The following is a 72089-nucleotide window of genomic DNA, read 5'->3' as shown; positions in this document are numbered from 1 at the left end:
GTTTCTCCCCGTGTTTCTCCCCGCGTTTCTCCCCGTGTTTCTCCCCGTGTTTCTCCCCGTGTTTCTCCCCGCCTTTCTCCCCGTGTTTCTCCCCGTGTTTCTCCCGGTGTTTCTCCCCGTGTTTCTCCCCGTGTTTCTCCCGGTGTTTCTCCCCGTGTTTCTCCCCGTGTTTCTCCCCGCCTTTCTCCCCGTGTTTCTCCCCGCCTTTCTCCCGGTGTTTCTCCCCGTGTTTCTCCCCGCGTTTCTCCCCGCCTTTCTCCCGGTGTTTCTCCCCGTGTTTCTCCCCGCGTTTCTCCCCGCGTTTCTCCCCGTGTTTCTCCCCGTGTTTCTCCCCGTGTTTCTCCCCGCCTTTCTCCCCGTGTTTCTCCCCGTGTTTCTCCCGGTGTTTCTCCCCGTGTTTCTCCCCGCCTTTCTCCCGGTGTTTCTCCCCGTGTTTCTCCCCGCGTTTCTCCCCGCGTTTCTCCCCGTGTTTCTCCCCGTGTTTCTCCCCGTGTTTTTCCCCGCCTTTCTCCCCGTGTTTCTCCCCGCCTTTCTCCCCGTGTTTCTCCCCGTGTTTCTCCCCGCCTTTCTCCCCGTGTTTCTCCCCGTGTTTCTCCCCGCGTTTTTCCCCGCCTTTCTCCCCGCATTTCTCCCCGTGTTTCTCTCTGCCTAAGTTGCCACCGGTAGCGGGACGGATGCCTCTGGAACGGGGCGCAGCGCTACACACTAGGCTGCGTAGCGTTGCCGCGTAGGAGTGGCTCCTTGCTGAATTAAAGGGAGGAGCTAAAGCTGAATAATCTGCAGCAAAAAAGGGTACTACCTGGACCACCAGGGAGCTGGAGTGCCAAACAGAGAGCCGGCTGACCGATTGCGGCACGGACCCTGCGTTCAAAGCACCAATGTGCAATCGGCAATTTTTTTTTCAACAGCAGCACACCTCCCCTTTAACTTTCACCCCACGAGCGACTGGCCGCCCAATACGCATCCCCTGAAACTGTCGCTGTCAAGGAGCGATACCCAATTTAGGGTCCGGTGCTAACGGGCGCTACAGACGGTGATGACGTCAGCATCGCAGGAGCAGCGGGGCGCTATGGGTCATCGCCACCGCTAAATTTCCGCCGAATTTAGCGGGAGTTGTTAGCGGTGCCCTGCCTGGTCACAAAGTCATTTACGGGAGTCGCAAATGGCCCGAATTTCTCAGCCTAAGAATATCCAGAAGAACAAGATAGTAAATTACAAAAGGTGAAAGCAAAATGGATAGCCATGTTCTGATGAAGATCATAAGAGTTCTGTCACAGTTACTGTAATCAAGTTTTTTTCTACACTATACCATTGTATTATCAATGGTTTATTTTGAGACCAAAGCCTAGAAATGACTTCTAATGATACCAACAGCTGACCAGTTAGCAGGGTAAATTTTCAACTTACCGCCTAGGTTTAAAATTAGCATGGATTGGCCCCTGACATAGAAACTGTCATGTAGCTCACATTACTGTACATAACTGTATCTTACCATGCTATACATGACTGTAACTAATTATGACCTGTAACCTCAAGCATACCTTACCACCAGGGGTGCACTTGCAGGAGACAATGCATACCTGTTCCACACAGGTATATAAAGGCAGGTCTCAGGCAAGTGTGGCATTCCAGAGCTGTGAAATAAAGGTGCAGGTCCTGAGTGACCTTGACTTCAAGATGTGCCTCGTGTAAATCTGTACTGCAGGGTCAGGACTTTACAGAAACCGTGCAATTTTCATTGCATTCAATGGAAAGGAAAATTGGGTAGTTTCTATAATGGGCAGTACGATTCCCAACCCTCCCAGATTGTCCTGGAGTCTCCAGAAATGCAGGATTAATCTCCCAGCACTGCTGCGAGCCACCCAAGAGACAATAGATATTGCAGTTCGTAGTTCACATGTTGCACCTGTGGAGCCTCTAGTTGTTGCCATAGTGATAATTGAATCTCTGGGCATTCTCCCAGAAACCCCCACCCATCCTGTTCCCCGGACATGGCGGCTCAAGAAGTTAAAGGGTGAAAGTGAGGGTCTGTGGAGCGCTGCTCAGGGACCTGCATCACCTGATGGTGTCCTTACACAACATGGAGGTGGAACACAGCAAATCAAATCTTTCCCGCTGGCAGAGGTTTCCTAAGAACAAAAATTATCCCCAAGGTAGTTTAGCAGAACTGTTTTAGAAATACACTGCGAATTATAATAACTTTTGAAATAATTTGAACATTGTTATAATAGAATTTCTCCTCAAATTCCTCAGCCTAGCTTTCTTTCCCCAGCTTCAAAGCCTTTCTCTTCAACCATGCCTGGGGTCTTCCTTCCAAACTCTGCGCTGGCTGATTTGTTTTATTATTAATGCAGCGTGTAAACATCCTATGGGCCTATTTTACTACGCGTTTGTGGTAATGGATTGGAGAGGATGTGGAGGAGCCCTGAATGTTCTTGGTGTTTATGGCCCCAGGAATTCTTAGTCTGCCTCAGACTCTGCTGAGGAACATGGATTGTGGTTGTGGTGATCCCGAAAGTTGCTGAACACAAAAATAAGCCTCATTAAGTCCAGGTTTAAGAAAGAAACCACTAACAAAGATACTCAACTACAGGGCAATTGAAAATCCATACCAATGTGTTTGCATGATATACCCTTGTCCACCATTCAAATGCCATCATGACACTTTGAGAATTTTAATTAAAGCCAATGTTTTAAAGTGTAGTCACTGTTCTAATGTAGGAAACTGGGCAACCAGCGTTCATTGCAGGATTCATACCATAAGTTCTCTTCTATTCAGGTTTCACTAACCCTTCAAAAAATAGCTGCATACATTTTGCTTAGTCTTTCTAACTACTGAAATTAATTTTTCCTTCAGACTTTCTTTCCTATCAACTAGCAGACCGTGAGTGCCATCTGCTGGTAAAGAACAGATTAGCGACACCTTCACCTTTACTGCCATGATGTTCTTTCCAAACTTTTGCATTCTCCAGAATTAATACTGAGCACAAAATTCACAAAATATTTTAACAACACAGCCTCGAAGGACTTAATCTACTGCACTGTCAAAGTTCTCAAGCATCAGCTTCTCTGTTTGCTTAAAAGAGCAAACACATCAGGATCTGAATAATAATTCAGATTTTTCCAAGTAAGCAACATTTTTCCACTTGCAATGCAATTCCCGTGCATCACTGCAGTGTTATTCCAAACATAATTATTTTGTTATATTGAAGGGGGCTAGGAATATTACTGCAATAGCATGGATGGAGCGTTGGGTATATCATTATTTATAGGAATCATGCGGGCAGGGGATGAGCTGGACAGCAAACCATCGGCTCCCCACAGCGTGAAGCAGCTGGTGGCTGGATGGGGGCAGGAATTCTGGAGGCAGGATGACACTGCCGGGGCCTCAGAACTCAGGTAACTGGTTGGTGGAGGGGAATTGGGAGGGCATCATTGTCGGGGAGGGGCAAAGGAAGCCTGGGACAGGAGAGGCCCACGGTTGCCTTGTTGGGCTCGGAGGAGCAACCTTTCTGGGCCTCTCTGGCCCAGCTCCTGTTTATCGCTAGGCTGGCCTTGAGTTAAAATTTCAGTTGGGCCCCAATAACATCATAACAGCCTGATCTGCATATTTAAAGAAGGACCCAACTGCCTTCAAAAGAACAGTTAAAATTATAAGCTTTGGGAAGGCAGCGTAAGAACGGATAAGTCACTAAGGCCAATTTAACTGACCGCCCATCCAGTTTCCACTGGGCAAGATGAAAATTGACTGTTAGACTTGGATTCTCTGGGTTCATTCTTAATCAAGTCAGGATGTTAAACCACAGTTCTCTGTTTATGCTACAGATATATCACAGCAACATCTGCGAGGAGTGTCAATTTCAGAAAGAAACCTGACATCCCAAAATTAAATCCCTACATTTCACTTAAGTCTAATCACATAGAACACGATTAGGAGCATAAATCTTCTTGGAATCATCAAATGATACAGCACAGAAGGAGGCCATTCAGCACATCCTGCCTGTGCCGGCTCTTTGGTAGAGTTATTCAATGAATCCCAGTCCCCTGCTCTTTCCCGTCGCCCTGTCATTTTTTTTCCATTCAAGTATTTATCGAATTCTCTTTTAAATGTTACTATTGAATCTGCATCTACCAGCCTTTAGGGCAGTGAATTGCAAATCACAACAATTCACTGTGTAAAAAAATATTTCCTCATGTTGCCTCTAGTTCTTTTGCCTGGTTTCAGACTCTTCTGCCACTGGAAACAGTTTCTCCTTGCTTACTCTATCAACATTTCAAGATTTGGAACACCTCCATCAAATTTCCTCTTAACCTTTTCTGTTCTAAGGAGAACAACTCCAGCTTTTCCAGTCTCTCCGCTTAACTGAAGTCCCTCATCGCTGGTACCATTCTAGTAATTATCTTATGCCCCTTCTTCAAGGCCTTGACATCCTTCTTAAAGTGTGGTGCCCAGAATTGAACACAGTGCTCCAGCTGATGCCTAACCAGTGTTAGAATCATAGAAATCTACCACACAGCAGGAGGCCATTTGGCCCATTGTGTCTGTGCCGGCTGAATGACCTATCCAGTCTAATCCCACTTTCCAGATCTTGGTACGGAGCCTTGTAGATTACGACACTTCAAGTGCACATCAAAGTACTTTTTAAATGCGTTGAGGGTTTCTGCCTCTACCACCCTTTCAGGCTGTGAGTTCCAGATCCCCATTACCTCTGGGTGAAAAAAGTTCTCCTCAACTCCCCTCTAATCCTTTTACCAATTACTTTAATCTATGTCGCCCTGGATATTGACCTCTCTGCTAAGGGAAATAGGTCCTTCTTATCCACTCTGTCTAGGCCGCTCATAATTTTATAAAGGTTTAGTATAACTTCCTTGCTTTGTACTCTATTAACAAGAACATAAGAAATAGGAGCAGGAGTAGGCCATGTGGCCCCTCAAGCCTGCTCCGCCATTCAATAAGATCATGGCTGATCTGATCATGGACTCAGCTCCACTTCCCTGCCCGCTCCCCATAACCCATTACTCCCTTATCGCTCAAAAATCTGTCTATCTCCGCCTTAAATATATTCAATGACCCCAATCTCCACAGCTCACTGGAGCAGAGAATTCCATAGATTTGAGAGAAGAAATTTCTGCTCATCCCAGTTTTAAATGGCCCCTTATTCTAAAGACAACGGGCTAGATTTTACACTTTTGTGCTTATTGCCCAAAAATGGGCGTTATTTCCGGCATGGGCGATAAAAATGGGTTTTCAGATTGTCGCCTACTCGCCCATTCTCAAAGCATCTAGTCTCCATTTTTGAAATTGGGCGTTACCGCGAGCGATATGAAATGGTCAGTAGCGTTAAATCTCGCTGACCTTCTGCTGTAAAGTGTCGCCGTCCTTAGCAACGGCATGGCAGCGCTCGATTCCCATGATTCAGGAAATCAGGGGTCATCATGACATGCGCAGAAGAGGAGACAGAGAGAGTCGGAGCTGAGAGGAACTGAAGGTGTGTGTGGGTGTGGTGTGGCTGCTTTGGGAGGAAGAAGGGAGAGTTTAGAGCTTTAGAGCAAATAGGGAAACAAAAATTAACTATTACCAGCCACATATTTGCCCGAATTTGGCCTATAATGGAGGGAGAGGAGGAGGCATCACAGCACGCTGTGGAAACTGATGCTGGAGAGAGCAGTGAGGTGGGAGAGGAGCATATTGGACGGCTCAAAAGAACAAGGAGGTTCTCGGATGAGGCAGGAGGTCGAGTCACGCTGGGGTGATTTGACACAGGGAGGGCATGGGAAGCCTACCTCAAAGGCCTACCAGAGGATATGGACCAAGATAGCAGAGGTGGTCTCATCGGTGACCAACGAGGTGCGTGAGGGCAACCAGTGCTGCAAACGATGGAACGATCTTGTGGGATCTGCAAGAGTATTACATTTATTTACATGTACTTATGTATTTATATAATTTGATTTGTAACAGTCATGAGTAACTATCAGCAAATGTGAGGTCTTTCACTTTTACCGGGAATGTTCAGTTAATTCAGAGACCATGGTCCAGAACTTAAAGAAGGGTAACTTTGAAGGTATGAGGCGTGAATTGGCTAGGATAGATTGGCGAATGATACTGAAGGGATTGACTGTGGATGGGCAATGGCAGACATTTAGAGACCGCATGGATGAACTACAACAATTGTACATTCCTGTCTGTCGTAAAAATAAAAAAGGGAAGGTGGCTCAACCGTGGCTATCAAGGGAAATCAGGGATAGCATTAAAGCCAAGGAAGTGGCATACAAATTGGCCAGAAATAGCAGAGAACCCGTGGACTGGGAGAAATTTAGAACTCAGCAGAAGAGGACAAAGGGTTTGATTAGGGTAGGGAAAATGGAGTACGAGAAGAAGCTTGCAGGGAACATTAAGACGGATTGCAAAAGTTTCTATAGATATGTAAAGAGAAAAAGGTTAGTAAAGACAAACGTAGGTCCCCTGCAGTCAGAATCAGGGGAAGTCATAACGGGGAACAAAGAAATGGCGGACCAATTGAACAAGTACTTTGGTTCGGTATTCACTGAGGAGGACACAAACAACCTTCCGGATATAAAAGGGGTCGGAGGGTCTAGTAAGGAGGAGGAACTGAGGGAAATCCTTATTAGTCGGGAAATTGTGTTGGGGAAATTGATGGGATTGAAGGCCGATAAATCCCCAGGGCCTGATGGACTGCATCCCAGAGTACTTAAGGAGGTGGCCTTGGAAATAGTGGATGCATTGACAGTCATTTTCCAACATTCCATTGACTCTGGATCAGTTCCTATGGAGTGGAGGGTAGCCAATGTTACCCCAATTTTTAAAAAAGGAGGGAGAGAGAAAACAGGGAATTACAGACCGGTCAGCCTGACATCGGTAGTGGGTAAAATGATGGAATCAATTATTAAGGATGTCATCGCAGTGCATTTGGAAAGAGGTAATATGATAGGTCCAAGTCAGCATGGATTTGTGAAAGGGAAATCATGCTTGACAAATCTTCTGGAATTTTTTGAGGATGTTTCCAGTAGAGTGGACAAGGGAGAACCAGTTGATGTGGTATATTTGGACTTTCAGAAGGCTTTCGACAAGGTCCCACACAAGAGATTAATGTGCAAAGTTAAAGCACATGGGATTGGGGGTAGTGTGCTGACATGGATTGAGAACTGGTTGTCAGACAGGAAGCAAAGAGTAGGAGTAAATGGGGACTTTTCAGAATGGCAGGCAGTGACTAGTGGGGTACCGCAAGGTTCTGTGCTGGGGCCCCAGCTGTTTACACTGTACATTAATCATTTAGACGAGGGGATTAAATGTAGTATCTCCAAATTTGCGGATGACACTAAGTTGGGTGGCAGTGTGAGCTGCGAGGAGGATGCTATGAGGCTGCAGAGCTACTTGGATAGGTTAGGTGAGTGGGCAAATGCATGGCAGATGAAGTATAATGTGGATAAATGTGAGGTTATCCACTTTGGTGGTAAAAACAGAGAGACAGACTATTATCTGAATGGTGACAGATTAGGAAAAGGGCAGGTGCAAAGAGACCTGGGTGTCATGGTACATCAGTCATTGAAGGTTGGCATGCAGGTACAGCAGGCGGTTAAGAAAGCAAATGGCATGTTGGCCTTCATAGCGAGGGGATTTGAGTACAAGGGCAGGGAGGTGTTGCTACAATTGTACAGGGCCTTGGTGAGGCCACACCTGGAGTATTGTGTACAGTTTTGGTCTCCTAACCTGAGGAAGGACATTCTTGCTATTGAGGGAGTGCAGCGAAGGTTCACCAGACTGATTCCCGGGATGGTGGGACTGACCTATCAAGAAAGACTGGATCAACTGGGCTTGTATTCACTGGAGTTCAGAAGAATGAGAGGGGACCTCATAGAAACGTTTAAAATTCTGACGGGGTTAGACAGGTTAGATGCAGGAAGAATGTTCCCAATGTTGGGGAAGTCCAGAACCAGGGGACACAGTCTAAGGATAAGGGGGAAGCCATTTAGGACCGAGATGAGGAGGAATTTCTTCACCCAGAGAGTGGTGAACCTGTGGAATTCTCTACCACAGAAAGTTGTTGAGGCCAATTCACTAAATATATTCAAAAAGGAGTTAGATGAAGTCCTTACTACTAGGGGAATCAAGGGGTATGGTGAGAAAGCAGGAATGGGTTACTGAAGTTGCATGTTCAGCCATGAACTCATTGAATGGCGGTGCAGGCTAGAAGGGCTGAATGGCCTACTCCTGCACCTATTTTCTATGTTTCTATGTTTCTATGTTTTACTCAAAGCCTGCGGTCATGGTGTACGTCTTTAGGTAAAGAATGATAATTATCATAATAATCTGTCGGTTATGTGTTGTATCAGTCTCTGTGCAACGGCCACCCCACGTTAAAAGAATTCACGCAGAGGCATCTTCAATTCCGTTATCATGAAGTTCGGGACTTGGAACGTCAGGACCCTCATGGACAACTCCAATAGCGACAGGCCGGAACGCCGCACCGCTATAGTTGCCCGGTAACTTAGGCGCTTTACCATCGACATCGCCGCTCTAAGTGAGACCCGGTGGGCAGGAAAAGTCTAACTCAAGGAACAAGGTGGAGGTTACATCTTTTTCTGGAAAGGAAAACCAGAGGAAGAACGCCACCTCCACGGAGTCGGCTTCACCATCAAAAATTAGCTGGTCGACCGCCTCAAAGACACCCCCTGCGTGGTTAACAAACGCCTCATGACTCTTCAACTCACCCTATCCCGGAACCAATGCGGCAAAGTTATCAGTGCGTACACCCCAACACTCGATGCAACGGATGAGACCAAAGAGGGTTTTTATTCCAACCTCGAAACATCCCTGTCCCGCGTCCCCACGGGTGACAAACTGATCCTCCTAGGTGACTTCAATGCCAGGGTCGGCAAAGACACAGCCCTGTGGGGAGGCATGATTGACAAAGCCAACTCCAGCAATATCCTACTCCTGACAAAATGTCTAGAACATGAACTTCTCATCACCAACACCTTGTTCCGCCAGAGGGACAAATACAAGACATCGTGGCAACACCCTCATTCCAAACACTGGCACCTGCTCGACTATGTCATCGTCTGAGCCAGGGATCACAAGGATTTGCGCATCACCTGTGCCATGACAGGAGCTGATGATTGCTGGATGGACCACCGCCTAATCCGATCCATCATCGATATTAGCATTGCCCCAAAGCAGAGGGGACAGCAGAAGCAGTTCCGCAAAAAAGTCAATGCCGGGGCACTTAAAGACCCAGCTAAGAGAGCCCTATACAGCCAGCACCTCACAGCTAACCTGGCGTGCCTTGATGACCCTGAGACGTTGAATGCCCACAGTGCTTGATCTGCCCTCCAGGCCTCCATAACCAGTGCTTACAAAGAGACGCTCGGTCACTCAACCAGAAAACACCAGGACTGGTTTGATGAGAATGATCAGGAGATCCAAGAACTAATAGGTCGCAAGTGCAGAGCATTTCTGAGTCTCAAGCAACAACCCAACTCTGGAGCAGCAATGCAACATTACAGGCGGCTCAAGTCTGAGGTCCAACAAAAGACCTGGGACCTGGAGAAAGCACAGGAGATACAACAACTGTCCGACAGCCATGATGTGTGAGGATTCTTCATCGCAGTCAAGGCCACCTACGGTCCAAACTTCCAAGACCCCACCCCACTACTGGCCAAGAACGGGGAAACATTCATCAAGAACACTGAGGCAGTCAGGGCCCGATGGAAGGAGCACTTTGAAGATCTCCTCAACCAAGACTCTGCCTTTGACTCGAGTGTCCATCCCGCAGCATGCGACCCTCCACCACCTCAGTGAAACCCAATGTTGCACGAGGTAGGAAAAGTCATAAGACAGCTCAAGAACAACAAGACTACGGGAGCGGATGAAATCCCTGCTGAGGCGCTAAAGTATGGCGGAGAGGCGCTGTTGCAGCAAATACATGACCTCATCTCTCTCATCTGGAGCGAGGAGAGCATGCCAGGAGATCTTAGAGATGCAGTGATCGTGACCATCTTTTAAAAAGGGGATAAATCCGACTGTGACAACTACAGGGGAATCTCACTGCTATCAGCCACTGGGAAAGTTGTCGCAAGAATCCTCCTTACCGTCTTCTCCCTGTAACCGAGGAGTGGATTTCATCCCCTACGGGGCACAATGGACATGATCTTTGCAGCACGACAGCTGCAGGAAAAATGCAGGGAGCAGTGGCCTTTTTCGACCTTACAAAGGCCTTTGACACTGTCAACCGTGAGGGTCTATGGAGCGTCTTCCTCCGTTTCGGATGCCCCCAAAAGTTTGTCAACATCCTTCGCCTGCTCCACAATGGCATGCAGGCCGTGATCCTTAACAACGAATCCATTACAGACCCAATTCATGTCCGGGCCGGGGTCAAACAGGGCTGCGTCATCGCTCCAACCCTCTTCTCAATCTTCCTCGCTGCCATGCTCCACCTCACCATCAACAAGCTCCCCGCTGGAGTGGAACTAAACTACAAAACCAGTGGGAAGCTGTTTAACCTACGCCGCCTCCAGGCCAGGTCCAAGATCACCCCAACCTCCGTCGTTCAGCTACAGTACGCAGACGACACCTGCGTCTGCACACATACTGAGGCTTAACTCCAGGATATAGTTGACATATTTAATGATGCATATGAAAGCATGGGCCTTATGCTAAATATCCGTAAGACAAAGGTCCTCCACCAGCCTGTCCTCGCCGCACAGCACTGCCCCCCAGTCATCAAGATCCACAGCACGGGCCTCGACAATGTGGACCATTTCGGGAGCCTCTTATCAACAAAAGCAGACATTGATGAGTAGATTCAACATCGCATCCAGTGCGCCAGTGCAGCCTTCGGCCGCCTCAGGAAAAGAGTGTTCGAAGACCAGGCCCTCAAATCTACCACCAAGCTCATGGTCTACAGGGCTGTAGTAATACCCATCCTCCTGTATGGCTCAGAGGCGTGGACCATGTACAGTAGATACCTCAGGTCGCTTGAGATATATCACCAATGATGTCTCCGCAAGATCCTACAAATCCCCTGGGAGGACAGGCGCGCCAACATCAGTGTCCTCGCCCAGGCTAACATCCCCAGCATTGAAGCACTGACCACACTCGATCAGCTCCGCTGGGCAGACCACATAGTTCGCATGCCAGACACGGGACTTCCAAAGCAAGTGCTTTATGCGGAGCTCCTTCACAGCAAACGGGCCAAAGGTGGGCAGCGGAAGCGTTACAAGAATACGCTCAAAACCTCCCTGATAAAGTGTGACATCCCCACTGACAACCGGGAGTTCCTGAACATAACCTTGTTGCGCATTGTCTCAGATAGCTGGACCGCTACACACTGTGATTCCTTAACATGAAAGGGTTAAATAAAACTTAACTTCAGTCAATGTAAACTTTAACTGGCACCAAGATGATGGGCACCATTGATGTCTGAGCTGCACATACACAGCAGTGTGTCAGCGTTGTCACTCACAGCACCGTTCTTTCAGATATCAGCTCCTCATGTAAGAGTCTTGAAGCCAAGTAGCCACCACGGGCCCTTTCCTGCGGCCTGCGGGGGGGGGGGGGTCGTGGGCATGGTTGCATAACCAGCCTGATTGTCTGGCCCTAGGTCAGCATCTAGCCCCTCGGCGTCCTCTTCCTCTTTCTCCTGAGTTGGACCATCAGACCCTTCTGGCAATTTTGGCCCCTCCTGATAGCCAGGTTGTGCAGCATAGAGCACACGACCACAAATATACCTACTTGCTCAGGGTTGTATTTAGAGCTCCCCTCATGAGGGGTCCAGACATCTGAAGCGCTGCTTAACCACAGTTATTGTTTTGTGGACCACATTACGTGTGTCTCTGTGGCTCTGGTTGTATCGCTTCTCGGCCTCGGTGTGGCCATATCGGTTATCACCAAGCATCCAACATTATCCTTGTGGCTGATTCCTAAAGATGCCAGAGACAGCGCTCTCACACACGATGTGAGCCTCATCGAAGCTGCCTGGACATTTGGCATTCACTGCCATGATGATCTGGTTGTGGTCGACAACTAGTTGGACCTTCAGAGAGTGAAATCCTTTTCTGTTACGAAAACGCTCTGGACCCTGAGAAGGTCGCACGGCGATGTGAGTGCACTGTATAGCTCCCTGCACCTTGGGGAACTTAGTAATGCGGTAGAATGCTCCAGCCCTGTCAGTCTGAGCTTCTGTGGTCATGGGGAAGCTGATAAAGTCCATCCTTCTCGTGTACAGGGCTTCCGTGACCTGTCTAATGCAGCAATGGTTGGCATGGTGAGACAGAAGGCAAATCTCGACTGCGCAGGCCCGAAAGGAACCGGACGCGTAGAAAGACAGTGCTGCAGGTGACCTTGACCTCGACTGACACTGATGTCCTGATGGCAGGCTGCATATGTGGCCTGATGAGCTCATATATTTCATTGATCACCACCTTGTGGAAGCGCAGTCTCCGAAGGCATGTATGGTCGGACACGTCGAGGTTAGACCTCTTTTCTCTGTACGTGCGATATGTATATGGTCTGGCCCTCCTCCTCATTCTTGCACATCTTAAATTGGGGACATAATGACGTGCATCACACATTGAGCCATCTGCACTCTGCAGCATCTGCATATTAATCCATGCAGACTGAGAAATGGCTGGCCTCATTGCAATGAAAGTATAATAGCGATTGATCAGCAGCAATAATTTCCTCACTAAAATACACCTAGAGTAAACCCCTAATCGTCCAGAGTCAGAAAATATGTTTTTTTCCGGGCGGTTTTTTGGGCGAGCGATATTATGGTCAATATGTGTGCGAGGTAGTGAAAGTAACACTGGGTGATCTCCTGGGCGTTAGTTTCACCAAATGTGCTCTTTACAACAAAAAAAATGGGCGGGCGGTATTTTTGAATTTCGCCGTTAATTCCGTGCGGAAAGTAACGCTGGGCGATATTATGGGTGTTGATTTCGCCCATTCTGATGTTCCGCCCCAAAAAAGTGGGTGGGCGGTATTATATTTTCCTGACGTTACTCACATGGGGAAAGTAACGCTCGGCGATAAGTTTCTGAAAAATGCCCGTCAGTTTCCATTTTGTGGCTAAATGGGCGGTATATGGACATTATACGTAATTTCAGCAGTAAAACGGACGTTAAATGGGCGTTAAGCATGTCAAAAATGAGGAAACTCTAGCCCCAGGTCCCTTAGTTTTAGTTTCCCCTATGAGTGGAAATATCCTCTCTGCATCCACCTTGTCAAGCCCCCTCATTATCTTATATGTTTCAATGAGATTGCCTCTCACTCTTCTGAACTCCAATATGTATAGGCTCAACCTACTCAACCTAGCCTCAGAAGTCAACCACCTGATCTCCGGAATCAACCCAGTGAACCTTCTCTGAACAGCCCCCACTGCAAGTATATCCTTCCTTAAATACGGAGACCAAAACAGTACACAGTACTCTAGGTGTGGCCTCACCAATACCCTGTACAGTTGTAGCAGGACTGCTCTGCGTTTATACTCTGTCCCCCTTTCAATAAACGCCAACATTCCATTTGCCTTCCTGATTACTTGCTGTACTAACTTTTTGTATTTCATGCACAAGAACCTCCAGGTCTCTCTGTACTGCAGCACTTTGCAATTTTTATCCATTTAAATTATAATTTGCTTTTCTATTATTTCTGCCAAAGTGGATAACGTCACATTTTCCCACATTATACTCCATCTGCCAAATTTTTGCCCACTCACTTAGCCTGGAGTGAACTAAACTGCAGAACCAGTGATAACCTGTTCAACCTGCGCCATCTCCAGGCCAGATCCAAGACTACCCCAACCTCTGATGTCGAGCTACAGTACGCGGATGACGCCTACGTCTGTGCACATACAGAGGCTACACTCCAGGATATAGTTGACATATTTACTGAGGCGTATGAAAGCATGGGCCTTACGCTAAACATCCGTAAGACAAAGGTCCTCCACCAGCCTGTCCTCACCACACAGCACTGCCCCACAGTCATCAAGATCCACGGCGCAGCCCTGGACACGGTGAACCACTTCCCATATCTCGGGAGCCTCCTATGAACAAGAGCAGGCATCGATGACGAGATCCAACACCATCTCCAGTGCGCCAATGCAGTTCGGCCACCTGAGGAAAAGAGTGTTTGAAGTCCAGGCCCTCAAAACTGCCACCAAGCTCATGATCTACAGAGCTGTAGTAATACCTGCCCTCCTGTATGGCACAGAGAGATGGACCATGTACAGTAGGTACCTCAAGTTGCTGGAGAAATATCACCAACGATATCTCCGCAAGATCTTACAAATCCTCTGGGAGGACAGGCGCACCAACATCAGCGTCCTCATTCAGGCTAACATCCCCAGCATTGAAGCATTGACCATACTCGATCAGCTCCGCTGGGCAGGCCACATAGTCTGCATGCCAGACACGAGACTCCCAAAACAAGTGCTCTACTTGGAGCTCCCTCACGGCAAACGAGCCAAAGATGGGCAGCAGAAATGCTACAAGGACACCCTCAAAGTCTCCCTGATAAACTGCAAAATCCCCACTGACACTTGGGAGTCCCTGGCCCAAGAACACCCTAAGTGGAGGAAGTGCATCCGAGAGGGTGCTGAGTACCTCGAGTCTCAATGCCGAGAGCATGCAGAAATCAAGTGCAGACAGCGGAAAGAGCGTGCAGCAAACCAATCCCATCCACCCCTTCCCTCAATGACTATCTGTCCCACCTGTGACAGAGTCTGTGGCTCTTGTATTGGACTGTTCAGCCACCAAAGAACTCACTTCAGGTGTGGAAGCAAGTCTTCCTCGAATCCGAGGGACTGTCTATGATGATGATGAGACAAACGTAGGTCCCCTGCAGTCAGAATCAGGGGAAGTCATAACGGGGAACAAAGAAATGGCGGACCAATTGAACAAGTACTTTGGTTCGGTATTCACTAAGGAGGACACAAACAACCTTCCGGATATAAAAGGGGTCAGAGGGTCTAGTAAGGAGGAGGAACTGAGGGAAATCCTTATTAGTCGGGAAATTTTGTTGGGGAAATTGATGGGATTGAAGGCCGATAAATCCCCAGGGCCTGATGGACTGCATCCCAGAATACTTAAGGAGGTGGCCTTGGAAATAGCGGATGCATTGACAGTCATTTTCCAACATTCCATTGACTCTGGATCAGTTCCTATCGAGTGGAGGGTAGCCAATGTAACCCCACTTTTTCAAAAAGGAGGGAGAGCCTGACATCGGTAGTGGGTAAGATGATGGAATCAATTATTAAGAATGTCATAGCAGCGCATTTGGAAAGAGGTGACATGATAGGTCCAAGATTTGTGAAAGGGAAATCATGTTTGACAAATCTTCTGGAATTTTTTGAGGATGTTTCCAGTTGAGTGGACAAGGGAGAACCAGTTGATGTGGTATATTTGGACTTTCAGAAGGCTTTCGACAAGGTCTCACACAAGAGATTAATGTGCAAAGTTAAAGCACATGGGATTGGGGGTAGTGTGCTGACATGGATTGAGAACTGGTTGGCAGACAGGAAGCAAAGAGTAGGAGTAAATGGGAACTTTTCAGAATGGCAGACGGTGACTAGTGGGGTACCGCAAGGTTCTGTGCTGGGGCCCCAGCTGTTTACACTGTACATTAATGATTTAGACGAGGGGATTAAATGTAGTATCTCCAAATTTGCGGATGACATTAAGTTGGGTCGCAGTGTGAGCTGCGTGGAGGATGCTATGAGGGTGCAGAGCAACTTGGATAGGTTAGGTGAGTGGGCAAATGCATGGCAGATGAAGTATAATGTGGATAAATGTGAGGTTATCCACTTTGGTGGTAAAAACAGAGAGACAGACTATTATCTGAATGGTGACAGATTAGGAAAAGGGGAGGTGCAACGAGACCTGGGTGTCATGGTACATCAGTCATTGAAGGCGGTTAAGAAAGCAAATGGCATGTTGGCCTTCGTAGCGAGGGAATTTGAGTACAGGGGCAGGGAGCTGTTGCTACAGTTGTACAGGGCCTTGGTGAGGCCACACCTGGAGTATTGTGTACAGTTTTGGTCTCCTAACCTGAGGAAGGACATTCTTGCTATTGAGGGAGTGCAGCGAAGGTTCACCAGACTGATTCCCGGGATGGCGGGACTGACCTATCAAGAAAGACTGGATCAACTGGAGTTCAGAAGAATGAGAGGGGACCTCATAGAAACGTTTAAAATTCTGATAGGTTTAGACAAGGTAGATGCAGGAAGAATGTTCCCAATGTTGGGGAAGTCCAGAACCAGTCTAAGGATAAGGGGTAAGCCATTTAGGACCGAGATGAGGAGAAACTTCTTCACCCAGAGAGTGGTGAACCTGTGGAATTCTCTACCACAGAAAGTTGTTGAGGCCAATTCACCAAATATATTCAAAAAGGAGTTAGATGTAGTCCTTACTACTAGGGGGATCAAGGATTATGGCGAGAAAGCAGGAATGGGGTACTGAAGTTGCATGTTCAGCCATGAATTCATTGAATGGCGGTGCAGGCTAGAAGGGCCGAATGGCCTACTCCTGCACCTATTTTCTATGTTTCTATGTTTCTATGATGGATGTATATGCCTTTGCAGATGTTTTGTGTCCTCCTCACAATTTGCTTTCCGACCCATTTTTGTATCATCAGCAAACTTGGCTCCATTACACTGGGTCCCTTCATCCAAGTCATTAATATAGATTATAAATAGTTGAGGACCTAGCATCCGATCCCTGCAGCACCCAACTAGTCACTGTTCACCAACTGGGAAATAACCCATTTATTCCGACTCTGTTTTCTGTTAGTTAACCAATCCTCTATCCATATTAATATATTACCCCCAACCCCATGAATCTTTATTTTGTGCAGTAACCTCTTATGTGGCACCTTATCAAATATCCGGTTTAATAAAGCCAAGGATCCCATATGCCTTCTTAACAACCTTCTCGATTGTCCTGCGACCTTCAAAGATGTGTGTACATACACCCCCAGGTCTCTCTGTTCCTACACTCTCTTTAGAAATGTACCATTTATTTCATATTGCCTCTCTTCATTCTTCCTGTTGAACACGTATGAGGAGGGAAAGAAAAACAGTAAACTAAAACAGATAAGTGGTGAAATTTGCAAATTCTGAATGTGATAAAGAATAACATATTTTGGGAGACTTTCCATGGTTACTGGGTGGCACCCAATTCGTAATTGATATTTTTAAAGAATATTGATGACAGCACAACAGCAAGATCATTTCCTCAGGGGGAATAGAGCTACAGTTAAGTGTGCTCAGTATTTGGAAAGAGAGCGTGGGGATATATTCATTTTATCTAGCCTTAACCAAGAGAATACTGATGGCAGCATATTTAGAACACTGACTTGCCCTTTCAGCAGTGAAAAGCAGCCTGAATTAGTCCATCACCACAGTCCGCTGGACCAAGCAATAACAACCATCCCACCCATCCACCTTTTAAGGAATTTGTTTACTTTCTTGTCTCCTTTAATTGTTTACGTGCATCAGATGTGACCAAGAAAGGAAAGAGATGATTTGCTCCCATCCAATATGACTCTATTGGCCTTCAACAGTGACAATCAATCACTGTCAGTGGGTACATTATATAGAATTACATAAAATTACGTAGAATTATATAGAATTTACAGCATAGAAACAGGTTATTCCGCCCAACTCGTCTGTGCCGGTGTTTATGCTCCACACGAGACACCACCCACCCGATTTCATCTAACCCCATATACTTGGTAGGCCCCAGTAATATCTGTGATAACTCAGATGGGAAGGTTAGCACCCAGCTCAAATCTCACAAAGTATTGTTAGAGACATGGGGGTGTCCTCTATGTGTAGCAATATTAAAACTGTTAAGAACATGCTTACAATTTCAGTGGAACTTTCCAAATCTTCCAATGCATTTATGATATCACTACAGTTAGTGATCACAGGCTTTAACCCGTGGGTTAAGCTTGACATGTAGAAGCATCATAAATAGTACTTATAGAGTGCAGCTTTTGCTTTGCATGGTCTAGAAATGTCAGCATCATTTAGTTATATGATTAACTGCACGGAGCATCGCAGCACTTAAACGGCACAGGTGGAGCAATGGCAGGTACGGTAGATGAGCCCAATTTTTAGATTCCAAACATATAGTACAGAAAGAGCTAGTTTACTGAGTCAGGAAATACAGGTAGCAACATGTGCGCAGTGCTCTCACTGAGCAGGGAACAGTCTGTTCACATTCTCAGCGTCAAATCACAATGTAAATACATACATTGAAAAAAGAGCCTGTGCCAGATGCAAAGCAATGGTGGAGGATGTACACACAAATCTTCGGCTTCCATTAAACCCTGTCACTGGTGTATAAGGTGCTCTTTCTCTGTGAGTGTTCTTGTGATATTTTTCAGATTTGCAAAGGTTACCACTTTGAGCAGCAGGCTCAATCCACCTATTCTAATTTAGTAGAATTACACTCATGTGAGTCATATACAGGTGAGCTCTGTAAGTGTTGCCTTGAAGTAATGCAATACGCGTCAAATATTTAAGCAACAGCACAGTTAATAAGAAATAGAAACATGGAAACATAGAAAATAGATGCAGGAGTAGGCCATTCAGCCCTTCGAGCCTGCACCGCCATTCAATATGATCATGGCTGATCATGCAACCTCAGTACCCCACTCCTGCCTTCTCTCCATACCCCCTGATCCCTTTAGCCATAAGGGCCACATCTAACTCCCTTTTGAATATATCCAACGAACTGACTCAACAACTTTCTGTGGCAGAGAATTCCAGAGGTTCACAATTCTCTGGGTGAAAATGTTTCTCCTCATCTCGGTCCTAAATGGCTTACTCCTTATCTTTAGACTGTGACCCCTGGTTCTGGACTTCCCCAACATCGGGGACATTCTACCTGCATCTAACCTGTCCAATCCCGTCAGAATTTTATAAATTTCTACGAGATCCCCTCTCATTCTTTTAAATTCCAGTGAGTACATGCCTAGCCGATCAAATCTTTCCTCATATGTCAGACCTGCCATCCCGGGAATCAGTCTGGTGAACCTTCGCTGCACTCCTTCAATAGCAAGAATATCCTTCCTCAGTTTAGGAGACCAAAACTACACACAATACTCAAGGTGTGGTCTCACCAAGGCCTTGTACAACTGCAGTAAGACCTCCCTGTTCCTATACTCAAATCCCCTCGCTATGAAGGCCAGCATCCCATTTGCTTTCTTTACTGCCTGCAGTACCTGCATGCCTACCTTCAATGAATGATGTATCATAATACCCAGGTCTCACTGCACCTCCCCTTTTACTAATCTGTCATCATTTAGATAATAATCTGCCTTCCTGTTTTTGACACCAAAGTAGATAACCTCACATTTATCCACATTATATTGCATCTGCCATGCATTTGCCCACTCACCTAATCTGTCCAAGTCCCCCTGCAGCCTCTTAGCATCCTCCTCACAGCTCACACTGCCACCCAGTTTAATGTCATCTGCAAACTTGAAAATATTACATTCAATTCCTTTGTCTAAATCATTAATGTATATTATAACTAGCTGGGGTCCCAGCACTGAACCCTGCGACACCCCACTAGTCACTGCCTGCCATTCTGAAAAGGACCCGTTTATTCCCACTCTTCGCTTCCTGTCTGACAACCAGTTCTCTATCCATGTCAATACATTACGCCCAATACCATGTGCCTTAATTTTGCACACTAATCTCTTGTGTGGGACATAAGAAATAGGAGCAGGAGTAGGCCATTTGGCCCCTCGAGCCTGCTCCGCCATTCAATGAGATCATGGCTGATCTGATCATGAACTCAGCTCCAGTTCCCTGCCCGCTCCCCATAACTCTTCAATCCCTTATTGCTCTAAAATCTGTCGATCTTAAATTGGGGGTAATGTACTGATGTGGATGGAGAACTGGTTGGCAGACAGGAAGCAGAGAGTAGGAGTAAATGGGTCCTTTTCAGATGGCAGGCAGTGACTCGTGGGGTACTGCAAGGTTCAGTGTTGGGACCCCAGCTATTTAAAATATACATTAATGATTTAAATGAAGGAATTGAGTGTAATATCTCCAAGTTTGCAGATGATGCTAAGCTGGATGGCAGTGTGAGCTGTGAGGAGGATGCTAAGAGGCTGCAGGGTGATTTGGACAGGTTAGGTGAGTGGGCAGATGCGCGAAAATATGAATAAATGTGAGGTTATCCACTTTGGTGGTAAAAACAGGAGAGCTGATTATTATCTGAATAGTGACAGATTGGTAAAGGGGGAGGTGCAACGAGACCTGGGTGTCATGGTACATCAGTCATTGAAGGTTGGCATGCAGGTACAGCAGGCGGTGAAGGTGGCAAATGGCATGCTGGCCTTCATAGCGAGGGGATTTGAGTATAGGGGCAGGGAGGTCTTACTGTAGTTGTACAGGGCCTTGGTAAGGCCACACCTTGAATATTGTGTACAGTTTTGGTCTCTTAATCTGAGGAAGGACATTCTTGCTATTGAGGGGGTGCAGCGAAGGTTCACCAGACTGATTCCAGGGATGACTGGACTGACATATGAGGAGAGACTGGATCGACTAGGCTTGTATTCAATGGAATTCAGAAGAATGAGAGGGTATCTCATAGAAACATATAAAATTCTGTCGGGATTGGACAGGTTAGATGCAAGAAGAATGTTCCCAATGTTCGGGAAGTACAGAACCAGAGGTCGCAGTCTAAGGATAAGGGGTAAGCCATTTAGGACCGAGATGAGGAGAAACTTCTTCACTCAGAGAGTTGTGGGCATGTGGAATTCTCTACCACAGAAAGTTGTTGGGGCTAGTTCGTTAGATATATTCAAAAAGTAGTTAGCTATGGCCCTCACGGCTAAAGGGATCAAGGGGTATGGAGAGAAAGCAGGAATAGGGTATTGAAATGCATGATCAGCCATGATCTTATTGAATGGTGGTGCAGGCTTGAAGGGCCGAATGACCTTTTCCTGCACCTATTTTCTATGTTTCTATATTTCTAAATATATTCAATGACCCAGCCTCCACAGCTCTCTGGGGCAGTTCAGACATGTGTGGTTGTCCTCTGTCCGCTGATTCCTTTTCTTCCTTGCACCCAACCTTTCTCTCTCCATTTACATTTATAACAATACCAGTGCTTTTTTGATCTTTCCTCTCTTTTTTTCTTCTTAGATCCAAATATACCATTCAACAGGCATGACTTTACAAGCGTTTCCTCATTTCCCGGGTGCACAGACTTTCCTCTTTGGCACTTGCAGGGTAAAGAATAGCAGGGTGGAACATTCGGAGGAAAGCCTGCCTGATTTTCTATCCATTAGTTTAAATGAACAGAAATTCATGCAGGCGTCTTTATGGGCTGTGGTCCATGCTGTCTGATTCTCCTCTTTGCGATCTGCAGAGATGATGTTCTCCACCCAAGCAAAAAAGGGAAAATCTGTCCCACTGTTCCTTTCTCCTTTCAATCTGGTCAACTTGAACATTGTCTTGGTTTTAAAAAATCCTAATCTACACACATTTAGATCAGATGTTGAACTTTTTGTTAGGCACCTAATATTTCAATCTCATACAGGTCAGTCTTGAAAACAGCAGCTACGTTGTGCAATAAAGGAAGAGGTGGCTGATGGAAAACCTCATGAGCAAATCACTCATAAGTGTTACGTACAAATCAACGGAAAAGTTTACCTTTCTCTCACTTACACACATACACACATTCCCACTCACTCACACTCACTCACACACCGTCTGACTCACTCACACTCACTCATGCTCACTCTCACCCACTCTCACTCACACTCTCTCACACAATCACACTCACTCACTCACACTCTCTCACATTTTCACACATGGCACACACTGTTACACACACTCACACTCACTCACACTCTCCCACAATCTCCCACACACTGCCACAATCTCATACTCTCTCACACTCCCTCAAACTCTCTCACACTCTCTCACACACTCTCACACTCACACACACTCACACTCACTCATGCTCTCTCAAGCTCACTCACGCTCTCTCAAGCTCACTCACGCTCCCTCTCACGCTCTCTCACGCACTCTCTCACGCACTCTCTCATGCACTCACTCGCACTCACTCGCCCTTAATTGCACTCACTTGCCCTCACTCACACTCACTCGCACTCACTCACCCTCACTTACCCTCATTCATCCTCACTCATCCTCATTCATCCTCACTTACACTCACTCACACACTGTCACCCTCACTCACATGCTGTCACACTCACTCACACTCACTTACATTCACTCACACTCACTCACCCTCACACACACTGTCACTCTCACTCTCACACACCCTCACTCACCCTCACTCACTCACTCGCACTCACTCACATTCTCTCTCTCACTCACTCAGTCATATTCACTCTTTCACACTCTCTCACACACTGTTGCACTCTCTCGCATTCTCTCACATTCTGTCACACCCGCTCACACACTGTCACACCCATTCACATACTGTTACACTCACTCACACTCTTTCACATTCTCTCACACACTGTTACATTCACTCACACTCACTCACACTCACTCCCACTGTCTCACTCACACTGTCTCACTCACAAGCACTCACAATCTCACACGATCTTACACGTTCTCTCACGCACTCTCTCGCTCTCTCTCTCGCACTCACTCACACTCACTCACACACTGTCATACCCTCTCACCCTCACTCACCCTCATTCACACTCTCACTCACTCTCACTCACGCACACTCACTCACATTCACTCACATTCACTCAGTAACATTCACTCTCTCACACTCTCTCACAAACTATTACACTCTCTCGCATTCTCTCACATTCTGTCACACCCGCTCACACACTGTCACACTCATTCACTCTCACTCACTCTCACTCACTCACACTCACTCACTCACACACACTCACACTCACTCACACTCAGTCATATTCACTCTCTCACACTCTGTCACACTCTCTCACAAACTGTTACACTCTCGCATTCTCTCACATTCTGTCACACCTGCTCACACACTGTTACACTCACTAATACTATTTCACACTCTCTCACACACTGTTACATTCACTCACATTCACTTACACTCACTCCCACTGTCTCACTCACACTGTCTCACTCACACTGTCACACGCAATCTCACGCTTTCTCACGCTCTCTCGCACTCTCTCTTGCACTCTCTCGCACTCACACACTCACTCACACACTGTCACATACTCTCACACACTGTCACACTCTCTCACACACTGTCACACCCTCTCACACTCGCACTCTCTCACACTAGCTCACACGGTGTCAAACTCTCTCACACTCTCTTGCACACTGTCACACTCACTCAAACTCTCTCACATACTGTTACACTCGCTCACACTCACTAACACTCACTCACACTCACTCATACTCTCTCACGCACTCACGCACTCACAAGCACTCACACTCTCTCACACTCTCACACACTGTCGCACTCTCTCACACTCTCTAGCATACTGTTACACTCACTCACATGCACTCACATGCACTCACACTCACTCACATGCACTCACATGCACTCATGCACTCACGCATTCAAGCGCTCTCCCACGATCTCCCACGATCTCACATGATCTCACACTCTCTCACACACTGTCAAACTCTCTCACACTCTCTGATGCACTGTCACACACTCACACTCACACTCGCTCACACTCTCTCACACACTGCCTCACTCACTGCCACACAATCACACTCTCTCGCACTCTCTCGCACTCTCTCACACACTTTCTCGCACTCTCTCACACTATCTTGCACTCTCTCACACTCGCTCACTCGCTCACACTTAATCACACTCACTCACACTATCTCACTCACACTATCTCACTCACACGCACTCGCTCACACGCACACGATCTCACACAATCTCACATGATCTCACACACTCTCATGCTCACACACTGTCACACATACTCTCACACACGCTCACACTCTCTCACGCTCTCTCACACACTCTCACACTCTCTCACACTCCCTCACACACACTCACACACTCCCTCACACTCTCTCATAATCTCTCACACTCCCTCACACACTGTCATATCTCACAAAATGTCACACTCTCTCGCTCTCTCACACACTTACATGCACCCTCACGCACTCATGCTCTCATGCCCTCTCACATACTATCACACTGTCTCACACTCCCTCACACCCACACTCACACACTCCCTCACACTCTCTCACAATCTCTCACACTCCCTCACACTGTCATATCTCACAAAATCTCACACTCTCTCGCACTCCCTCGCACTCTCTTGCACGCTCTCACACTCGCTCACATTCGCTCACTCGGTCACACTTAATCACACTCACTCACACTATCTCACTCACACGCACTCGCTCGCATGCACACGATCTCACACGATCTCACATGATCTCACACACTCTCACACTCTCACACTTCCTCACACACACACTCACACACTCCCTCACACTCTCTCACAATCTCTCACACTCCCTCACACACTGTCATATCTCACAAAATCTCACACTCGCTCGCTCTCTCACACACTTACATGCACTCACACGCACTCATGCTCTCACGCTCTCGCTCACACTCTCACACTCTCTCAGGCTCTCTCACACACTCTCACACTCTCAGACTCCCTCACACACACTCCCTCACACTCTCTCACAATCTCTCACTCTCCCTCACACTCTCTCACAATCTCTCACACTCTCTCGCACTGTCATATCTCACAAAATCTCACACTCTCTCGCTCTCTCACACATTTACACGCATTCACACGCACTCACGCTCACACGCTCTCTCAGGCTCACTCACACTCATGCAGACACTGTCACACACTGTCACACTCTCGCACACACTGTCACACTCTCTCACACTCTCTCACACACTCTCTCACACTTTCTCCCATTCTCTCCCACTCTCTCTAACTCTCTCCCACTCCCTCGCACACTTCCGCTCACACTCTCGCATACTCTCTCGCACACACTCTTGCGCACACTTTCGCACACACTCCTTCACACTCCCTCACTCTCTCACAGTGTCACACTCTCTCACACTCTCTCACACTCTCTCACATACTGTCACACTCTATCACTCTCTCACACTCTCTCACATTCTCACACATTCTCTCTCAGACACTCACCCTCTCACACTCTCTCACACTCTCTCTCACTCAATCAAATTCTCTCACATACAGTTACACTCGCTCACACTCTGTTACACTTGCGCACACTCACTCACACTATCTCACTAACACTCACCATCACACGCACTCACACTCACTATCACACGCACTCACACACTCACGCTCTCACACGCTCTCACACACTCTCTCTGACACTCACTCACACTCACGCACACTCACACACACTCACACACTTTCACACTCTCTCACACTCTCTCACGCACTCTCTCACACACTGTCACACTCTCTCACACTCTCTCACACTCTCACTTACTCATACTCTATCTCACTCTCTCTCTCTCTCTCTCACTCTCTCACACACTCACTCACACACTCTCTCACACACTCTCACACTATCTCTCACAATCTCTCTCTCACGCACTCTCTCGCACTCCCTTGCACACTCTCACACACTCTCTCACACACTCTTTCACACACTCTCTCACACATGCTCACGCACTGTCACACTCGCTCACACGCACTCACACCAACTCTCACAAACTCACACAAACTCACATGATGTCACACGATGTCACACTCTCTCTCAGACTCTCTCACTTTCTGACACACTGTCACACTCATTCACACTGTCTCACACACTGTGGCATTCTCTCACGCTCTCTCACTCTCTCTCACTCTCTCACACACTGTAGCACTCTCTCACACACTGTCATACTCTCTCATACTCTCACACTGTCTCACACTCTCTCACACACTGTTACTCTCACTCACACTCTCACACACTGTAACACACTCTCACTCTCTATCACACTCTCTCACGCACTGTCACACTTTCTCACACACTGTCACCCTCTCTTACACTCACACAAACTCTCACACTTTCACACTCTCATACTCCTCTCACACACAGTAAAACACTGTCACACTCACTCACACACCGTTACACTCTCCCACACTAGAACACACTCTCTCACTCTCTCTCACTCTCACTCTCTCTCACTCTCTCACACACTCTCTCACACAATGGCACACACTATCACACACTATCACACTCGCTCACACTCTCGCACAAGCACTCATACGCACTCACATTCAGTCACACACACTCACGTACTCACACGCTCTCACACGACGTCACACTCTCTCACACTCTCTCACACACTCTCATACTCTCTCTCACACATTGTCACACTCTCTCCACACTGTCACACTCACTCACGCTCACTCACACTCTCTCACACTCTCTCACATGCACTCACATGCACTAACACTCACTCACACACTGTCACACTCACTCACACTCTCTCACACACTGTTACACTCTCTCACACTCTCTCATACACTGTCACATTCTGTCACACACTAACACTCTCTCACAAACAGTAACACCTCACTCACACTCACTCTCACTCTCTCACACTCTCTCACACTCACTCACACTCACTCATGCTCATGCTCACCCTGTCACACCCTGTCACACCCTGTTACACCGTCACTCCCTGTCACACTCACTCACACTCAGTCACATTCAAACTCACTCACAATCTCTCACATGCACTCACAAGCTCACACAAGCTCTCACATTCTCTCACACTCTCACATACTGTTACACTCTCTCACTCTCTCTCACACATTGTAACACACTGTCACTCACACTCACTCCCACTCACACACTGACTCTCACTTACTCACACTCACTCACACTCACTCAAACTCTTTCACATTCTTTCACACTCTCCCACACTCACTCACACTCACTCACCCTCACTCACACTCTCTCCACACTGTCACACTCACTCCCACATTCACACACTGACTCTCACTCTCTCACACACTGTCACACTCTCTCACTAATTCTCACTCACACTCCCCCACACTCTCTCACACTCTCTCAAACTGTCAAACTCTCTCACCCTCTCTCACACTCACTCAAACTCTCTCACATACTGTTACACTCGCTCACACTCGCTGATATTCTCACACACACTCACATGCACTCACACGCACCCACACACACTCACACGCACTCACACACACTCACACTCACTCAGACTCACTCACACACTGTCACACTCACTCAGACTCACTCACACACACATTCACTCACACTCAGTCACACTCGCTCATACTCACTCACTCATACTCACTCACTCTCATTCACACTCACTCACTCACACTCTCTCATACTCACTCACACTCACTCATGCTCACCTTGGTACAACCCTGTTACACCCTGCCACACCCTGTCACACTCTGTCACACCCGGTTACACCCTGTCACTCCATCACTCCCTGTCACACTCACTCACACTCACTCACTCACTCAAACCCACTTACACACTCTCACTCACACGTTCTTACTCACACTCTCTCACTCACACTCACTCACACTATCTCACATGCACTCACACGCACTTACATCCTCTCACAAACTCTCACACTCTCTCACACACTGTTGCACTCTCTCACACTCTCCCACACATTGTAACACACTGTCACACTCACTCACACTCATTCACACTCATTCACACTGACTCACACTCACTCGCACTCAGTCACACTCACTCACACTCAATCACACTCATACACTGACTCTCACTTACTCACACTCACTCAAACTCTTTCACACTCTCTCACACTCTCTTACACTCACTCACCATCACACACTCTCTCACACACTGTCACGCTCTCTCACACTTTCTCAAACACTCACCCTCCCTCACACACTTTCAAACTTTCACACTCTCTCACATTCATTCACACTCACTCTCACTCACTCACACTCACTCACATTCACTCACACTCACTCACACACTGTTACACTCTCTCACACTCTCACGTACCGTAACACACTGTCACACTCAGTCACGCTCACTAATAATCACTCATGTGCTGTCCCACTTACTCTCATTCACTCACACTCACTGATACTCACTCTCACTCACACTCACACTCACTCTCACTCCCTGTCATACCCTGTCACACTCACACTCACTCTCTCACACTCTCTCACTCACACTCTCACTCACACTCTCACTCACATAAACTTACACACACTCACATAAACTCACATGCACTCATGCACTCACACTCACTCTCACTCACTCACTCTCACTCACATTCACTCACACTCACTCACACACTGTTACACTCGCTCACACTCTCACGGACCGTAACACACTGTCACACTCAGTCACGCTCACTAATACTCACTCATGCGCTGTCCCACTCACTCTCATTCACTCACACTCACTGATACTCACTCTCACACACACTCACACTCACTCACTCTCACTCCCTGTCACACCCTGTCACACTCACACTCACTCACTCACACTTACTCACTCACACTCTCTCACTCACACTCTCACTCACTCTCACTCACACACACTCACACAAGCTCACACGCACTCACGCACTCACACTCACTCTCACTCACTCACTCTTACTCACACACTGTCACGCTCTCTCTCACTTTCTCACACATCATCATCATAAGCAGTCCCTCGGAAATGAGGAAGACTTGCTTCCACTCCTGAAGTGAGTTCTTTGGTGGCTGAACAGTCCAATACGAGAGCCACAGACTCTGTCACAGGTGGGACAGATAGTCGTTGATGGAAGGGTGGGCAGGGACTGGTTTGTCGCATGCTCTTTCCGCTGTCTGCGCTTGATTTCTGCATGCTCACGGCATTGACACTCGAAGTGCTCAGCGCCCTCCCGAATGCACTTCCTCCACTTAGGGCGGTCTTGGGTCAGGGACTCCCAGATGTCAGTGGGGATGTCGCACTTTATCAGGGAGACTTTGAGGGTGTCCTTGTAACGTTTCCGCTGCCCACCTTTGGCTCGATTGCCATGAAGGAGTTCCGAGCAGAGCACTTGCTTTGGGAGCCTCATGGCTGGCATGCGAACTATGTGGCCTGCCCAGCGGAGCTGATCGAGTGTGGTCAGTGCTTCAATGCTGGGGATGTTGGCCTGAATGAGGACGTTGATGTTGGTGCGTCTGTCCTTCCAGGGGATTTGTAGGATGTTGCGGAGACATCGTTTGTGGTATTTCTCCAGCAACTTGAGGTGTCTACTGTACATGGTCCATATCTCTGAGCCATACAGGAGGGCGGGTATTACTACAGCCCTGTAGACCATGAGCTTGGTGGCAGTTTCGAGGGCCTGGTCTTCAAACGCTCTTTTCCTCAGGTGGCCGAAGGCTGCACTGGTGCACTGGAGGCGGTGTTGGATCTTGTCGTTGATGCCTGCTCTTGTTGATAGGAGGCTCCCGAGAAATGGGAAGTGGTCCATGGTGTCCAGGGCCGCACCGTGGATCTTGATGACTGGGGGGCAGTGCTCTGTGGTGAGGACAGGCTGGTGGAGGACTTTGTTTTACAGATGTTTAGCGTAAGGCCCATGCTTTTGTATGCCTCAGTACATATGTCGACTATGTCCTGCAGTGCAGCCTCTGTATGTGCGCAGACGCAGGCATCGTCCGCATACTGTAACTCGACGACAGAGGTTGGGGTGTTCTTGGATCTGACCTGGAGATGGCGCAGCTTGAATTGGTTCCCACTGGTTCTGTAGTTTAGTTCCACTCTCACACGCTCACCCTCTCTCACACTCACTCACAGTCACTCACACGCTGCCACATTCACTCACACTCTCTCACACACTGTTACACTCTCTCACACTCTCTCAATACTGTAACACACTGTCATACTCACTCACACTCACTCACACTCACTAATACTCACTCACACTCACTCACACTCACTCACTCACAATCTCGCACACTGTCACACTCACTCACCCAAACTCTCTCCCACTCACTCACACTCACTCACTCTCACTCTCTCACTCCCTGTCAAACCCTGTCACACCCTGTCACACCCTGTCATGCCCTATCATGCTCACACTCACTCACACTCACTCACACTCTCACACACTCTCTCACTCACGCTTTCTCACTCACACTTTCTCACTCGCACGCGCTCACACGATCTCACACAATCTCACACACTCAGTCTCACACTCTCTCGCACTTTCTCGCATGCTCTCACACTCTCTTTCACTCTCTCACACTCTCTCACACACTTTCTCACACTGTCACACTCTCTCACACTTTCTCACATACTCAACCTCTCACACATTCACACTTTCACACTCTCACACTCTCTCATACTCTCACAATCTCACACTCTCACACTCACTCAAATGCTGTCTTACTCACTCACACTCATTCACCCTCTCTCACACACTGTTACACTCTCTCACACTCTGTAACACACTGTCACACTCACTAATACTCACTCACACTCACTCATGCTCATTCACACTCACTCACATTCACACTCACACTCACACTCATTCTCACTCTCTCACTCTCTCACATTGTCTCATACATGCTCACACTCACTCACACTCACTCTCACTCTCACTCACACTCTTTCACACTTACTCATACACTGTCACATTCTCTCGCACTCTCTCACACTCTCACACGCACTCACTCTCACACACACTTTCTCACACACTCTCTCATAGACTGTCACTCTCTCTCACACTCTCAGTCTTGCTCACACACACACACTCACTCACACTCACTCACACTCACTCAGGCACTGTCACACTCTCTCACACTCTCTCTCACTCTCTCAAACTATCTCTCACACTATCTCTCACACACACTCTCACACACACTCGCTCACACTCTCTCACCCACTCTCTCATACACACTCTCACACATTCTCTCACAAATCTCTCACACACTATCTCACACACACTCTCACACACTGTCTCACACATTCTCTCACACACACTCTCACACATTCTCTCACACACTTTCTCACACAATCTCTCACACTCGCTCTCACATTCTCTCACTCACACTTTCTCACTCACATGTTCTCACTCACACTATCTCCCATGCGCTCACATACACTCACACACACTCATGCGCACTCACACTCTCACACGATCTCACATGATCTCACATGATCTCACACACTCACACTCACTCACACACCGTCACACTCTCTCCCACTTTCACGCACGCTCTCTCACAGACTGTCACTCTCTCTCACACTCTCAGCCTTGCTCACACACACACTCACTCACACTCACTCAGGCACTGTCACACTCTCTCACTCTCTCTCTCACTCTTTCTCTCACTCTCTCACACTATCTCTCACACTCTCTCACACTCTCTCATACACGCTCTCACACATTCTCTCATAAACTCTCTCACACACACTCTCACACACTCTCTCACACACACTCTCACACACTCTCTCACACTCTCTCACACTCTCTCACTCACACTTTCTCACTCATATGTTCTCACTCACTATCTCTCATGTGCTCACATACACTCACACACACTCACATGCACTCACACTTACTCAGGCTTTCACATTCTCTCGCACTCTCTCACACTATCTCACACACTCTCTCATACACTGTCACAGTCTCGCCACACTGTCACACACACTCACACTCTCTCACACACACTGTCACACTCTCTCACACACACTGTCACACTCTCTCCACACTGTCACACGCTCTCACACTGTCTCACACTCACTCACACTCACTCACTCACTCACTTTCTCACATTCTCTCACACTCACCCTCACTCTCTCACACCCTGTCACACCCTCTCACTCACTCATTCACACTCATGGACAATCACTCACACTCACTCACACTCTCACACACTCACTCACACTCTCTCACTTTCTCACTCCCTGTCAATCTGTCACACCCTGTCACACCCTGTCACAACGTCACACCCTGTCACACTCACTCACGCTCACACTCACTCACACTCTCTAACTCTCTCATACCCTGTCACAACGTCACACCCTGTCACACCCTGTCACACTCACTGATGCTCAGACTCGCTCACACTCGCTCACACTCTCACTCACACTTACTCACTCACACCTTCTCACTCACACTTTCTCTCACACGTTCTCATGTGCTCACATGCGCTCACACGCGCTCACATGCGTTCACACGCACTCACACTCACTCACGCACTCACACGCACTCACGCACTCACAGGCACGCACGCACTCACACGTTCTCACACGCTCTCACATGATCTCACACGATCTTACTCACTCACGCACACACTCACGCACTCAAGCACACACTGTCACACTCTCTCGCATACTCTTGCACTTTCTCGCATGCTCTCACATGCTCTCACTTTCGCTCACACTCGCTCACACTCTCACATTACCTCACACACTCTCTCACACTCTCTCACACGTTCTCTCACACTCTCTCATACACTCTCTCACACAGTCACACTCACTCACACTCACTCAATCATTCTCTCACACTCACTACTCACATACATGCACTCTCTCACACACTGACACACTCTCTCACACACTGTCACTCATCATCATAGGCGATCCCTCAGAATCGAGGAAGACTTGCTTCCACTCCCAAAGTGAGTTCTCTGGTGGCTGAACAGTCCAATACGAGAGCCACAGACTCTGTCATAGGTGGGACATATATTCGTCAAGGGAAGAGGTGGGTCACACACTGTCACACTCACTCACACTCTCTCACACTCTCGCACTCTATCGCACGCTGCCGTATGCTGTCAAATTCTCTCACACGCCCCCACATTCTGCCACCCACTGTCACACTCTCTCACACACTGTCAAATCTCACACTCTCTCACAGAATGTCACACTCTCTCACACTCTCTCGCACTCTCTCACACACTCACTCACAGTCTCTCATAGTCTCTCTCACTCTCTCATAAGAACATAAGACCATAAGAATTAGGAACAGGAGTAGGCCATCTAGCCCCTCGAGCCTGCTCTGCCATTCAACAAGATCATGGCTGATCAGGTCGTGGACTCAGCTCCACTTACCCGCCCTCTCCCCGTAACCCTTAATTCCCTTATTGGTTAAAAATCTATCTATCTGTGACTTGAATATATTCAATGAGCTAGCCTCAACTGCTTCCTTGGGCAGAGAATTCCACAGATTCACAACCCTCTGGGAGAAGAAATTCCTTCTCAACTCGGCTCCACCGTATTTTGAGGCTGTGCCCCCTAGTTCTAGTCTCCCCGACCAGTGGAAACAACCTCTCTGCCTCTATCTTGTCTATCCCTTTCATTATTTTAAATGTTTCTATAAGATCACCCCTCATCCTTCTGAACTCCAATGAGTAAAGACCCAGTCTACTCAATCTATCATCATAAGGTAACCCCCTCATCTCCGGAATCAGCCTAGTGAATCGTCTCTGTACCCCCTCCAAAGCAAGTATATCCTTCCTTAAGTAAGGTGACCAAAACTGCACGCAGTACTCCAGGTGCAATACACCAATACCCAAACAGTTGCAGCAGGACCTCCCTGCTTTTGTACTCCATCCCTCTCGCAATGAAGGCCAACATTCCATTCACGTTCCTGATTACCTGCTGCACCTGCAAACTAACTTTTTGGGATTCATGCACAAGGACCCCAGGTCCCTCTGCACCTCAGCATGTTGTAATTTCTCCCCATTCAAATAATATTCCCTTTTACTGTTTTTTTTTCCAAGGTGGATGACCTCACACTTTCCGACATTGTATTCCATCTACCAAACCTTAGCCCATTCGCTTAACCTATCCAAATCTCTTTGCAGCCTCTCTGTGTCCTCTACACAACCCGCTTTCCCACTAATCTTTGTGTCATCTGCAAATTTTGTTACACTACACTCTGTCCCCTCTTCCAGGTCATCTATGTATATTGTAAACAGTTGTGGTCCCAGCACTGATCCCTGTGGCACACCACTAACCACCAATTTCCAACCCGAAAAGGACCCATTTATCCCGACTCTCTGCTTTCTGTTCGCCAGCCAATTCTCTATCCATGCTAATACATTTCCTCTGACTCCGCGTACCTCTATCTTCTGCAGGAACCTTTTGTGTGGCACCTTATCGAATGCCTTTTGGAAATCTAAATACACCACATCCATCGGTACACCTCTATCCACCATGCTTGTTATATCCTCAAAGAATTCCAGTAAATTAGTTAAACGTGATTTCCCCTTCATGAATCCATGCTGCGTCTGCTTGATTGCACTATTCCTATCTAGATGTCCCGCTATTTCTTCCTTAATGATAGTTTCAAGCATTTTCCCCATTACAGATGTTAAACTAACCGGCCTATAGTTACCTGCCTTTTGTCTGCCCCCTTTTTTAAACAGAGGCGTTACATTAGCTGCTTTCCAATCCGATGGTACCTCCCCAGAGTCCAGAGAATTTTGGTAGATTATAACGAATGCATCTGCTATAACTTCCGCCATCTCTTTTAATACCCTGGGATGCATTTCTTCAGGACCAGGGGACTTGTCTACCTTGAGTCCCATTAGCCTATCCAGCACTACCCCCCTAGTGATAGTGATTATCTCAAGGTCCTCCCTTCCCACATTCCCGTGACCAGCAATTTTTGGCATGGTTTTTGTGTCTTCCACTGTGAAGACCGAAGCAAAATAATTGTTTAAGGCCTCAGCCATTTCCACATTTCCCATTATTAAATCCCCCTTCTCATCTTCTAAGGGACCAACATTTACTTTCGTCACTCTTTTCCGTTTTATATATCTGTAAAAGCTTTTACTATCTGTTTTTATGTTTTGCACAAGTTTACCTTCGTAATCTATCTTTCCTTTCTTTATTGCTTTTTTAGTCATTCTTTGCTGTTGTTTAAAATTTTCCCAATCTTCTAGTTTCCCACTAACCTTGGCCACCTTATACGCATTGGTCTTTGATTTGATACTCTCCTTTATTTCCTTGGTTATCCACGGCTGATTATCCCTTCTCTTACCGTCCTTCTTTTTCACTGGAATATATTTTTGTTGCGCACTATGAAAGAGCTCCTTAAAAGTCCTCCACTGTTCCTCAATTGTGCCACCGTTTAGTCTGTGTTTCCAGTCTACTTTAGCCAACTCTGCCCTCATCCCACTGTAGTCCCCTTTGTTTAAGCATAGTACACTCGTTTGAGACACTACTTCCTCACCCTCAATCTGTATTACAAATTCAACCATACTGTGATCACTCATTCCGAGAGGATCTTTTACTAGGAGATCGTTTATTTTTCCTCTCTCATTACTCAGGACCAGATCTAAGATAGCTTTCTCCCTTGTTGTTTCTGTTACATACTGTTCGAAGAAACAATCCCGTATGCATTCTATGAATTCCTCCTCCAGGCTACCCTGTGCGATTTGAGTTGACCAATCGATATGTAGGTTAAATCCCCCATGACTACTGCCGTTCCTTTTTCACATGCCTCCATTATTCACTTGATTATTGCCCGCCCCACCGTGAAGTTATTATTTGGGGGCCTATAAACTACGCCCACCAGTGACTTTTTCCCCTTACTATCTCTAATCTCCACCCACAATGATTCAACATTTTGTTCATTAGAGCCAATATCATCTCTCACAACTGCCCTGATATCATCCTTTATTAACAGAGCTACCCCACCCCCTTTCCCTTCTTGTCTATCTTTCCGAACCCCTGTATGTTTAATTCCCAGTCTTGGCCACCCTGCAACCATGTTTCTGTAATGGCCGCCAAATCATATCCATTTGTAATGATTTGTGCCGTCAACTCATTTACTTTATTTCGAATGCTGCGTGCATTTAGGTAGAATGTTTTAACCCTAGTTCTCACACGCACTCACGCACTCACATGCATACACACGATCTCACACGATCTCACACACTCACACATTCATCGTCTCGCACACATTTTCACACTTTCACACTCTCACACTCACGCAGTCTCACTCACACTCACTCACGCTCATTCACACTCACACTCACTCACACTCACTCTCACACTCACTCTCACAGACTCACACGCACACTCACTCACACTCACTCGCACTCACTCACACTCATTCACACTCTCTCACAATCTCACACACTCACCTACACTTACTCACTTACTCATACACTGTCTCACTCTCTCACTCTCTCACACGCACTCACATGCTCTCACGCTCTCGCACTCTCTTACACACTTTCTCACATACACTCTCACACACTCACTCTCTCACACTCTCACTCTCGCTCAAACACTCACACACTCACTCACACTTACTCACACTCTCTCATGCTCTCTCACACACTCTCACAGTCTCTCACACATTCTCTCACATACTGTCACACTCTCTCCACACTGTCACTCTCACTCACACTCACTCACACTCACACACTCTCTCACACACTCTCTCACACACTCTCTCACCACTCTCTAACACATGGTCACACTCACTCACACTCACTCACACTCTGTCACACACTGTCACACACTCACCTTCTCTCACGTTCACACTGTCACACTCTCTCAAAATCTCACACTCACTCACACTCACTATTACTCACTCACACTCACACTCACTCACACTCACTTACACTCACTCACACTCTTTCACACTCTTTCAAACTCTCTTGCTCTCTCACACACTGTCACACTCACACTCACTCACACTAACACACTCTCACTTTCTCTCACTTTCTCACACTCACTCGCACTCACTCACCCTCACTCCCTGTCACCTCCTGCTGCTCCAGCCTGTCACACCCACTCATTCACTGGCTCACACTCGCTCACACTCAAACTCTGTCTCACTCTCACTCACACTCAATCACGCTTTCTCTCATTCCCTTTCACCCTGTCACAATCTGTCACACCCTGTCACACCCTGTCACACCTTCACACTCGCTCACTCTCACTCACTCTCACTCACTCTCAATCACTCACAATCACTCTCAATCACTCTATGTCACTCACTCACACTCACTCACATGCAGTCACACAGACTCAAATGCACTCACTCACATGCACTCACACGCACTCACACGATCTCACACTCACTCACACACACTCTCACACACTCATTCACATACTATCACACACTCATTCACACACTGTCACACTCTCTCCACACTGTCACACTCTCTCACACTCTCTCACACACACTCTCACCACTCTCTCCCACACTGCCACACTCTCTCCACACTGTCACACTCACTCACACTCTCTCACACTCTCTCATGCATCCACGCACTCACACGCACTCACACGATCTCACACGATCTCACACGCACACTCACATGCACACTCACACTCACTCACTCACTCACACACTGTCACACCCTCTCACACACTGTTACACTCTCTCACACTTTCTCACACACTCAGCCTCTCTCACACACTTTCCCACTTTCACACTCTCACACTCTCACACTCTCTCACTCTTTCACACTCTCTCACACTCACTCACACTCACACTCTCTCACTGTCCCTCACACTCTGTCACACTCACACAAACGCACTCACTCACACGCACTCACACGCACTCATGCAATCACACGCACTCACGCACTCGCACGCACTCACACACTCACACGCACTCGCACGATCTCACCCGATCTCACCCCGATCTCACACACTCTCACACACTCACTCACACACTGTCACACTCTCTCCACACTGTCACACTCTCTCCACACTGTCACACTCACTCACACTCACTCACACTATCTCACACGATCTCTCACATGCTCTCACACTCTCACACTGTATTTCACACTGTCTCACACATTCTCTCACACACTCTCTCTCACACACTCTTTTACACGCTCTCGAACACACTCTCTCACCACTCTCTCACCACTTTCTAACACACGGTCACACTCACTCACACTCTCTCACACTCTCTCACACACTCACCTTCGCTCACACGTTCACACTCTCACACTCTCTCACACTCACTCACACTCACTATTACTCACTCACACTCACTAACACTCACTCACACTCTCTCTCACTCACTCACACTCTTTCACACTCTTTCACACTCTTTCACACTCTCTCGCTCTCTCTCTCACACTGTCACACTCACACTCACTCACACTCACTCACACTAACACCCTCTCACTTTCTCTCACACTTTCTCACACTCACTCTCACTCCCTGTCACACCCTGTCACAGCCTGCCACACCCATTCACTCACTAGCTCACACTCGCTCACACTCACACTCACTCAATCTCACTCACTCACACTCTTTCACACTCTTTCACACTCTCTCACACTCACTCACGTTCTCTCATACTGTTACACTCTCTCACATACTGTAACACACTATCACACTCATTCACACTCACTAATACTCACTCACACTCACACACTCTCACACACTCACTCACTCACACTCACTCACACTCAAAATCTGTCACACTCACTCACTCTCACTCACACTGAATAACGGTCTCTCTCACTCCCTTTCTCCCTGTCACACCGTCACTCTCACTCACTCTTACTCACTCTCAATTACTCTAAATCACTATCAATCACTCTACATCACTCTCAATCTCTCTAAATCACTCTCAATCACGCACTCGCACTCACTTGCACTCACTCCCTGTCACACCCTGTCACACCCTGCCACACCCTGTCACGCCCACTCACTCACTCGCTCACACTCGCTCTCACTCACTCACACTCACTCGAACTCACTCACATGCACTCACTCACAAGCACTCATTCACACACACTCACCCGATCTCTCACACTCTCGCACACTCTCTCACACTCTCACACTCTCTCACACACTGTCACACTCTCTCCACACTGCCCACTGTCACACTCTCTCCACATTGTCACACTCACTCACACTCTCTCATACCCTCTCATACTCTCTCACACTCTCTCACACACTGTAGCATACTGTCACATTCACTCACTCACTCATTCACACTCGCTCACTCACCCTCTCACACACTCACACACTCACTCACACTCACTCACAGTCACTCACTCACAGTCATTCACTCACAGTCACTCACTCACACACTCTCTCACTCACTCACTCACTCACTCACACTCTCACACTCTCTCACACTCTCTCACACACTGTAACACACTGTCACACTCAGTGACACTCTCTCATACACTGTCACACTCTCTCACACTGGAACACACTCACTCACACTCACAGTCGCTCACTCACACTCACTCTCACACTCTCACACACTGTTATACTCTCTCACACACTGTTACTCTCTCTCACACTCACTCACACTCTCTCATACACTGTCACACTCTCTCACAATGTAACACACAGTCACACTCACTCACATTCACTCACAGTCACTCACTCACTATCACTTTCACACACTGTCCGCATGGTCACACTCACTCATTCACTCACTCACTCTCACTCACACACTCTCACACACTGTCACACTCTCTCACACCCACTCACTCGCATTGTTTCGCACTCTCTCACACTCACTCACACTCAAACTCTGTCACTCTCACTCACACTCAAACTCTGTCACTCTCACTCACACGCAATCACGCTCTCTCACTCCCTTTCACCCTGTCACATCCTGTCACACCGTCACAATCACTCTCAATCACTCTCAATCACTCACTTACACTCGCACTCACTCACTCACTCTCACGCACTAACTAACACACACTGACACGCACTCACACGCACTCACACACATTCACCCGATCTCATCCGATCTCACACACTCACACAGTCACACACTCACTCACACACTCTCACTCCCTCTCACACTCTCTCACACTCTCACACTCTCACACTCTCTCTCACACACTCATTCACACACTGTCACACTCTCTCCACACTGTCACACTCTCTCCACACTGTCACTCTCACTCACACTCACTCACGCTCTTTCACACTCTCTCGTACTCTCTCACACTAATCTCACAGTCTCTCAAACTCTCTCACACTCTCTCACACACTCTCTCACACTGTCACACATTCTCACACTCTCACTCACACTCACTCACACACTCTCTCACACACACTCTCGCACACTCTCTCACATACTCTCACACTCTCACACTCTCTCACACTCAATCACTCTCTCACACTCACTCTCACACACTGTCACACTCTCTCAAACATTATCACACTCTCTCACATACTTTCACACTCACGCACACGCTGTCACACTCGCTCACACACTGTCACACTATCTCTCTCTCACCCTCCCTATCACACTATCGCACTCACTCACACTCACTCACACACTGTCACACTCTCTCACACACTCACACTCTCTCACACATTGTCACATTTTCTCACACACTTTCACACTCTCTCACACACTGTTACACTCGCTCACACACTGTCACATTCACAATCTCTCATCCTTCCTATCACACTATCACACTCACTCGCACTCCCTCACACACTGTCACACTCACTCACACTCTCCCACACTCTTTCACAATCTTTCACATGCTCTCACACTCTCTCACACTCTCTCACATGCACTCACATTCACTCACACTCTCGTACACACTGTCACACTCACCCTCACACTCTCTCACATACTGTCACGCTCTCTCTCTCACACTGCCACGCTCTCTCTCATACTGTCACACTCTCTCACACACTGCCACACTCACTCACACACTGTCACACTCGCTCACACACTGTCACACTCGCTCACATTCTATCACACTCGCTCACACTCTCTCACCCTCCCTCATACACTGTCGCACTCACTCGCACTCACTCACACACTATCGCACTTACTCACACTCACACTCACTCACTCACTCATTTACACACACTCACTCACACACTGTCGCACTCGCTCACACTCACTCACACATCAGATCTCTTGACTTGTAGTCTCTTTTCTCGGAGCATTTCTATCTATATCATGGCCTCCCTCTGTAATGAATGCAATGATTCAAAAGACTTGTTACTGTAAACTGCCTCAGGTGTAAACCTGATCCAACTTTATTTGTGCCCAAAGTAACCCACGTGACATGGTACCCGCGCTTATATACCAGTGACCGCGCACGCGCGTGTATAGCTTGATGACCTCCGACAGTGGTGCCCCCTGGTATCTGGTGACCCCAAACATAAATACATAACAACATCCCTGTTCAAGATCTTAATATCAGTCTTTTTACAAATTAAGATGGTCTGGGACTTTCCGCTCATGAGTAGATCGTCTCAGTTCAACCTCAGTTCTCGGCAAGCATTCTGAGTCAGTTGTGACTGAAGGCTGAGTAATCGATCTGATGGGAGTGGTAATGACCACATCAGAGACTGGAGGTCCAGTTTGAATGATGACAGCAAAGTCCTCTGATGAATGAACATTGGTTGGTTGGTCACTGACTTCATCTTCCTCAAGCTGTTCCAGTTCATCCGTGTGCAGCAGTTGTATCTGATCAACATGTTTCCTGCATGTTTGCCCATTCTTGAGCACACAATAAACACTCTGTTACCCTCCTTGGTCGTAACAGTACCGGCGATCCACTTTGGACCTTGACCATAGTTCAGTACATAAACCGGATCGTTGACAGAGATGTCACATGACACAGCAGTATGATCATGATACCCTTGCTGACTTTGACGTCTGTTTTCAACACGATCATTCAAATCGGGATGATCAAGAGAGAGCTTGGTTTTGAGATTTCTCTTCATCAGTAGTTCAGCAGGGGAGACCCCATTAAGCATATGAGGTCTGGTCCTGTAACGGACCAGTATACAGGACAAGCGAGTCTGCAGTGAACCCTGAGTTACACGTTTCATGCTCTGCTTGATCGTTTGAACAGCACGCTCTGCTTGACCATTAGAAGCAGGTTTGAATGGGACTGACCTCACATGTTTAATACCATTGACTTTCATGAACTCTTGAAACTCCAGACTTGTGAAGCAAGATCCATTGTTGCTCACAACAATGTCAGGCAAACCATGATTAGCAAACATGACACGCAGGCTCTCAATAGTAGCTATAGATGTTCTGGATGACATAATAACGCACTCTATCCACTTTGAATATGCATCCACCACAACAAAAAACATCTTTCCCAGGAAAGGGCCCGCAAAATCGATGTGGATCCTCGACCACGGTTTAGATGGCCACGACCAAAGACTCAGTGGAGATTCCGCTGGTACTTTACTTCGCTGCATGCAAGTATTGCACTGATGCACACATGATTCCAGATCAGAGTCAATTCCAGACCACCATACATGAGCTCTAACAATGGGTTTCATCATGACAATACCAGGATGAGTGCTATGTAGTTCATGTACAAATTTCTCTCTACATTTCTTAGGCATAACAACACGATTACCCCACAGTAAACAATCTGACTGAATGGATAGTTCATCTTTGCGACGGATGTAAGGTTTGGTCTCATCACACATTTCCATAGGTATTGCAGACCAATCACCACTGAGGACACAATGTTTCACAACCAATAATATAGGGTCATAGCTGGTCCAGATCCTAACTTGTTGAGCAGTGACAGGAGTTCCTTCACTCTCAAAGGCATCCATTACTAACAGTAGATCTGCAGGTTGAGGCGTCTCCATCTCAGGTGTGGACAATGGCAGACGACTCAGTGCATCGGCACAATTCTCAGTGCCAAGTCTATGATGAATAACATAATCATAGGCAGACAATGTCAACGCCCACCTCTGGATACGGGATGATGCATTGGTATTTGTCATGTATCCTACATGGTTACTGGTTGTACTATCACAAGGTGTGACACCAGAGAGCACAGCAGTGGGAGACTCGTAAGTTACCTGTACAGGTGTGCCTGGCCTAGTATAAAAGGCAGGCCACTAGGTGGGATCCTCACTCTGGAGTTAACTAATAAAGGACTATGGTCACTACAGTTCAAGTACAACACACTGCCTCATGGAGTCATTGTTAGAGCATCTAAGGACACAGCAACCGGAGATGAGATTACGAACTTTCACGCGGAAATGGCTACCCTTGGTACGTTGCAGCAGTTCGCCGATGGTGAGGATTGGGACGCCTTTGTGGAGAGGCTAGAACATTTCTTCACAGCTAACGACCTGGCAGGAGAAGACCCGGCCACACTGGCTGATAAGCGCCGCGCTATCTTGCTAACCAGTTGTGGGCCCAACATCTATGGCTTCGTCAGGAACTTGCTGGCGCCAGTGAAGACAACGGCCAAGTCGTACAAGGAGCTCATAACCCTGCAGGAGCAACTCAAGCCCAAGGATAGCATCCTCACAGCCAGACACCGGTTCTATACCCACTGACGGCCCGAAGGCCAGGAAGTCACGAAGTATGCCGCAGATCTCAGGAGGCTGGCGACACCATGCGAGTTCGGCACCGACCTCAACGAAGTGCTGCGGGACATTTTTGTCATTGGAATTGGCTATGAGGGTCTTTGTCACAAGCTACTGTCGGTGGATACCACAGTCACATTGCAGAAGGCCATCTCTGTGAGCCAGTCATTCATGACCTCGACCTGCGGCTCTCGGCAGATGACTCACCCTCAGGACTCAAACCCGGCAGGTACTATGCACAGAGTGGCGCCGTTCAGGAGCTGGAATGTAGAGCACAAATCCTCTCAGGGAAGAGAGAACAGGCACCCGAGTCCCTTAACTCAGAGTCCGCCGAGGGGGGCTAATCGAGTAGCACCGTGCTGGCGTTGTGGAGGGAATCACAGGGCTCACCAGTGCCGTTTTAAAGATTATGTTTGCAAAGGCTGCAGCACAAAGGGCCACCTCCAGCAAATGTGTAAGAGGAATATGACTCACTGTGTCGATGAGGAGTCGGCAGATGGCCATGATTCCACCGTGGATTATGAATTGTTAGACAGAGAGGCAGCACAGCCTCACGGGAAGGTTTACCTGCACCACCGAGTGTTCCCCGCAGAAGATGGAAATCGAGGTAGAGGGAAGTCCAGTCTTCATGGAAGTGGTCACGGGAGCGAGTCAGTCAGTGATGAATCAAGGAGCCATTGAGAGGCTATGGGACAATCCGGCTGAACGACCCGAGTTGGCCCCGGTTCAGGCAAAGCTGCGCACCTACACCAATGAAATCATCCCAGTCGTTGGTAGTGCGAATGTAAAGGTACTCCATGATGGCGCGGTGTATAAGTTACCTCTGTGGATTGTTACAGGTGATGGACCAATGCTGTTCAGCAGAAGGTGGATGGAGAAGATCCATTGGAAGTGGTAAGACTTCATCCCTCCAGCGATCGAAGCCCTCTGCGCTCAGAGGGTGGACCTGGCACCGGACAGCAGACCAGCACGGCACCCGAGACACAGACCGCCCAGCATGACTGCGTGGAAAGGATCCAGCTGAGACGACCCGAACACATCTTCCAGGCTCCAGTGGCAGGACTCCGGAGGGAGAAAATCGTATCCAGAAGCGACTTCCCAACTGTGGAGGCAGAACCGGGGGAGAAGAGGATCACCGCAGTCGACATCGTGGATGAAGAAAAGATGGCGCCCAAACCACGAGGTGATGCGCTCAAGACAAAAATGGCGGCGGCCAGACCATGAGGTGCAGTGCTGATGGAGCAACACGTGGCACCAAACGGAGAAGCAGATTGGGGTAAAGCAAGCAAGGCTCTCTTAAAGGAGGCCTGCAACCCACTACAATTAAAGAGACAGTTCCACACATTTAAGCAATGTAACAGTAATTGTAAGTTAGAGCCTAAAGGTGTAACGGATCATGTAAAGTGTGTAACTGATCATGTAAAAGGTGTAACTGATCATCGGAATTGTATACACGCAACCAGCGAGGAAAAGTCGTGTGATTATGTACAATGTGTGATTGATGATCTGAACTGTGCATATGCAACCAGCGAGGAAAAGTCGTGTGATCGGGATCAGACCCCCAGAGTGTCCATCATAATTAAGGAAAAGCTGTGCGATGCAGTATTTCCACTACATGCAGCCAATGCAGCGAGCAGACACCCATCGGGTGCTCACATGTCCAGCGGGCTACCCAATGCTGTAGCCTACGTCCTGGGCACCAGAGTCATGCACTACGAAGTGTGGCCAGAAGCAGCCAACACACACGAGCTGCGAAGCAAGCGACCTCAGCAGGGCAACGGCAACGGTATTGATACCATGCCCTGGGTCGGCTCCATCTCTCAGGCAACTAATGGCTCCAACTGCCACGAGCCTGAAGGAGCAGACTGCACCAAGACTATACCCCTAGATGTGGGGTCACCCACCACTGTTCTCCCAGAGGAAACAAGCACCAGCCAGGATTTTAAACCAAGCGATGCTCAGACCAGCGAGTCAGCAGTTCCCTGTGCACTGCTAGACGACAGCTCCTCAGTGAGCAGCTGGGACCCAGGGCATAAAGAAAGGATGGGGGTGGTCACAGACATCTGTGAACCTGCCTGGGACGCTAAAGACCATGGCAACAGCCCGAGAGCAGTTACGCAACCGCTTCCCACTGCCAGCACTGGGCACTGAACTGCCACCAAACTGTAGGGATACCACCCAGCAGCTCTAGAACTAGCTTGTCCTCACGCACCGTCACCGCATCGACAAGGCATCTAACGCTCTTATTGCACCACAGAACCACACAAAAAAAAACGCGAAACCAACTTACCTGAACTTGAATGTATGTGAATGTCAGGAGCCCCCGCCACACCATTGTGGGAGGGGGAGAGATTGAAGTGGTCAGGAACACAAACACACACAAACAACAACCACCAGCACGCTACTGTACCAACTATCCACCCAAGCCAGAGGTCTACCTGACAAAACCTACATAGAGCTAAGCCCAGAGCACCGTTAATGCAGAGGCAATTTGCACTGAGGGTTCAGGGGGGAGTGATGTCATGTATCTTACATGGCTACTGTTGGTGTTATCTTAAGGTGTGCCACCAGAGAGCACAGCAGTGGGAGACTTGTAGGTTGGGGGAGTATAAAAAGTAGGCCACCAGGTGTGATCCTCACTCTGGAGTTAACTAATAAAGGACTAAAGTCACTACAGTTCAAGTTCAACACACTGCCTCGTGGAGTCATTGTCAGAGCATCTAAGGACACAACAGTATTAATCCCTTTGTTTCCCGAGAACAATGAAATAAGTGGCTTGTGCTCCGTTTTGAGATCAAAACGAAGACCAAACAGGTATTGATGCATCTTTTTGACCCCATACACACAGGCTATAGCTTCTTTTTCTACCATGCTATAAGCTCTTTCCGCCTTTGACAAACTTCTCAAAGCATATGCAACAGGTTGTAGCTTACCCGACTCATTTGCTTGTTGGAGTACGCAGCCAACCCCATATGATGAAGCATCACAGGCCAATACAAGACCCTTGCACGGATCATAATGAACAAGCAACTTGTTTGAACAGAGCAGATTCTTAGCTTTCTCAAAGATACCCCCCAGACCCAGTTGTCACCTTTTATGAGTAGCACATGCAGTGGCTCTAACAACGTGCTCAATCCGGGTAAGAAATTACCAAAGTAGTTGAGTAGTCCAAGGAATGAACACAGCTCTGTCACATTCAGAGGCCTGGGTGCATTTTTGATGGCCTTGGTTTTTGAATCAGTAGGCCTGATGCCCTCAGCAGCAATCTTCCTCCCCAGGAATTCAACTTCAGGTGCCATGAAGACGCACTTCGAATGTTTCAGCCTGAGCCACACTTTGTTCAGACAATGTAGGACTGCTTCAAGATTGTTCAGTAGTGTTGCGACCTATGACCAAAATGTCATCTTGAAACACGACAGTTCTAGAAACGAACTTCAGTAGACTCTCCATGTTCCTCTGAAATATGGCTGCAGCCGAACGAATTCAAAAGGACACCTACTGTAGACAAACACTCTTTTATGGGTGTTGATGCAGGTGAGTTTCTTCAAAATGTCGACAAGTTTAGTGAATGACTTTCCACCAGCTAGCATGGCGAACAGGTCATCAACTTTCGGTAACGGGTACTGATCCTGTTTCGAAAATCAGTAAATCGTAACCTTGTAGTCTCCACAAATCCTGACAGTGCCATCACTCTTTAACACAGGAACAATAGGACTGGCCCACACATTAAACTCGACTGGTGATATGACCCATTCATGTTGGAGTCTGTCAAGCACAATTTCAACCTTCTCCCTCATCATGTAGGGAATAGACTGAGCCTTATGATAGACAGACTTTGCATCAGAATCCAGGTGAATCTGCACCTTGGCTCAAGTAAAATTACCAATGCCTGGTTCAAACAAAGAAGGAAACTTCTTCAACACTTGAGCACACGAAGTGTCATCCACCGATGACGCTTTGATATCATTCCAATTCCACTTGATTTTCTCGAGCCAATTCCTGCCGAACAGTGTTGGACCATTACCTGGGATAGTCCATGATGGTAGAACATGAACCATACCATCATATGACACCTTGACTACTGCACTGCCAATCACCCGTTTGAGTTCTTAGTGTAAGTACGCAACTTGGCATTGACTGCACTCAGCTTAGGCTTCACAGCCTCGGTGTCCCACAGCTTGTCAAATGTCCTTTAGCTCATTATCGACTGACTCGGACCCGTGTTCAGCTACATTGATAGAGGCACGCCATTCAGCTTCACATTAATGATTATTGGCTGGCTCTTTCCCAAGAACGAATACAGACCATACACTTCCTCCTCGGGTTGTGTATCCGGGCCAGCACTGGACTGGTCACCATCAGCAATGTGACGAGCGGCAGCACGCTTGCTCAGTTGTGCCCCACTTTCGAACAGCCATTGCAGGAGTACTGTTTAAACTGACACTGATGAGGCCGATGATTGCCCCCACAATGCCAACAGGCTGAAATCGGATTCGTACCAGTTGGCGGACTTTGAGCAGTTTCACATAAGCAGTCGAGTAGGCCCTGCCTTAAGCAACTCTGCCAGGTGATGACACAATCTTGTTTACAGTACTTGCTGTGGAACTCCGACTCTTCGATGATATCTGCCTCAAATTATCATCAGTCGTCATGCATGCCTGGGCAGTCGCGATGGCCTTGTCCAAATCCAGCTTCTCTTCGGCCAATAACTTCCGAAGAATCAAATCATGGTTGATGCCGATCAGGAAGAAATCTCGCAGCATGTCTTCCAACATGTTCCCAAACTTACACGGCTCAGCAAGACATCACAAGTCGGCGACAAATCCCGACACATCCTGGCCCTCAGAACGAACATGTGTGTAGAAGAGATAGCGTAAGATGATGAGCCCCTCTTTTGGCTTAAGATCGTCACACACCAAAGCACACAAATCCCCATATTCTTTGTCCGTTGGACGTAAAGGTGAGAGAAGATTCTTCATGAGGCCATAAATGTTTGGACCACAAACGGTGAGGAAAACCGCCCTGCGCCGAACTGTGTCAGCCTCTCCCTCCATTTTGTTGGCCACAAAATACTGATCCAGGCGGTCAATAAAATCCACCCAATCCTCGCCATCCGCGAATCTCTCCAGAATTCCAATAGTGCCCATTGTTCTTAAGTTACCTTGTCGCCAAATGTAATGAATGTAATGACTCAAAAGACTTGTTACTATAAACTGCCTCAGGTGTAAACCTGATCCAACTTTATTCACGCCCAAGTAACCCGCGTGACATGGTACCCGCGCTTATATACCAGTTACCGCGCATGCGTGCATACAGCCTGATGACCTCCGACAGTGGCCCCCGGTACCTGGTGACCCCCAAGCATAAATACTTAACACCCTCCAAATCTCCTCTCCTCTCTGACTCTTGTTCTAAGTGTTAGGACCATGTGAGGCATCATCAAATGTGACATTAAAACTGAGTCATGGAATCTTTGTGGAGGAAGGCAAATTTGAATGAGGATTGTCTCTTGCTAACTTTAAGCCATAAATACAGAATGACAGTACGAAATGCAGTGATAGAGCATGAACCAAATGATGACTGCCTATGTCAAATGCACATAATTGGCATGTATGTGAGGTCAAATTTCAGTCGCTCCTCCAAAAAAAATTAAACAAGCAAACATCTTACCAAAGAACCACATCAAGATTATGGGAAGAGGATGTTTATGGCTCCATGAGGAGACTGATTGCACTTGCCGAGTATTCTAACCAAATTCATTTTTGCATCTTTCTATTTGAAGAGCAACATTCCCATTCAGGATCTTTGCACTTTATTGTATTATAACTGTCGAATGACATTGTAACTGTCATGTATTCAACTAACATTGTAACCCATGTATAAACTGACCGAAGTTGCACACTGTGAGAACACTGACCACGAGGTGGGAGACACTCCTAACCTGGACCTTCAGGTATAAAAGGGAAAGCTCCACCCACCTTCATCACTTGAGTGTTAAGGAATAAAGGACAGGTCACAGACTGATCTTCTCTCAAGCATGGGCCTCGTGTGCATTTATACTGTGTAGTAAGGACGTATCAATGGCGACAAGAAACTGGGATTTAAACCACGCGAGCATGGCCACAAGCAGAACAGACGAGAGGTACTGTGTTAAGGAATGGTTGGGACAGAGATTCAACATTGTTAAAGCAGCACACAGTTCTCCATGCAGACAAGGGCAGTCAGGCATGCCCCAACATGGAGTCGAACCCAGAGGGGGAGTTCGACAGAGACAATGGCAAGCTGAACAGCGATTCACGCCATTGCAAGGGACAATGCGGCCAGTAATGGGGCCATCAACACCTGTTAATGGTGCACTCAAGGACAATAACAGGGGCAGTCAGGGACGATCGACTGGCAAGGGACCTTTTGTTTCAAACCGCAACTCATGCTGGAGGCGTGGAGGCATACATTCAGCCGGAGTTTGCAGAGATGAGCAAAATACCTGCAGAAATTGCAGAAATGGACACTGGGGGAAATCGCTGGAAGCTGAAGTTCAGCGAGTTCATGTGGAGCACGTATACAGTTCATACACCAGGACACCACCGATAATGATGAAAGTGCTCCTCGATGGCATCCCAGTATCAATGGAGTTAGACACGGGTGCCAGTCAGTCCCTGATGGGTATCAAACAGTTCAAAATGTTGTGGGCATCCAAGGCCAGGAGGCCAAAATTATCGCCGATTGACGCACAGCTACGGACTTACATAAAGCAGATCATTCCGGTGCTAGGCAGCGCCACGGTAGTCGTGACCCACAAAGATTCGGAGAACAGGTTGCCACTCTGGATTGTCCCGGGGGACAGTCCCGCACTGCTGGGGAGGAGTTGGTTTGCTGTCATGAACTGGAAATGGGGCGATGTCAATGCAATTTCCTCTGTGGAGCGAGTATCATGCTCACAGGTCCTGGACAAATTTGACTCATTATTTCAACCCGGCATTGGCACTTTCATGGGGGCCAAGGTACTGATTCACATAAACCCGGACGCCAGACCAGTACACCAAAAGGCCAGAGCGGTGCCGTACGTGATGCGGAAAAAGATAGAAGGCGAATTGGACCGCCTGCTAAGGGAAGGCATCATCTCGCCAGTCAAATTCAGTGACTGGGCAAGCCCGATTGTGCCGGTGCTCAAGGCGGATGGGTCGGTCAGGATATGTGGTGATTACAAGGCCACCATCAATTGGGTGTCACTCCAAGACCAGTACCCGCTACCGAGAGCGGAGGACCTCTTTGCGACGCAAACTTTTTTCAAAATTGGACCTGACCTCAGCTTACATGACCCAGGAGCTGGCGAGTGAGTCGAAGAAGTTGACCACCATCACGACACACAAGGGGTTGTTTGAGTACAACAGATGTCCGTTCGGGATTCGCTCGGCCGCCGCGATCTTCCAACGAAATATGGAAAGTCTCCTCAAGTCGATTCCAGGGACGGTGGTTTTTCAGGACGACATCCTCATTACGGGTTACGATACTGAAGAATACCTCCACAACCTGGAGGAGGTGCTACGCAGACTGGACTGGGTAGGGCTGCGACTGAAAAAGGCGAAGTGCGTCTTCCTAGCTCCAGAGGTAGAATTCCTGGGGATGAGGGTAGCAGCAGACGGGATCAGCCCTACTGCATCCAAAACAGAGAGCACCCAGACCCCATAACACGACGGAGCTGCGTTCGTTCCTGGGGCTCCTGAACTATTTTGGTAACTTTCTTCCCAAATTGAGCACGCTGCTAGAGCCGCTACACGTGCTCCTACGCAAAGGTCGCGAATGGGTCTGGGGGGACAGCCAGGAAAGGACTTTTAATAGAGCACGCAATTTGTTATGTTCCAACAATCTGTTAACGCTATATGACCCATGTAAGAAACTTGTGTTAACGTGCGATGCGTCGTCCTATGGTGTCGGGTGTGTGTTGCAGCATGTCAATGCCAAGGGGCAGTTACAGCCGGTAGCTTATGCCTCCAGGAGTCTGTCCCAGGCAGAAAGGGGCTACGGGATGGTAGAAAAGGAGGCACTCGCATGTGTATATGCGGTAAAGAAAATGCACCAGTACCTGTTTGGCAGGAAATTTGAGCTGGAGACAGATCACAAACCCCTAACGTCCCTTTTGGCCAACAACAAGGCCATAAATGCAAACGCATCGGCCTGCATACAGAGGTGGGCACTCACGTTAGCCACCTATGGCTACACAATTCGGCACAGACCGGGCAACGAAAACTGCGCCGATGCACTCAGCAGGCTCCCACTAGCCACCACTGAGGGGGCTACCGAGCATGGTGCTGAGATGGTCATGGCTGTTGAAGCTTTCGGAAGCGAAGGCTCACCCGTGACAGCCCGTCAGATTTAAGTCTGGACAAATAGAGACCCGCTATTGTCTCTAATCAAGAAATGTGTCCTGAATGGGGACTGGGCAGCCACGTACAGGGCATGCCCTGAGAAATTTAAACCATTTCACAGGCGCAAGGATGAACTCTCGATTCAGGCCGATTGCCTACTGTGGGGAAACTGCGTAGTCATGCCCCAGATGGGCAGAGAGGTGTTCATCAGAGAACTCCACAATGGGCACCCGGGCATTGTCACAATGAAGGCAATTGCCAGGTCACACGTTTGGTGGCCAGGGATAGACGCAGATCTGGAACTTTGTGTTCGCAGGTGCAATACGTGTGCCCAGCTGGGCCATGCGCCCAGGGAAGACCCCCTTAGCCCCTGGCCATGGCCCGCCAAGCCTTGGTCACGCATCCATATGGACTACGCAGGTCCTTTCATGGGGAAAATGTTTTTGGTTGTAGTAGACACCTACTCCAAATGGATCGAGTGTGACATTTTAAATTCAAGCACATCCTCTGCCACGGTAGAAAGTCTACGGGCAATGTTCGCCACCCACGGTCTACCGGACATCTTGGTCAGCGACAATGGCCCATGCTTCACAAGCACTAAATTCCAGGACTTCATGGCAGGCAATGGAATTAACCATGTTAGAACGGCACCGTTCAAGCCGGCCTCAAATGGCCAGGCAGAACGAGCAGTGCAGATAATCAAACAGGGGATGCTCAGATTCCAAGGGGGTTCCCTACAAACCCGCTTATCACCCCACCTATAGATCCCGACCACACTCGCTCACAGGGGTTCCACCCGCAGAGCTACTAATGAAAAGGACGCTCAAAACCCGATTATCCCTTATACACCCCACCATGAAAGAAATTGTCGAGAGCAGGCGCCAGTCACAATATCACTACCATGACAGGAATGCGAGGGTGCGATGTATTGATGTAAATGATCCTGTTTTTGTCCTCAACTACACTGCAGGGCCCAAATGGCTCGCAGGCACTGTGGTTGCCAAAGAGGGAAATAGGATTCTGGTAGTTAAACTTACCAATGGACAAATCTGCCGCAAACATGTGGATCAAACAAAAAGGAGGTTCAGCAACCCCATAGAAGAAGCAGAGGAAGAACACGATATAGAGTTCACTCCACCACAGGTGACCAAATACCGGAACCAAAGGGAGGAGAGCCCAGTCACTGTGGGCAGTCCGGACAGGCCTGAGGCAACGCAAACAGCAGACACTCAGGCCAGTGCCCAAAAACCGGAGCCCCAACTCAGGCGCTCTACAAGAGAGCGTAAACCACCAGAGAAACTCAACCTGTGATCCCAATAAGACTTTGGGGGGGAGGTGATGTCATGTATTCAACTAACATTGTAACCCATGCATAAACTGACCTAAGTTGTACACTGTGAGAACAATGACCACTAGGTGGGAGACACTCCTAACCTGGACCTTCAGGTATAAAAGGGGAAGCTCCACCCACCTTCATCACTTGAGTGCTAAGGAATAAAGGACAGGTCACAGACTGACCTTCTCTCAAGCATGGGCCTCGTGTGCATTTATACTGTATAGTAAGCACGTATCAGTAACCTCATTGACGTTGAAACAGTATGATCAACAATGGTCAGTTTAACTGTGTGCTTGACAGGTAGCTGTCAAATTAATGGGCTCAATTTTCCCTAACGTCATTTTTTGGCATATTGCCAGAGTTACGCCCATTTTTCTTGGCCCCAACTACTCCAAAAAAAAGTAGCAAGTTTCCCCATTCTATTTTTTGAAATTGGCGCATGCTGTCTGTCCTTTAGCTTCAGAGGGTAGATCCTAATGCCTACGCCTAAAAAACTATGCCTCCTCCTTCTGTGCACATGCAAAAAATATAAGGACATTTTTGACGTGACTGCTATGGGCGTGCATGCCCAGTACAGCTCCGGTTCTGCATTCGGCCATTTTTAAAGAGCCAGTTGTGTGCGAAGACTTTAATTCTCATTGGAAAAATCGGAGCTGCAATACAAGGTGCAACGCAGCTCAAGGACCAAGAATTTCTTACAGGATGAAGTAGAGACACTAGTTACTGTGATTGAGGCCAGATGGCACGAGCTGGACACCAGCAGAGGTGACATAAAAGTTTCACCAAAAGAAATGAAGAAACGCTGGAACTAACTTGCAGAAGATTACTGTGCAATGGTGACCACCACAAGGCCTGGAGGCCAGTGCAAAAAGAAGTGGCAGGACCTTGGTCAAGTAGTTAGAGTAATATTTTCATTTATTCAATGGAATTACAATAGTAAATATGACCAGCTGTAAATGTCCCACCCAACAGAAAGACACCATCTCTTAAAAAGTTATATTTTCATCTTTGCAGGGGAAAGTGGCACACAACAAAAGGGAAAGAACTTGAAAAGGAGGAGGCCCAGCAAATCTGCACCCACTGACACCCTTGGAAGAGATGGTTGCTGCTTTGATGGGTTTTGCCTCAAGAAAAGCAACCACCACTGCACAAGCTGGGTCCACACTCGAGGGAGAGGGTAAGTGCTGCAAATTCCACAGTCTGGCTTTGCTAAATGTTAAGTACTCCATGGGCTAGCCATGCTTCAGTTCCTGGGGATGTCTCCTTCAGCTACGCTTTGGTTGATGCAATGTGCTATCAGTCATCGTGGTCCTGCTGCCTGCGCGACCATAGTTAAAGATCTAAAGAGAGAGCTAGAAACAGGAAGACACCAATGATGGCTTCAAATAAATCTAGCTACTTCAGGACACAGCAAGGTTCAACGTGACTTCCTGAACTGTATAGCTTAACAAAAGGCAGAACTGTTGCCAATGTTAGATATGCTGCACAATATCTCAGACAAAAAACTTGGGAATTGGTGCACAATTTCATGACAAAAATAATTGCACTTCAAACTCCTTACATAGGATTACATAGGATATACGGAACAGAAACAGACCATTCGGCCCAACAGCCCATGCTCCACTCGAGCCACCTGCCGTCGTTCCTCATCTAACTCGATCAGCATAACCCTCTATTCCCTTCTCTCTCATATGCTTGTCTAGCCTCCCTTTAAACGCATCTATATTATTTGCTTCAACCTGTGGTAGCGAGTTCCACATTCTCACCACTCTTTGGGTAAAGAAATTTCTTCTAAATTCCCGACTGGATTTCTTGGTGACTATCTTGTATTGATGGCTATCTTATCTTTACAGTCACAACAGTCATGTCAAGTATACATTTGTGGGCCACATTTCTCTACAAAGAAACACAAATTTATATAACTGCAATAATTAGCATTTCTACAGTACAAAAAGCAAATTAGAGTAACATTAAAAACCACCAGCAGTAAACTAAATGGTAGCCTAAGGAAATCCACACAATGCAATGAATGGAATTGTTCTTAATATGTCCTTACTATACAGTACAAATGCACACGAGGCCCATACCAGAGAGAAGGTCACTCTGTTACCAGTCCTTTATGAGCCAGCACTGAAGTGATGAAGGTGGATGGAGTTTCCCCTTTTATACCTGAAAGTCCAGGTTAGGAGTGTCTCCCACAAGTTCATCACCTAGTGGTCAGTGTTCTCACGGTGTACAACTTAGGTTAGTTTATACATGGATTAAAATGATAGTTGAATGCATGACATCACCTCCCCGCCAAAGTCTTATTGGGATTACAGGTTAAGTCTCTCTGGTAGTTTACGCTCCCTTGTAGAGCGCCTGAGTTGGAGCTCTGGTTGTTGGGCGCTGGCCTGAGTGTCTGCTGTTTGCGGTGCCTCAGGCCTGTCCGGACTGCGCACAGTGACTGGACTCTCCTCCACTTGGTTCCGGTGTTCGGTCACCTGTGAACTCTACATCGTGTTCTTCCTCTGCTTCTTCTATGGGGTTGCTGAACCTCCTTTTTGTTTGATCCATGTGTTTGCAGCAGATTTGTCCATTGGTAAGTTTAACTACCAGAATCCTATTCCCCTCTTTGGCAATCACAGTGCTTGCGAGCCATTTGGGCCCTGCAGCAGAGTTGAGAATAAAGACAGGGTCATTTATATCAATACATCGCACTCTCGCATTCCTGTCATGGTAGTCACATTGTGACCGGCGCCTGCTCTCAACAATTTCTTTCATGGTGGGGTGTATAAAGGATAACCTGGTTTTGAGCATCCTTTTCATTAACAGCTCTGCGGTGGAACCCCTGTGAGCGAGTGTGGTTGGGATCTATTGGCCAACAGGAGGCGTGATAAGCGGCTTTGTAGGGAACCCCCTTGGATTCTGAGCATCCCATGTTTGATTATCTGCACTGCTCGTCCCGCCTGGCCGTTTGAGGCCGGCTTGAATGGTGCCGTTCTGACATAGTTGATACCATTTCATGCCATGAAGTCCTGGAATTCAATGCTAGTAAAGCACAGGCCATTGTCGCTGACCAAGACGTCCGGTAGTCCATGGGCGGCGAACATTGCCCGGAGACTTTCTACTGTGGCAGAGGATGTGCTTGAATTGAGAATGTCACATTCGATCCATTTGGAGTATGCGTCTACTGCAACCAAAAACATTTTTCCCATGAAAGGAGCTGCGTAGTCCACATGGATGCGTGACCATGGCTTGGCAGGCCAGGACCAGGGGCTAAGGGGGGCTTCCCTGGGCACATTGTCCAGCTGGGCACACGTGTTGTACCTGCGAACACAAAGTTCCAGGTCTGCATCTATCCCTGGCCACCAAGCGTGTGGCCTGGCAATTGCCTTCATCATGACAATGCCCAGGTGCTCATTGTGGAGTTCTCAATTGAATGCCTCTCTGCCCATCTGGGGCATGACTACGCGGTTTCCCCACAGTAGGCAATCGGCCTGAATCGAGAATTCATCCTTGCGCCTGTGAAATGGTTTAAATTCCTCAGGGCATGCCCATTCCCCATTCAGGACACATTTCTTGACTAAAGACAGTAGCGGGTCTTTATTTGTCCAGACTTTGATCTGACGGGCTGTCACAGGTGAGCCTTCGCTTTCAAAAGCTTCAACAGGCATGACCATCTCAGCAGCATGCTCGGTTGCCCCCTTGGTGGTGGCTAGTGCGAGCCTGCTGAGTGCATCGGTGCAGTTTTCAGTGCCCGGTCTGTGCTGAATTGTATAATCATAGGCGGCTAACGTGAGTGCCCACCTTTGTATGCGGGCCGACACATTTGCATTTATGGCCTTGTTGTCGGCCAAAAGGGACATTAGGGGTTTGTGATCTGTCTCCAGCTCAAATTTCCTGCCAAGCAGGTACTGGTGCATTTTTTTACTGCATATACACATGCAACGCTTGCTTTTCTACCATCCCGTAGCCTCTTTCTGCCTGGGACAGACTTCTGGAGGCATAAGCTACCAGCTGTAACTGACCCTTGGCATTAACATGCTGCAACACACACCCGACCCCATAGGACGAAGCATCGCATGTTAAAACAAGTTTCTTACATGGGTCATATAGCGTTAACAGATTGTTGGAGCATAACAAATTGCGTGCTCTATCAAAAGCCCTTTCCTGACTCTCCCCCCAAACCCATTCGCGACCTTTGCGTAGGAGCACGTGTAGCTGCTCTAACAGCGTGCTCAATTTCGGAAGAAAGTTCCCCAAATAGTTCAGGAGCCCCAGGAACGAACGCAGCTCCGTGTTACGGGGTCTGGGTGCTCTCTGGATTACTTCTGTTTTGGATGCAGTAGGTCTGATCCCGTCTGCTGTTATCCTCATCCCCAGGAATTCTACCTCTGGAGCTAGGAAGATGCACTTCGCCTTTTTCAGTCGCAGACCTACGCGGTCCAGTCTGTGTAGCACCTACTCCAGGTTGCAGAGGTGTTCTTCAGTATCACAACCCATGATGAGGATGTTGTCTTGAAAAACCACCGTCCTTGGAATCGACTTGAGGAGACTTTCCATGTTTTGTTGAAAAATCGCGGCGGCCGAGCGAATCCCGAACAGACATCTGTTGTACTCAAACAACCCCTTGTGATGGTGGTCAGCTTCTTCGACTCATTAGCCAGCTCCTGGGTCATGTAAGCTGAGGTCAGGTCCAATTTTTTTTAAAGTTTGCCACTGAATAGCGTCGCAAAGAGGTCCTCCGCTCTCGGTAGCGGGTACTGGTCTTGGAGTGACACCCGATTGATGGTGGCCTTGTAATCACCACATATCCTGACCGACCCATCCGCCTTGAGCACCGGCACAATCGGGCTCGCCCAGTCACTGAATTCGACTGGCGAGATGATGCCTTCCCTCAGCAGGCGGTCCAATTTGTCTTCTATCTTTTCCCGTATCACGTACGGCACCGCTCTGGCCTTGTGGTGTACTGGCCTGGCGTCCGGGTTTATGTGAATCGCTACCTTGGTCCCCATGAAAGTGCCAATGCCGGGTTGAAATAGTGAGTCAAATTTGTCCAGGACCTGTGAGCATGATATTCGCTCCACAGAAGAAATTGTATTGACATCGCCCCATTTCCAGTTCATAACAGCAAGCCCACTCCTCCCCAGTAGTGCGGGACCATCCAGAGTGGCAACCTGTTCTCCGAATCTTTGTGGGTCATGACTACCGTGGCGCTGCCTAGCATCAGAATTATCTCCTTTGTATATGTCCGTAGCTGTGCGTCAATCGGCAATAATTTTGGCCTCCTAGCCTTGGACGCCCACAACTTGTCGAACTGTTTGATACTCATCAGGGACTGGCTGGCCCCCGTGTCGAGCTCCATTGATACTGGGATGCCATTGAGGAGCACTTACACCAGGACGCCACCGATAATGATGAATAAACTGTATATATGCTCCACATGAACTCGTTGAACTTCAGCATCCAGCGATTTCCCCCAGTATCCATTTGGCCTCGTAGGGCTTACATCTTCCCCGTCCTCCTCATACATCAACCTGGCTGCAGGCTTCCTGCACATACGCGCCAAGTGACCACTGACGTTGCAGTTTCTGCAGGTATATTGTTGATACCTGCAAGCTCTGGCTGTGTGTTTGCCTCCACACCTCCAACATGAGCCGTTATTGGATACAAAAGGTCCATTACCAGTCGATCGTCTCCGACTGTCTCTGTAACTGTTCTTAAATGCACCATTGACAGGTGTTGATGGCCCCATTACTGGCCGCATTGTCCCTTGCGATGGCATGAACGCCGTTTAGCTAGCCATTGTCTCTGTTGAATTCCCCCTTTGGGTTCGACTACATGCTCGGCCATGTCCGATTGCTCCTGTCTGCCTGGAGAACTGTGTGCCACGTTAACAATGTTAACTCCCTGTCCATTTGCTGAATTTAAACCAAGATTTTTGTGAAACATCATTCTGGTCTCTTCCTCTCCTGAGATAAATGTCTGGGCCATCAAAGCCACCGTTTCCAGGGTCAAGTCTTTGGTCTCAATCAGTTTCCTAAAAACCCCAGCGTGCCCGATGCCCTCAACAAAAAAGTCTCGCAGCATCTCCGCTTTGCATGCATCTGGAAACTTACATAGGCTCGCCAGTCGCCGGAGGTCTGCCACGAAGTCTGGAACGCTTTGCTCTTCTCGCCGCCGGTGCGTGTAAAACTGGTGTCTTGCCATGTGCCTGCTGCTCGCCATTTAAAGTTCTCCCAGGTCAACTTACTGAGCTCTTCAAAAGTCTTGTCCGTCGGCTTCCCTGGCGCTAGGAGGTCCTTCATCAGGGAGTACGTCCTGGATCCACAAACCGTCAGGAGATGAGCCCTGTGTTTGTCGGCCGAATCCTGTCCCAGCCATTCCTTAGTGACGAAACTTTGCTGTAGTCTCTCAATAAAATCGTCCCAATCATCACCAACACAGTACCTCTCGTCTGTGCTGCTAGTGGCCATGCTCCCGTGGTTTAAATTCCAGTTTCACGTCGCCAATAATATGTCCTTACAATACAAATGCACACGAGGCCCATACTAGAGAGAAGGTCACTCTGTGGCCAGTCCTTTATTAGCCAGCACTGAAGTGATGAAGGTGGGTGGAGCTTCCCCTTTTATACCTGAACGTCCAGGTTAGGAGTGTCTCCCACAAGTTCACCACCTAGTGGTCAATGTTCTCACTGTGTACAACTTAGGTCAGTTTACACATGGATTACAATGACAGTAGAATACATGACAGTTTTCTCATCTTCCATCGGGACATATGAAAAATAAATATGTCAACCCCCTCATTACTTATTGTGGCGGAAAAATGGGAGATATTAGCCCTGCCCATTAAGGCCCGTTTTGTTGCAAAAAGATGGCGGCTGCCTTACAGCTTCCTATTTCCGGAAGATGCCGGGGCAGCCGCCATTTTCGGGAGGTTGGCAGCGCTGTTGTTGCCTGCATTCGTGACAAGTATTTTAATTAGCAGGAGCGTGATGACAATCGGTGTGCAACGGAGAATTGACACACGCTCATCCATTTTGGAGCTCGCCGCTCCTCTTACCGCCCTCTGCAAAGCATACCAGTGCGTGCAGCCGTTAACAGCGCGGAGAGGCGGGAGAAAGTGGCAGTGAGCTGGAACCTGCACAGTAAACAGCTGCTGGGATAACTGTTAACTACGGGGAGCTCAGACTATGGAATTGGACTGAGAACTGCTTCCAATGAGATGCATCAAATCGTCTGCCTGGTCAGTCAAACATTACAGAAGGTAAATCCTTTAAAAATAATACATTGGGTTTTCTAGTTTAGCAACTGATAAAATGATATGCAAAGTTTGGAAGTCTGCTTTTAAAAGGTTTGACAACGTATTCTCATCAAGAGTTCTTCAAAAGGCTGCTGTTGTTAAAAAATATAATTGAACTCGCATCTGCACCATTTAAACCAGTAAATTCCTGACTCAGTGTTCATGTTCTTCTTTTTTCAAAAGAATTATTTCCATTGATGTCTCATACAATGGTTTAAGGACATCTGTGCCACAGCCTTTATGTGGTGTTTCCTGTCACAGTCGCTTCTGATCAGAGCCTGTGCTTTAAGACCCACTCACCAGAGAGTGAATTCCCTATGCGATATGCAGGCTAGTGCACAGCCACTGCTAGCTGCAAGGCAGCGAATCCTACTCTCCCACCCCCTCCCCATCCCCCACCTCCACCCCTTCCCCCTCCCCCTCCCCCACCTCCACCCCCTCCCCCAACACGGTGGAGCACAAACCTCCACATAGCAAACATCTGGGTGAAATATTCGTGACTTGTGGCAGCCAGCGAAGGTGGGAGCAGCAGGCAGTCTGGTACCTATTGGTGGGCCCCAGGCAAGGCCCAGACAAATGTTCGCGAAAGTAAGAGGGGAGCCATGGACAAAAAAATGCTTTGTGACGTGCCCCACCACACAATGCTCCAACCATACAAGGGCCATCAGCAGACTTGATAGCAAAACCCAGGAGCTGTCACCAAATGATCCGACACAGCACATTGCCCGAGAATGCCGCACTGATCCTTACCAAGCGACCTTCGGCCTCCTGCTGAGGTTAGCGCCAGAAAGCGTTTGTAACACAATATATTCGTTGCTCCGCTCATGTAAATTAGCAGCCAGCACCAAAATACCAGCGCTGTTGTGCTCTTTTTGCAGGCGGCCGTTACCCTTGGCCTGTGCCATTACTAGCAGGTTTTTGGCCGACTTGAACCTCGAGGCCTGTATCTTTAAAAAAAAAATGATCAGAATGATGCCTCAGCTTTATACCTTCTCAAGGGGGGCAAAATTGCCCCTTTTTTTAGCCCCGTTAGTGTCTCCGGGGAGCCATCCTGCAGCCGGACATTCCATTTTGGGTACTGGACTGCAGGCGTGGTTACACACTGCCTTGGTGCCTAGTGGAGGCCATCAGAGGCCTTGCAGAGTGTGCAGCGCCCTCCCCTTTAAGCGAAGGGAAGGGCATTGAAGTGTGTTAGCGCTACACGGAGCATCCGTGTTGTGCTTCCCACAGTGCTCTAGTAGCGCCCCAATTACCACCCCCAAAGGAAGTGGAGTGCATGAGATTGCGCTTCGCTTCCTTTGAGGGGCAGCAAGGGCAATTACACAGCGGGGCGAGATTTCTGTGCTGGGCGCAGAAAGTTCTGGCCCGCGATGGTTCACGCCCCCAATTGGGACGCAGGACAATTGCGCCCACAAGGTTCCTTAAAAGGATATGTAAAATGTAAAGTCCTTACTCTACAGCATGAAACCACACGAGGCACATTCTGGGGACAAGGTCACTCTGTAACCTTACTTCTTTATTCACAGGACTCCAAAGACGATGAGCCTGCGTGGGACCTCCCTTTTTGTACCTGTGTGATCAGGTAAGGAGTGTCTCCCACAAGTTCACCCCGTGTGGTCAAAGTGTGCACCTAGGTTGAGTGTATACAGTAATACAGTGGTGTTACATTGTGGTTACATACATGACATAAAGGATGTTCAGAAAATAGGACACAATCAGCAATTGTGGTGCTGGAATATCTAAGGTGGTCTCTGCGAAAATACCATTAATTTTCAAGTTACCAGAACTAGTCTCACTGAGATGCGCTTCTGTTTTGATTATACAGAACATTCTTTGCCACGTGCAAGCTTACTTGAATATAACGTTGTTTTTAAGTTGACCTTCAAATGATGCCAAGTGTCAGATGTATGAGTGAATAACATATCTAAAACTTAATATGCGTGGAGACCCGTGGGCACTGGAGTCAGTTCACCTGTAGTGTTACTGGACATGAGGGAGCAGCTCTAACAAAGATATGGCCGAATATTTTGTTAAATCTCGAATGCAGCACTGTAAAAAAGATATCTGTACCATGAGTTGTCCATAGGAAATGTACGGTATTCTGCTTTTAGAATACTGTATTGGAGTGAAAGCCCGAGTAGTTGTTTTTGACAAGAGACCACAGCTATCAGTCACTTTCTTTTCCTCCCTCCCAGAGATGACCCAGCTAAGTCTATAAATTCTGCTTAGTAAGTGAAGCCATAATATAGCTGCAATTGAAAATGAGACCTTTGACTCAAAGATGTAATGCTCTGATACTGTAACCACCTCAAGATGGAGCTGATTTTCAAATGAATCATTTATATTAAGATGCAAAATGTGGTCAGGTAAGTTCCTGAGTGGTACGAGTGTTGGTGGGACATTCCATGGTTTCCAACAGTCCAAAGTTGGTGATTCCAGTGGGATGCAGCGAGACACACCCAGAACACCACCGTCCCAGGCTGCGGGTCCCAGTGGGATGCAGTGAGGAGGGGAAGGAGAGCTCGACAGCACTCTCCTGAGGTGCAACATCTAACAGATGTGGTTCAGATGATGGCAATGAGTGCGGAGAGCATTGACCTTACACGATCACTCCTGGACACCATCAATGGGGTGGGTGATGAGGTATTGGGACTGACGGGAGAAGTAACAACACTCTCACAAGAAATGGGAACACTGTCTGGGACAATGAGGGAAGGTATGTCACAGGTAGCTAATGCGCTGTCAGTGAACATGAGGGAGAGTCTGTTTCAGATAGTTGAAATATTGTCGGTGAACATGAGGGAATGTTGCAGGTAATTGACACACTGTCAGGGCACAAGCTGGGCCCTCCACATTACTGCCTGCCCCCGCCCCCTCCCCACCCACCCCCCTGCAAACAAGAATGCGCATTACCCAAGATGTTCGAAAGAATAAGCTTGGTACCAACCCGAGAAATGCTGCGAACCGCCTGGGGGCAGGTGTGGAGTCAACAAGACCAGGCGTGCGCGGTCCTAGAATAAGGTGGAGAGATGTCTTTCTTTGCTGCTGTTGTTGTTCTTATTATTGTTACTGTTGTAACTGTTCTCAACTTAAAAGTTTTTTGTAAATTTACACGTTTAAAAGTTTGTAAGTGATCTTACATTTTGTAAGTGATCTTAAAGTTTGTAAGTGATCTTAACTGGAAACTTTAAAGTTTAATACAAGAATATTTTTATTAAAGTTAAGTTACGTACAAACAAATGTTTGTTAAACTTTTGAATAATATATATTATAAATTATAACTGAATCATTTCCATTATTTATTCCATTACTAACACAACGTTTTGAACTAAAGAAGAATCATTTCCATTATTTGTTCCATTATTAACACAACTTTTAATGTAAAGAAGAAACATTTCCATTATTTGTTCCATAACACAACACAACATTACGGAACAGGTCCAAACAGTAAACATGGTCCATGTGGAATAGTTGCCGCTGAGCCTTCAGGCAGCAAAGCGTTCACGGATGAGCAGCTGGCACAAGGCTCGAGCAATCGTTAAAGAGGCACGACGGCCCGCCCTCCTCCGCCGCCGTGCTCCGGGTTCAGGTAGTTGCATGGCGTCCTCATCCTCCTCCTCCTCCTCCTTGTCATCTGCATCTTCCTCATCATCATCAGCCACTCTCACCTCAGGTGGGTCTTCTCCTACCAGCTGCTGCGGCTTCCGGAATGGTCCAGACATTTGAAACACCGCTTCAAGATGCCAATGGTCCTGTCTATCATCCTGTGCGTTGCAATGTGTGACATGTTGTATTCCCAGTCAGCTTCCATCCGGGTTACGCGTAGGTGCGTCATGGGCCAGGTTGCAAGGCTGTACCCTTTGTCTCCCAGTAGCCAGCTTTGCCTTTCTGGCTGCTGCTGAAATATGGCAGATATAACGCTCTCGGATAGGATGAATGCATCATGCGTGCTCCCAGGATATGCTGCATCAACTGACATGATGCGATGCATGTTGTCACACACGAGCTGTACATTAATGGATTGGAAACTTTTTCTGTTCCTGTACATCCTGGAATCCTCCAAAGGTGCTCGCAAGGTGATGGGGTACAATCAATGTAGCCCTGTACCTTTGGGAAGCCAGCAATCCTGGAGAAGCCCACAGCCCTCTCATGCATTGCCTGGGCGGTCATGGGGAACTTTATGTCGTCATTCCTCCGGGTATATAGTGCAGCAGTCACCTGCCAAATATTGAGAAATGGCGCACACATCTCCAGTTGTGGCCTGGAATGATCCAGATGCATAGAATAAAAGTGCAGCTGTAACCTTCACTTCAACTGACAAAACAGTCCTCCTGATGCTTCTAGGTTGCAGGTCTGCTTTTACTAACTCACAGATCTCAGTTACAACTTCTTTGCAGAAACACAGTCTTCTGACACAGTCTGCATCACTCAGGTGCAGGTACGAATGCCTGTCTCAATATACCCGATGTGGGTACGGCCTCCTGCTCATCATCCTATGTGCTCTGAGGTTCCTTATGCGATGACGTTGAATCAATCTTCTCCTCCACAGCACCATGATGCAGAAGGCCTGCACAAGGTATGGCATTGTCAGCATTGCCCCCATGATTAAATTGTACCTTTGCAAGAAGCTCAAAATGGCAGACAAGACAACCTTCTTTGTTTTCTCGCTCCCCAAGGTCGACGCCCTAGTATGGACCACACTCAGGTCTGCGCATGTGCAATGGGCTTGTTCACATCGGAAATTGGGAATCCTCCCATCCACCACCCCTGGGCTTCATTTGATGCATTGTGTAAAGCTTCTGATGCTTTCCGTTTGCCTTCCACAGCCCCCAACCCACTCCGGGCTGCATTTGATGCATAGTATAAGGCTTCTCATGCCTTACTTTTGCCTTCCACAGCCCCCCACCCTCCCCCGGGCTTCTTTTCGAGCCGAGCCCCGAGCCCCTGTGTCCGGGCGAGGGTCTGATTCTGCCGGCCGACGCTCCGACCCTCGAGCCCAGTTCGGTGGTGGCGTGGCATTTAAAAAAAAAAATCAAAACTTAAAGAATTCCATGAAACTTCCATTTTCTGCATTTTAAGTTTGAAAAATTTAAGCTTCATGATGCATATTTATGTGTTCTTTACTCTCTCCAAAATTTGGCATAAAAACAATGGCGTCTTTCTGCGACGATTTTTTAATGTGTCACGTATGCCGTCCTAGGAGAAATGTAATTTGGTCAAACTTGCATAATTGTAAAAAAAACTGGTTACGCCGCCTATGAGGCAAAAAAAAACTAACCTAAAAAAATTATAACTAACTGAGTTACGATGGCGCACAATCTTTGAGGAATCTTTTAAATTTAGGCCAAAAAAAGGCGCAAACCACTTGGGAAAATGGAGCCCAGTGTGCCTGAAACAAATGGAGCAGGCAAGCACCAAATCATAAAATCAAGGGGCAGGTATTATATGCCTCTTGAATGTGTGAACATATGAGAACTAAGGCTGGAGTAGGTTGCGTAAGCGGGTTAGGGGAGCTTTGGTCAGCATGCTGTGGAGTACATCTTTTTTTTAAAACAGGATCCCCCTCAGAGGCCAGCCTGCTTGACAGGCTTGGTTCCCTGGCAGGTGGGGAATCCTCTGGAGGCCACAGCTACAGAAGGAGCTTGTGGCTATGTTAGTGGGAGCAGGGGTGGGTGGGGGAAGTGTCAATGCAGTTCCAAACCGGGGATGGGGGTTGGATCCCTGGTGCCAGGGGGTGGTTGGATCTCCACTCCCAGGGAAGGTTCTGTTTCCAGATTTGTGGTCTTTGGGGGGGGGGGGGTTTCTTTGGATCGGGGAGGGATCTGATAGTGGGCAGGGAAGGGGTCCGCTGGAAGGGAAGAACATAAGAAATTGCTGGATTAGGCTATTTGGCCCTTTGAGTCTGCTGAGGGTAAGCTTGGCACCTAGCGCAATGCACTCCTGCTCCTCCTCGTCTACAAGCCATGCTATAAAGGCACTTACCTTTTCGACAAAGCTTTCTTCGCCTGCTTTTATCTGTCGGGTTTCCCGAGGCCTTGGAAATCTGGCCGCCCAGGCTTAAACCTGGAAGGCAGGCTAAATCTGAGGCAAACAGCCTCATTATAAAGTTCAACTTTTTTTTGACCTGTCAATGTAGTAAATGGAAGTTTTTTTGATTTCAGAAGTTTTCCTTTTTTTTTTTACTTACACGGCACCACCGAACGTCTTCAAGCAGGGCTGGAGGGTCGTAGCTTTAGTCGGCAGAATTGGCCCCGTGCCCGGACACAGGGGCTCGGGTGGAAAACAAGCCCAGGTTGGCGGGGCGGGGGGGGTGGGGGCCGGGGAGAGGGAGAGAGGGAGGTGTCAACCGATCGAAAGCCTTCTGCACTGAGCCCGGGGGCAAGGTGCCGACCGGAAGGCTTCTGAAGACTGCAATGAGTTTGGGGGAGGAGGGGCAGTGGGGGGCGGGAGAGAGCAGGGGAGAAGTCACAAGACAGCAATGAGTTGCGGGGGGGGTGGCGGGGAAGAAGGGAAGAAGTCACAAGACCTGGGGGTGGTCCATCCATACAGACCTTGGTGAGAGAGAACAAAGAACCTGTCCTGCCTGCCTTCCTGCCGTTTTGATCTTCTTGCATAGGTAAAACTTAACTATGGGGCCAATGCCATACCTCGTGCGAGCCTTCTGCATGATGGTGCTATGCAGGAGACAATTGATTTGACGTCATCGCATGCGGAACATCAAAGCCTGTAGGGTACTGGGCAGGAGGCCTTATCCACATCGAGTATATCGAGACACCTGAGTGATGCAGACTGTGTCAGAAGGCTACGTTTCTGCAATGAAGTTGTAACTGAGATCTGTGAGTTGGTGAAAGCAGACTGCAACCTAGAAGTGTCAGGAGGACTGCTTTGTCAGTTGAAGTGAAGGTTACAGTTGCATTTTCATTCTATGCCTCCAAATCGTTTCAAGCTACAACTGGGGATATGTACGCCATTTCTGTATGCATGCAATATGTATGCAACACATATCTGCATTCGGCAGGTGACAGCTGAACTATATACCCAGAGGGATGAGGACATAATGTTCCCCATGACTGCCCAGGCAATCCAGGATTGCTGGTTTCCCAAAGGTACAGGGCAGCATTGATTGTACCCACATCGCCTTGCAGTCACCTTTAGAGGATTCCGAGATGAACATCAACAGAAAAGGCTTCCACTCCATTAATGTACAGCTCGTGTGTGATGACATGCATTGCATCATGTCAGTCGATGCAAGATACCCTAGGAGCACCCATGATGCATTCATCCTTCGTGAGAGCATTATATCTGCCATGTTTCAGCAGCAGCCAGAAGGGCATAGCTGGCAACTGGGAGACAAAGGGTACGGCCTCACCACCTGGCTCGTGACGCGTAACCCGGACGGAAGCTGACCCGGAATACATGTCGCACATTGCGACGCGCAACATTATAGAGGGGATCATTGGCATCTTGAAACAGCGTTTCCGATGCCTGGACCATTCCGGAGGCTACTTGTTATACTCCCCTGAGATTGTCGGTCAGTTCCCTGTTGTCTGCTGCATGCTGCATAACTTAGCCATCATGAGGCAGCAGCAGCTGTTGGGAGAAGACCCACCTGCGGTGAAAGTGGCTGATGATAATGATGAGGAAGATGCAGATGATGAGGAGGAGGATTAGGAAGCCAGGAAACTACCTGAACCCGAAGCACGACCACAGAGGAAGGCGGACCATCGTGCCCCTTTAATGATTGCTCGAACCTTGCGCCAGCAGTTCATCCGTGAATGCTTTGCTGCCTGAAGGCTGAGCGGCAACTGTTCCACGTGGACCATGTTTACTGTTTGGACCTGGTACGTAATGTTGTGTTGTATTAATGGAACAAATGATGGAAATTATTCTTGTTTACTTCAAAAGTTGTGTTAATAATCGAATAAATAATGGAAATGATTCAGATTAATGTAAAATATATTTTATTCAAACATTTAACAAACAGTTATTTGTACTTAACTTAACTTTAATAAAATTATTCTTGTATCAAACATTACATTTTCAGTCATGATCACTTACAAACATTAAGATCATTTACAAACTTTTAATCTTGTAAATGTACAAATCTTTTAATTTGAGAGCAACAGTTACAACAGTAACATTAATAATAACAACAACAATAGCAGCAAAGAAAGGCTGCACCCATCTCTCCTCCACCTTATTCTAAGACCGCCCGCTGGGCTTGTTCTTAGTCACTCCACCACCCCTGCCCGCTGGTGGTGGTGCAGTGTTCCTGGGGTTGGTACCAAGCTTATTCTTTCTAACATCTCGGGTAATGCGCACCTATTAAGGGTGGGGCTGGCCGGCGGCAATGTGAAGGGCCCGGCTTGGGGCTCTTCAACATTTTGGGAGATCGAGGCCCTGATAAAAGAGTGTGGAGTTCGGGAGGAGGAGCAGCAGTTCAGGAGATCGACACCGTGATAAAAGGGCGCGTTCGGGAGGAGGAGCGTCAGTTCAGGAGATCAAGGCCCTGATAAAATGGCGCGGAGTTCGGGAGGAGGAGCGGCAGTTCGGGAGATCGAAGCCGAAGGTAAAACAAAGAAGTAAAAAGAAATTGAAGTGTGACATCACAGCCAAGAGGGTAAGTGATTGGCTGGTTGATTGGTGAGTAGTTTTTCTTTTTCTTTTTCTTTTTCTTTTTAGTATCAGTAAGAAACCTTTGGTATTGTTGCCAAATTAAGTTAATTTAAGGGTTAAGTTATGGCAGGAGAGCCCAGACCAGTGTCATGCTCCTCCTGTGCTATGTGGGAAATCAGGGAAACTTCAAGTGTCCATGACTACGATGTGTGCAGGAAGTGTATCCAGCTTAAGCTCTTGTCAGACCACATTGCAGTACTGGAGCTGTGCATGGATTCACTCTGGAACATCCACGATACTTAGGACGTAGTGGATAGTACATTCAGTGAGTTGGTCACACCGTAGGTAAAGGTTACAAAGGCAGAGAGGGAATAGGTGATCATCAGGCAGAGCAGGAGTAGGAAGGTAGTGCAGGAGACCCCTGCAGTCATCTCCCTCCAAAACAGATATACCACTTTGGATACTGTTGGGGGAGATGGCTTATCAGCGAATGGCAGCAGCATCCAAGTTCATGACATCATGGGTGGCTCTGCTGCACAGGAAAGCAGGAAAAAGAGTGGGAGAGCGAAAGTGGTAGGGAATTCTATTGTAATCACGGCATCACGGAGACATGGCTCCAGGGTGACCAAGGCTGGGAACTCAACATACAGGGGTATTCAACATTTAGGAAGGATAGGCAGAGAGGAAAAGGAGGCGGGGTGGCGTTGCTGGTTAAAGAGGAAATTAATGCAATAGTAAGGAGGGACATGAGCATGGATGATGTGGAATTGGTATGGGTGGAACTGTGGAATACCAAAGGGCAGAAAACGCTAGTGGAAGTTGTGTACAGACCACCAAACAGTAGTAGTGAGGTTGGGGACAGCATCAAACAAGAAATAAGGGATGTGTGCAATAAAGATACAGCAGTTATCATGGGCGACTTTAATCTACATATCGATTGGGCTAACCAAACTGGTAGCACTGCGGTGGAAGAGGATTTCCTGGAATGTATTAGGGATGGTTTTCTAGACCAATATGTCGAGGAACCAACTAGCGAGCTGACCATCCTAGACTGGGTGATGTGTAATGAGAAGGGACTAATTAGAAATCTTGTTGTGCGAGGCCCCTTGGGGAAGAGTGACCATATGGTATGGTAGAATTCTTTATTAAGATGGAGAGTGACACAGTTAATTTGGAAACTAGGGTCCTGAACTTAAGGAAAGCTAACTTCGACGGTATGAGGCGTAAATTGGCTAGAATGGACTAGCAAAGTGTGGACGGTGGATAAGCAATGGCAAACATTTAAAGATCACATGGATGAACTTCAGCAATTGTACATCCCTGTCTGGAGTAAAAATAAAATGGGGAAGGTGGCTCAACCGTGGCTAACAAGGGAAATTAAGGATCGTGTTAAAGCCAAGGAAGAGGCATATAATTTGGCTAGAAAAAGCAACAAACCTGAGGAATGGAAGAAGTTTAGAATTCAACAGAGGAAGACTAAGGGTTTAATTAAGAGGGGGAAAATAGAGATCGAGAGGAAGCTTGCAGGGAACATAAAAACTGACTGCAAAAGCTTCCATAAATATGTGAAGAGAATAAGATTAGTGAAGACAAACATATGTCCCCTGCAGTCGGATTCAGGTGAATTTATAATGGGGAACAAAGAAATGGCAGACCAATTGAACAAATGCTTCGGTTCTGTCTTCACGAAGGAAGACACAAATAACCTTCCGAATGTACTAGGGGACAGTGGGTCTTGTGAGAAGGAGGAACTGAAGGATATCCTTATTCGGCGGGAAATTCTGTTAGGGAAATTGATGGGATTGAAGGCTGATAAATCCCTAGGGCCTGATAGTCTGCATCCCAGAGTACTTAAGGAAGTGGCCCTAGAAATAATGGATGCATTGGTGATCATTTTCCAACAGTCTATCGACTCTGGATCAGTTCCTATGGACTGGAGGGTAGCTAATGTAACACCACTTTTTAAAAAAGGAGGGAGAGAGAAAACGGGTAATTATAGACCGGTTAGCCTGACATCAGTCGTGGGGAAAATGTTGGAATCAATCATTAAGGATGAAATAGCAGTGCATTTGGAAAGCAGTGACAGGATCTGTCCAAGTCAGTATGGATTTATGAAAGAGAAATCATGCTTGACGAATCTTTTGGAATTTTTTGAGGATGCAACGAGCAGAGTGGACAAGGAAGAACCAGTGGATGTGGTGTAATTGGACTTTCAAAAGGCTTTTGACAAGGTCCCGCACAAGAGATTGGTGTGAAAAATCAAAGCGCATGGTATTGGAAGTAATGTACTGACGTGGATAGAGAACTGGTTGACAAACAGGAAGCAGGGAGTCGGGATAAATGGATCCTTTTCAGAATGGCAGGCAGTGACTAGTGGAGTGCCGCAGGGCTCAGTGCGGGAACCCCAGCTCTTTACAATATACATTAACGATTTAGATGAAGGAATTGAGTGTAATATCTCCAAGTTTGCAGATGACACTAAACTGGGTGGCGTTGTGAGCTGTGAGGAGGATGCTAAGAGGCTGCAGGGTGACTTGGACAGGTTAGGTGAGTGGGCAACTGCATGGCACATTTGGATAAATGTGAGGTTATCTATTTTGGGGGCAAAAACACGAAGGCAGAATATTATCTGCATGGCGGCAGATTAGGAAAAGAGGAGGTGCAATGAGACCTGGGTGTCATGGTTCATCAGTCATTGAAATTTGGCATGCAGGTACAGCAGGCGGTGAAGAAGACAAATGGTATGTTGGCCTTCATAGCTAGGGGATTTGAGTATAGGAGCACGGAGGTCTTACTGCAGTTGTACAGGGCCTTAGTGAGGCCTCACCTGGAATATTGTGTTCAGTTTTGGTCTCCTAATCTGAGGAAGGACGTTCTTGCTATTGAGGGAATGCAGCGAAGGTTCACCAGACTGATTCCAGGGATGGCTGGACTGTCATATGAGGAGAGACTGGATCAACTGGGCCTGTATTCACTGGAGTTTAGAAGGATGAGAGGGGATCTCATAGAAGTGTATAAGAATCTGGCGGGACTGGACAGGTTAGATGCGGGAAGAATGTTCCTGATGTTGGGGAAGTCCAGAACCAGGGATCATAGTCTTCGGATAAGGGGTAGGCCATTTAGGACTGAGATGAGGAGAACTCCTTCACTCAGACAGTTGTTAACCTGTGGAATTCCCTGCCGCAGAAATTTGTTGATGTCAGTTCATTGGATATATTCAAGAGG

This window comes from Pristiophorus japonicus, chromosome 2 (assembly GCF_044704955.1).
Source record: "Pristiophorus japonicus isolate sPriJap1 chromosome 2, sPriJap1.hap1, whole genome shotgun sequence".
Lineage (NCBI taxonomy): Eukaryota > Metazoa > Chordata > Chondrichthyes > Pristiophoridae > Pristiophorus > Pristiophorus japonicus.
Note: the sequence above shows the minus strand (reverse complement) of the source record.